Source organism: Carassius carassius, chromosome 44 (assembly GCF_963082965.1).
Source record: "Carassius carassius chromosome 44, fCarCar2.1, whole genome shotgun sequence".
Classification (NCBI taxonomy): domain Eukaryota; kingdom Metazoa; phylum Chordata; class Actinopteri; order Cypriniformes; family Cyprinidae; genus Carassius; species Carassius carassius.
The window spans coordinates 19,934,408-20,001,088 of record NC_081798.1 but is presented as its reverse complement, the minus strand read 5'-3'; the positions used below and the strand labels follow the sequence as shown (position 1 = coordinate 20,001,088).

At 36.7% G+C, this 66,681-nt stretch overlaps 1 protein-coding gene across 3 annotated transcripts; it reads right to left on the bottom strand.

The window, feature by feature from the left end:
* Positions 1–8,806: 8,806 nt before the first annotated feature.
* On the bottom strand, positions 8,807–37,759 carry si:ch211-236d3.4 (protein FAM107B). 3 transcript variants are annotated; one of them, XM_059537713.1, is made up of 5 exons: positions 37,480–37,759; positions 22,388–22,448; positions 15,507–15,738; positions 9,614–9,770; positions 8,807–9,439 (listed from the first exon to the last, which is right to left on the bottom strand). In XM_059537713.1, exons 1-5 carry the CDS (start codon positions 37,501–37,503, stop codon positions 9,323–9,325), a joined length of 591 nt encoding a protein of 196 aa, XP_059393696.1. In that variant the 5' UTR covers positions 37,504–37,759; the 3' UTR covers positions 8,807–9,322. The 3 variants fall into 3 exon arrangements, with proteins under 3 accessions (XP_059393696.1, XP_059393697.1, XP_059393698.1); XM_059537714.1 differs by having other exon boundaries at positions 22,388–22,445; positions 37,480–37,518; XM_059537715.1 differs by lacking the exons at positions 22,388–22,448; positions 37,480–37,759 and adding an exon at positions 21,016–21,204.
* Between the last annotated feature and the right edge of the window lie 28,922 nt (positions 37,760–66,681).

Here is a 66,681-nt window from a genome sequence, read left to right as displayed (position 1 = left end):
TTTAAGTCATTTGTTTACTTGCAGAATTAAGGATAATAAACCATTTTCTCATTACATGAGGTTTAAGGTTAAGAATAAATGTCTGACAGGTGAGCGTACCTTCGAGCAAATCATTAATGCATGATGTGTAATGACATGCCGAACATTTATCACTCTAGGACAGCCCAAACCCAGAGGAATCACATTTCTAAATGACCCCATTAGGGCTTACTTAGGTCTGTGCTTGCAGGAACACTGTGAGGTGTTGTAGATGTTTTTAACTTTCACAAAGATTTCAAATATGTAATTTCTTCTTCTATTAGAGTGTACCAATCTGTACCAACATTATTCCTTTATTAAAAAAATAATAATAATAGTTATGGAGATTTTCTGAATGAAGAATGCATGTGATATTTCCATAAGTTCTGGTTTGAAAGTTTTTTTTATTTTTTATTTTTTTCAACTGTGATGTGTTTCTAGGTTGATTGCTAGCAACACAGTAACTGTAGATGACTTTTTGATTGACTTGTCTATTTGGATGAAAATACATTTGACTTGAAATAAAACTTTGTGCTAAAAATGAAAAATTTAGCATAAAGCCAAGAGCAAATAACAGGTTTTTTGATAATCCACTGTTAACTCTTTTGTCACGATGGTAAAGTCCATCATTTGTTCATGTCTAATCCAGTCTGCACAGGCTTCAAAGGGATTTAGATTCCTGAAGCTCAGATCTAATGCACAGAATAGACATTCACACTGGACCAAGATAGCCAGACTTTGATCAGCCACGCGGCTCGTTCATTGGATCTAGCTGCAGATATACTGCAGATATGCTTTTATTTCTGTTTGAAAGTACAGTCTAACTCCAGGCTGAAGGACCCAACATCATCTCAAATTATCTGCACAAAATGTCTGCACATTTTTTATTTTTTTTCAATTGCAAAAAGATCTAATTTAGAAAATGACTCATTGTATATGTAGACTTAGAATGTGGAAATATGTGTTAGTGTTTATCCTGAGCTTTACTGCCCCCTGTAGGTGTTTAACCATTAAGCCAACCTAACAAAAATATCTATCTATCTATCTATCTATCTATCTATCTATCTATCTATCTATCTATCTATCTATCTATCTATCTATCTATCTATCTATCTATCTATCTATCTATCTATCTATCTATCTATCTATCTATCTATCTATCTATCTATCTATCTATCTATCTATCTATCTATCTATCTGACTCTGTGCTATTATTTAACCCTTCCCAGACAGCAAGCATTTTCGGGCCAGATCCGGCCCAAATCTGGCTCACGTGAAATCCATGCGAAACTGCTTGGTGTCTGGACTGTACCATGGTGGAAATCCTTTACCTGTTTTGGTGATTTGGGTTGAAAATTACCTGGCTTTTAAAATTGTTTGTAAATCTCTCATTACACTATACAATCACCAAAAATAAGACTGAATTTGTTTTATCCATTTTATTTTCAATTAAACATAAAAAAAAATCAATGTATGATTTTATATCAATATATGATTTTGATCAATAATAATGTTTAATGTTTACTTATTATAAAAAAAAATGAAGACAAGTACAAAATTCTGTTTTTATTATTAAAAATGTGTTGTATGTGTTGTAGTCCAATGTGATATATATATATATATATATATATATATATATATATATATATATATATATATATTACATTACACAACATGCAAGCACAAAATTTGTCTGTGTGCATTGAATTTATTTAATACATGAGTTTCACAATTTGAGTTAAATTAACTCAATATAAATTAACTTTCTAATCTATTGACATGCACCTGTAGTTTTCTGTGCAATAGTCTTACCCCTCAAAAAATCGAGTCTTTCATTCATTGTATCAGTCATTAAATGCTAAATGGTTCATCTAGCTGTCATAAACTCTCAAGCACATTTATGTTTTTTACACATTATTAGTAGACTTTTTGTAATAATTTGCAAATGTGAATCTTGACCAAAGAAGAGAATGTAGACCAACAAATGATAAACCATTTCTCTGAAATAGCAAAGGTTCATCACATGAATCTTTATTTGGAAAGCTTACACTGTATAGACAGAGGACAACACAAGAGTTACAAATTCTGAAAATTGACTTATTTTTTAATTTTCATTTTTTTGCCCATAATTCTTTTCCTTTTCTGTATCACAATGACATTTTTTTTTTTTTTTTTTTTGGTCAGACCAAGAGTCTAACTGGGAATTCTATCCAGTCTCTTTCGATTAATATCCCACATCCAGTACTGTGTAAATTTGTACTTTTGAAATGGATACATGGCATACAGAAGAATAGGGCATACTGGTCAATACAGTAACTGTCATCCAAAATGTTGCCATAGTTTACATCAGAACATCCCTCCAGAGTACGCTGTTATATTGACAACATGACTAAGTATTTTGACTATCTTGTTTGTGAACAATAACACAAGGACTTTTCATTCTGATGGCACTGATGTGTTCATTGACAGAAATACTTGCATTTGAGAGATGAACTAAAGATTTTGAGGAAGTTACAGGCTTTTGCAGGTAATCCATTGTGTGGTGCTGTTTGTAACAACTGTTATAAGAAATGCAAATACTTTTTTGCCAATATTAAGGATGATTTGAGAAATGCCCCAAAGCGACTGAGACTTTTTTTTGCATTTATATTTTTTAATAGTTTGTGTAAAAATGCAAACATTTTGAAAATGTTTTTGCAAATATGTTTCAATATATGTATAAGAGCAATAACCTAGAATAAGGAAAAACCCAATTAGGGATTTTGTAATTTAAATATGTGTAAAAAACTTTCTTGATGTCAGAAAATGTTACTGCATGTCAAATATGTTTTATATATACAATTTTATTTGATTTTTTTTACGAGAGATATAAACTAGACTAGGGTAAATGGTCCAGTGTGGTTGGTTTAAAAAAGACTAGCATAAAACTAACATGGTGGGTTTACAAACATCTGTCAAACATTGTAGTGTGCTAATGTTTTGGAAAGGCAACAACTATGTCCTGGAAAGCTGTACCTTCATGGGCCATTTATTTAAACAAATAGCATCCAGGTGGATCAATATTTGTATTTTGTATTTCTTAATTTTTTAATTTATTTCATAATTCACTTTAAAATGTCAGAACATTGTTTTTGTATCATAAAACTATTCTTACAAAGTTTTTTACTTTTTCTTTTTTTCTACACATAGACCTATAACAACCCACATCTGTTATAGCACACACTAAGTTTTCCCTTTTAGCATGTCATATTTCAGCATTTGTGTAATTTGGCAGAAGGTTAGCATACAGAAATTTCTGTGCAGAGTTTGTAATGCTCTTTTATTGTGGCGCTCCAGGGTGTTCCATTTCCTCCTGAAATTCATTCATTTGGCCTCGGCTTGCCCTCTTGGCTTTTGGTTCTGTCTCCCACGGTATAGCTGACACCTCACCATGTTTACATGCCTGGCATCGCCTTGCAACCCGCCGCCAGGGACGCCACACACACAGTCACAGGACGTGGTGTCAGGTGTGCCGAGGCTCTCTAAGGTGTTCCTGTGAACGAAAAGCTTTACCTGTCGACTTCCTTAAAAACTCCTGCTCAGGTAGGAAAAGACAGTATCCATGTTTTTCACATATCATGAGCAGATAAAGATACCAAAAATGGCAATTAGCATGGTATTGCGGCAGTGCCATATGAATTACAGCCAGGAAGTGACAGCAGAAACAAAGTTCATATTAAAGTTATATCAAAGTTTACATTACTGCTGCATAATACATCTGATACAGTTATTTGAATGAAATATTCAGGCAAAAACATAAGCTGTTTACTCACGTTAGCATTATAGTTAACTTTTGATATTGAGTTTTTGTAGATATTAAAACGAGGATAAAAAGCAGGAGCATATTTCTAAGCAGTTAATCTTTATTTTTTTTTTATTACAATAGGACATCATATATCATCTGCATGAAAAATAAATCAGCAGAAAGCAGATTTAAGAAAAGAAATCTGGTAAAAAATAGTCAAAACTCATTGATTTTATTCTCTGCACCATATAGGAAAACCATTATCACTAATGCTACAGGTTGTGTTGTATGTGTTTTGACATTATCAACAACACTGACCTAAACATGAGTGTATTAGATTGCAATACCTTGGTACTTATATATATCCTGGTACTGAATGATTATCATATTCATGTACCATGGCATTAAAATGGTATTTCAAGAATATCATTGCATTGTCTTCATGCTAGTGAAAAAAAAAAGTTTTTTTTTCAGGTCATGCTTGTATTTTTATTGCAACCTTTTTTGTAAAGCAAATAAAAATAGTTTGTGTTTATGTAGCAGAGACTTTTTTTTCTTTTTCATTTGAACATATTGAGGTACCTTTAAACTTTTAATAGTGAACGGCATATTGTGTACACTGAGGTTCATCCTTTATATTTGTGTAGTATCTAAACACTGTTCTCTAAAATGAATCATGTCAATTCAGCACCATGACTATAGTGTCAAAACAGGTTATACAACAGGTAGAGGCTTTCAGCAGCATTCTTTAAAAAGCACCAAAGTTGGCATCACCATCTATGTTAGAATTACACGAGAAACTTATCCATCTCAAACCGAATCATTTTCAGTGTGATTTTATATATATGCAAAATTAAGCATCCGAAACAGGACTCTATTCTCTATACACATTCTATGATATTATTATAGTATCTAACATTATTCCATGCTCTGAGCACCTGTGCTTGGATCCAGTGATGCAGTAGAGTGGAGTTTCCCCCAGGCTTTCTTTGTCTTTCCCACTGAGTGGACTCTCACGAAGCCACGAGCCACAGGGCTACATGCCTGAGCCCTCTTCCTGTGGCTCGCCGTCAGGCCTCTGAGAGGTGCGCAAAGAGAAAAGAAAGTTCAGAGAAGCCCCACCAAAGATGGATCGTGTTAAATTCCACTTCACATGTTAGCAATTGAGACATGTGAGCAAGCACTGGAAATACCGTACTGTCCTTCTTCCAGGAAACTATTGTAGTGATTACATATATCAAATAATATCAATCAAGTGCATATTATTAGAATATTACAGTAAAATATCACATATTGTGCACACAGCAATAATATTCTTACTAAGCATTTAGTCTTGTTTCCCAAAATTTCTAAACGTCCTTATAGTTTGATACATTTTAAGATTTATTTTTCTACCAAATGGGTCTGACAAATAAACATAGTTCACTGTGTCTTGCATGACGGATTGGGGGTCTCACCGTGTGCACCCCTGCTTGTGATCCACCATTAAAGAACATCTTTGAGTTGTCCTGCTCCTGATAAAATTAAAGAAATAAATACATAGATCAGCAGTTTCACAAGGTGGTTTTCAGTTCCATATGCAACACAAATGAATGCATTATATGTCAGATGCAACTGTCAGTAAAACAGGGTCCAGGTCCTTAAGATTGTTTCACTAAACCACCTTTATTAAAAGGCTTCTATACAAAGTGATGTTAAATACTGACAAGATAGCTGCGGTGGGCTTTTGGACATCTGTAATCAACTCACGTAATCGGAGTTTGCCTCAAGTAGTTCTTCTGCCTCACTGTCTTCAGCGCTGCAGCCTCCTTGTTGACATCTCACTGCCCGCCTCTCTCGCCCAGACCTCAGAAAGTCCTCTGCAGAAGACTTCCGGAGAAGTGCTAAAGAGAGTAATTAAGTAAATAATCAGTTTCTCATAGGGAACCTTCTACAATCTAAATTGGGGCGGGACAAGACATATGGAGTTTAATTGCATGTTATGGTCTATTAAAAAAATCCTTTTCACTGATTATTCTACTAATAATAAAAAAGCTAACTGTGTATGTCTTTTTTTCCTTAGGACTGTTAACCATACTTAATTTAAAAACATTGTTAATAACAATTATTGAAATCAACAGATTAAATGGTATAGATTAAAATTTAATCCAAAATAAAAAATGCATATAAACTAATATACATTAATATTAATAAGCACAAGCTTCTCATACCTGCTTCACAGATGTAGGTCACAAACGCCAGGGCGAGCAGCGTTAGTATCATCTGTCTGTGTGGCCCCATGTCTGATCTCAGCTCTGAGCTCAGAGTCCTGCTGCTTTGTACCTGACCTGAGAATCAAGCCCCTCCCACAGCAGCATCAACTGCTGGAGCATTCTCTCAGAGGGGTGTGGCCTTCAGCATCTGCCCCAACAGATTGAACTGGACCAAAACAGGAATGTACATTTACATAAACCGAAGCACAGTTGAGCCAACACTGGGCACACTGTGCATCTTAAGATGCTATCAGAAACTATGAAATGTAAACACTGGTTTCAGGCCAAGCCAGCGAGAGACAGACGGCAGGTTTTATCTAAAGGTGTGTCACTGAATGTTATGCTGCTTACAATCTTTAAGTGCACTGTTAGTTGCAACATAAATATTATACATTTTATTATAATTTATTTATTATAATTTTCCATCATATTTACTTAAATATTACATACAGGCTTACATTAGTTACACTTGTTTATACTGGTTTTATGATTGATTCAACACTTTAAATGGTAGCCTATACAGCTAGTTGTCAAAAGAGGAAGTTGTCGTGAGGGCTATATTTCAGCAAAGCTCAAATAATCTTTTAATTAAAAAAAAATATAATAATAATTATAGCTGCTGGCAAACATGAGAATACAATAAAACCACAGAGTGATACATTAGGCCAGTCTTTTGAGCTATGAGGTATGTCATTTTACGTGTTTTAGATGTTATATTTTTATACATTTATTCATTTATTACTTCCATTGGCTAGTGTGATAATTTTGTCTGCTATCTTTCATATTTTGGTTTATGGTTTTGTTGTGTTTCATACCAGTTTGATTGCCTGTATTTTGATTAAATCCTGTAATGAGCAGTTTAATGGTCCATTTTGTTTGCTTACTCTACTGCATATAGTGTATATAGTGTATATATATATATATATATAGCATGCATTGCTATATATATATATATATATATAAAACACTTTATCATTTTTCTTGGGCAAAATGTTTTCTTTTTTTCTTTCTTTTTTTTTCTTAAGTAGCCTTACGCCATTGTTCAAAATACAAAAATAATACTATGCCAGTAAGACCTAGTAAGTTTTTTTATTTTTTATTAATATTTTTGATAATATTTTAAATGAATAATGTTTAAGTCCTCCTTGATGATTCTAAGAGATGTCTTTCAAAAACATTTAATAACATGCATAAAACGACATCATTTTTAGTTCACACGTCATATTCAATAATTTAATTATTAATCACATTTTAATAAAAAAAAGGAATCATGTCAATGATTCATAGCAAATGTATTGTGTGTTGGCGTGGTTTGTATTTACACCTGTAGCGTCTCCCTGAAACACTGTGTTCATGTTCAGGCTGTTGTGTTGCCAGGAGTTCAGGTGTGCCATTGTTCAGTTCAGGTTTGCAACTGCCTCACGTCAAACAATTTAGCCCTTGTTTACTAGAGCACAACAAATCGGATCCTGAAGATTCTTAGGGATTAAACAGATTAGAAGTGGATAGCGTGTTTTTGTGGACAAAGGGTCTTGTGATTCAGGGTATAGTGTTACCTGTCCCTCTAATTAAGAAGCTATCGAGAAGCTGGATGAAGGGTGAGATGGAGACTTTCCATCAGTGAAAAAAAGAAAAAAAAAAAACAGAAAAACTCACAGGACCCATTAAAGTGAAACCGAGCATGATAACCCCAAACCAGGCCCTGTGACCTCCTGTATCATCACGCCACTTCACTTTTAGACCATCTACTTAAAATTCACAACACACACACACACATTATCCTCTACTGTATCACTTTAGAAGTTTTTGAAATTCCACAACCTGGAAGTCTGGATGCCTGGCCCTGCGGACACAGAGCTGGCAGTATCTAAATAGTACAGGGCTAAACTTGATAGCTTATTGTTAACTTGTTAGTGCATTTAGATGGATCAAATGGTTTTCTTTGCATGTGTGTATTTTGCCAAAGCAGAATCACTTGTATTGGTTTGAATTAATTAATGAATTGCAACTCATTTTTTAACGACAGGAAAATGCGGCACAAAATGAGAGAACCATTCATATCTTTATTCACATGGAGCATGTGTACTTTTTCTTTATTGTGTAAGTTCTCTGTTTAAAACAATCAAAAGGTCACAGCTAAAGCTAAAAAAATCTAAGTAGCCAGCTGTTCTATTCGTTTCATGATTTTGACTGCAACAACATGAGAATTAAATTAACATTCAACTAAAGTAACACATTGACTGTTGTATTATCCAATGGCTTCAGGAGCCAAAAAGGCAGAAATGACATATTTCAGTTTTACTTTGTGCTTTGAAAACCCAAACAATGTAAAACTGTTTTATTAGGGAACATTTAATAAAGATACGACTATGAACAAAATTCTATGCAACATACAGACCGCAGTAAAAGTCAGACAAGCCTATCCTGTTGCATTATTTTAACAAAGGCACTGGAGTAAGCACAAACCAAAAACGTCCCTGTTTTCATACTGGTTTAACTCTATGACGTGTCAGATTAAATGGCTAGATTTGTAAAAGTGCATCATCATTTGCTTAATGGTTGTTGTTTGTTTGTTTTTTCCTTTTTTGTGTGCACACGTGCAAGGTGTTATACTGCAAATCAAGGGTGATGAAAGCTGAAAATAAAAATAGTTCTTATATTTTCATTTAAAAGTGACAAGTGCTGATTAAGTATGAGAGACAATGTTTAAAATTAGGCAATTAACAAATATTTTGTGGTTTGATAAAAAAAAAAAACAATTTGCCTATAATACTGATATTGTTTGTGTAATCGCCGCCTTTTGTTATATATGTTCTGCCTGTCATTTAGAGAGAAATAGCCTGTTTTTCACTCTGAAACTAACCCCTCTGTACCTTGTTTTCACCTTTTCATCTAATGTGGCAGAACCAGAACATAGCTGTCCATCCATGCATACGAACAAACTCATAAGCATCCTGGACAGTTAATCTTTAACCCATCAAGTCTGACCCAGAGCAGAAAAAACACAATTTTTCTCTTGGCAGTCTCCTGAATCCTCTTAAGCATCAACCTTTTTATAATGGGAAGGTGTAGCAGAGGCCCTTTGGGTCGTGTCCTTATCTCTGACCTCTCTGAAACTCCTACAGAGAGAGGTGAGTGTTTTGTTGGTGTGGACAGGAGACAGGAAGTAGAGAAGCAGAGTCGTGTGGGTGGTGTTTAGGAGCTGCAGCAGCTCTCTATGTTAAAGGCTGTGCACAGATACACATGGATCCAGTCTTTGTTTCCGCCCCTACACCTCATTCTCTCCAGAACTTGTAAACGATGTTCGTCTCAGGTTTTCCTTCACTTTTATGAATTCCGGAGCATTGCAGTTGCTGTCCTCTAATCTTGCTTGCTCCTTCTCCAGCTATAGTACATAGGAAAACGGTTATATATGTTATTTGGTTGCTGGTTTGCCAATAAAAACAGTATGTAAACATAATAAAATGTGTTTGCTTTGTTAGGCCCTCTGAGATACATGAAACAATAAAAGAGGATATTGTCCGTATCATACACTAAGTGATTGTATGTTTTTTTCTACCTCCTCTAGTTTCTGTTGTCTCTTGAGAAGCTCCTGTTCCAATGGAGAGATTTTCCTCCTGGCCTCCTCCTCCTGCTTTTTTTGTTTTATCATCTGCTCTCTCTTCCTTTGCTCCAACACACGTTGCAATTCTGGCTTGTTCTCCACAACAGTACCTCTGAGTATAATAGAATAAAATATAACGGAGCATTTGATTAACACAAGGTACTTAGATTGGACGAAATGAAACAGAAATAAAATAATAAAAAATTGGAGAACTGAAACAAACATTAGAATAGAACAGAATCAAACAGAATAGAACTCAGAATGCATCACATTATTAGCCGAAGCAGTCCATCAGTCATCCAGCAGGTGGCAGTATTGTCATGTTTAATCAGTAAATGTGTGCTGTGTAAAGCTAGCCTTATATATATATATATATATATATATATATATATATATATATATATATATATATATATATATATATATATATATATATATATATATACACACACACACACACACACCGCGCGTGTGTGTCTGGAAATCTGTTATAGCCTGTAAAACTAGTGCTCATTTTTTTTTCTTTTTTTTATGTAATGCATAATATCCATATGTTTACTGTTGTTCTTATCCTTCAATGTTATGACTTCCCATCTTAGTCATGGCTGAGGCACATCCCATTTATAATGCGCTCATTTTGACAGCCCGTGACATATGAATTGTGTGTTTGTTTGTCTAAGCGCAGTTTAACTGAATATATAAGAGCCTTCCATCTATCACCGAAAGTGGATAAGCTCTCATGACTGTTCTCAAGGTGCCAAGCTCCTGCTAACACGAGTGATAATTATTAACTATAGTGCCAGGATAGACATATGCATACACACAGACACACACACACACAGACACACACACACACACACACACACACACACACACACACACACACACACACACACACACACACACACACACACACACACACACACACACACACACACAGACAGACAGACTGATAATTAAATGATGTGTGAGCTTGTTCTCTCCACAGTTAAGTGGCGCCACCGGTGCTGAGAGAAGGGAAAGGAAGTGTGTATGTGTGGAGTTCAGCACGTGTGGGAGTTCTAATTAGTATCCTTGCTAATTTAGATGGTGTCCTTCAAACTGAAGAGACAGTCAGACAACAACAAACAAACACAAGGGGCAGTTAATGAAGATAACAAGAGAGAGATCATCCCCCAAACAGCTCCTGAGAGCCCTCATAATAATAGCATGCTGCTCTTTAGTCCTATCTCAGCTCTCGGCTATGAATAGTCACTTGCTAAACCTTGTTCAAATCGTTGGCATCGATCCGTTCCTGAAGTGATCCATAGATGGTGTCTTTTTTCCTATCATGGCTAACAGTGACATCTGAGACAAATTTGACTCTCCCCTTTAGCGTCTTCTTTTAGCATCAATTTCCGTGAGTGATGCCGTCGGTGTTTGGTGTAGCTCTTTTAGTAAGGAGTTTTGCAACATCACTGGCACATAAAAAGCTTATCTTGAAAAGGCTTGATAAAACAGGCACTGTTCTGAGAGTGACCTATTTCCTCCGCCACCCTTGTGCCACCTTTGATGCCCACTGTTATATGTGTGCATGTGAGATCCACATCTCTTTTTCTCTGTAGTAATGTCCTTTACAGATTGACTGTCTTCTACAGGGTCTCTGAGCACCAAAGAGGCACAAGTGCCAACAGTGACTAAAAGATACATTACATTTACATTACATTTAATCATTTAGCAGACGCTTTTATCCAAAGCGACTTACAAATGAGAACAACAGAAGCAGTCAGGTCAACAAGAGAACAACAACAGTATACAAGTGCCATGACACGTCTCAGTTAGTCTAGTATAGAACGCATAGGTAGGGTTTTTTTTTTTTTTTTTTTTTTTTTTTTTTTTTAATTAAAAAGACAAGAAAAGGAAAAGTGCTAGTGTTAGTTGGTTAAGTGCAGGCGAAAAAGATGAGTCTTTAGCTGTTTCTTGAAAATGAGTAAAGACTCAGCTGTACGAATTGAGATTGGGAGGTCATTCCACCAGCTGGGGACAGTCCAGGAAAAGGTCCTTGAGAGTGATTTTGAACTTCTTTGGGATGGTACCACAAGGCGTCGATCACTTGCAGAGCGCAAACTTCTGGAGGGCACATAAGATTTAACCAATGAGTTTAGGTAAGTTGGTGCCGTGCCAGTGGTCGTCTTGTAGGCTAGCATCAGTACCTTGAATTTGATGCGAGCAGCTACTGGTAGCCAGTGTAACCTGATGAGGAGCGGAGTAACGTGAGCTTTCTTTGGCTCATTGAAGACAACCCTCGCTGCTGCATTCTGAATCAATTGCAGAGGCTTGACAGTACATGCAGGAAGGCCCGCCAGGAGAGCATTACAATAGTCCAGTCTGGAGAGAACAAGAGCTTGGACAAGAAGTTGGGTTGCTTGCTCTGACAGGAAGGGTCTAATCTTCCTAATGTTGTATAAGGCAAACCTGCAGGACCGGGTAGTTGTAGCAATGTGGTCTGTGAAGCTTAACTGATGATCCATCACAACTCCTAGGTTTCTAGCTGTCCTCGAAGGAGTAATGGTTGATGAGCCCAGCTGTATAGAGAAGTTGTGATGAAGCAATGGGTTAGCTGGAATCACCAGGAGTTCTGTCTTCGTAAGGTTAAGCTGAAGGTGATGGTCATTCATCCAGCTAGAGATGTCACTCAGACAGGCTGAAATGCGAGCAGCTACCGTCGGGTCATCTGGTTGGAATGAGAGGTAGAGTTGGGTGTCATCAGCGTAGCAGTGATAAGAAAAGCCATGCTTCTGAATGACAGATCCTAATGATGTCATGTAGATGGAGAAGAGAAGTGGTCCAAGTACTGAGCCTTGAGGAACCCCAGTAGCAAGGTGGTGTGACTTTGAAACATCACCCCTCCAAGACACACTGAAGGATCTGTCAGAGAGGTAGGACTTAACCCACAGGAGTGCTGTTCCAGAGATGCCCATCTTTCTGAGGGTGGACAGGAGAATCTGGTGATTAACAGTGTCAAAAGCAGCAGAAAGGTCCAGTAAGATGAGTACCGAGGATTTTGAAGCTGCTCTTGCTAGTCGCAGGGCTTCAGTAACCGAGAGCAGAGCAGTCTCAGTTGAGTGGCCACTTTTGAAGCCAGATTGGTTGCTGTCCAGGAGGTTGTTCTGTACAAGGAATATAGAAAACTGGTTGAACACAGCTCGCTCAAGTGTCTTTGCAATAAATGGAAGAAGGGATACCGGTCTGTAGTTTTCAAGAAGCGCTGGATTTAGTGATGGTTTCTTGAGCAGTGGGCTTACCCGAGCCTGCTTGAATGCTGAGGGAAATGTTCCAGAGTGAAGAGAGGAGTTGATAACGTGAGTAAGCAAAGGTATGACTGAAGAAGAGATCGCTTGAAGGAGGTGAGTGGGGATCGGATCAAGTGGACAAGTAGTAGGATGATTGGACAGGAGAAGTTCGGAGACGTCCATCTCTGAGAGTGGGGAGAAGGAGGAGAAAGAGTGTGCATCGGTCATTGTGAAGTTGTCCTCAGTCTGCGGTGTGGAGAATTGGCCGCTGATGGATCTCGTCTTATTTGTGAAGAAAACTGCAAAGTCGTCCGCTGTAAGAGTCGATGGAGGAGGTGGTGGCGGTGGATCAAGAAGAGAAGAGAAAGTCTTGAAGAGTGTCCGAGCGTCACAACAGCTGTTAATTTTGTTGTGGTAGTAGGATGTTTTAGCCGTGAAGACATTTGCAGAGAAGGAAGAGAGGAGAGACTGATACACACTGAGGTCTGTAGAGTTTCTTGATTTCTGCCATTTCCTCTCTGCAGCCCTGAGTTAGATACCCGCTTAATGGCTGACACGGCACTGTGCCAGTAAGCTCTCTGTGGCTTGATGTGTTTTGTAGTGGCACAGAGGGCACACACTAACAAACGTACCCACACAAACAGTGTCTTCTTCTTTGTAATGAAAGCCTTTAATAAATAGGCTCTCCACTCATGCTGTCTGCAACTTCATTGGTTTGTATTAGTCTCAGCACATGAGATAGCTGGAATAATACGGGTAACTACATATTGGTCAAAGTCAAGGATGTCTGGCAATCTTGCTCCTAGAGGGCAGTTTCATTCCTGGAAAGCCACAAATGCAGTTTCAGCCCTAATTGATCACATAAGAACCAGCTGTACAGTATAAGTACAGTATGACTAAACGCTGGTCCTGCAAGAACAGTATAGTCCTGCCATAAGTTTGTCATTTTAGGTTTTAGACAGGTGCTCATGAGAATCCCGTTATCTGCCTTCATATGTGCCCTTCTGAGTGGCATTACATCATGAAAGTGTGGACTAAGGAAGATGGCAACACAGGGCACTGTGATGTATCTATGTCCATGGAAATCATTAGGAAGAGACCAGCAGGCAAATTTAGCAAGAAGGCAGAACAAAAGGCAACCTAGAAATAGACAGGATCCTGGTTTAGGCAAAAATTCAGTGCCTTTTTACAAAATTATGTCCTCATCACTACATGGGCCATTAGGACCCATACAAAGCACAGGCTGAGCACCCCCTGCTGACCCTTAGCTGAGAACAACAATTTGATATTCCACGATTAACTCTAGGTTGCAGTCTTTGTAATACATGTGCTGAAAGTCCCTTTGAATAAAAGCGTTTACTTGCAGGTAAATGCGTTGTTCACAATGCTCACAATTTAACCACTGTAAATTTAGCTAAATAGGACATGTTGATTCTGTAACAACATTCCTATCAACCAATCAAGGCTTCGGAGTAAAGATTAAGTTTAGAGATGGCACTAAAATTTGAAGAACGATCGTGCATCTTAATTTTACCTCTAGTTCTAGATCTATTTAATAGCTAGGTTTGCGGTTGAAGATATGTTTAGGACTGTATTTGTTTGACAAGACAAACATATTGATCTTATCTAAAGTGGCCAACAATAGAGTTTTACTGTTTATGCTGCAGATCCTGTGGCACAGAACTCAAGTATGCTCTTGAGTGCACCGTCATGTCCAGCAGTGAGATTTTAGACAGAAACAGGTCTGTAGTGTACAGTTATTGGAGAGTAACTACAATCATGTACACAATGTGGCTAAATATGGCCTTCTTAATCTTGATCTGTACACACAGATTTTGGTTATTCATTCAGGTGGCAACTGAACTCTACAACTCACAAACTATGAAATATGTTGCCTAAAAGTAGTGCCAATTAGTAATTTATATATATATATATATATATATATATATATATATATATATATATATATACATCTTTGTGAACTCTAAATTCTTAGTGGGAGCATCTTGTAGTCCCCAAATATCTCAGTTGGAGAAAAAAAACAAGTTTTGATGTATTGTATTGTTGTATTGATTTAGTGTATTCTAATTGTGAATGCTTGTCTGACCATTTATATTGTATACATTTTGGAAAAAAGCTAGCCAGAAATATGTTGAATGTTGGAATCCATTTGATTCACTTACCAAAATCAGATGAATGCCTTCCGTATCATAGTTGCAATCTCAGAACTCTTAAGTAGGAACTTTCCAGTTGAACTTAAATGTCTTGCTCAGGAGCACATAGATGATATGGCTCTATTTTGGTTGGGATCAATTTTGTATTTACCAACCTACTCACAGAAACATTTAAAGAAATGTTCCTCACTCCGAAAGTATTATTTGCCATTTGGCAGATGATTCACAGGGACTTGCATGTACTAAATGTACAGGAACGTAACAGGAAAATGCCAATCAGTCTATTTTGGACTCATTACCAGATTGCAGAGAATGATCACAGAAGCCATCATGGATAGTCTGCAATGGATTTTTTCTCATTGCAAGATTGCTTATGTACTGTAAACTTGTGTGTCCTCATACCGTTTATGGTTCATAAGCAGCTCCCGATGAAGCTCCTGGTGGCTTTTAGAGGCTTTCACTGGATTAATCAGCTTTTTAGGCTTGATGAGATCATCATCCTCTGTCATGTAATCAGGCTGAGGAGCATAACTGGCCAGTGGGGGGATCTCACGATGAGGGTAACCGAATAGATCCCTGTCCGGGTTTCTCGGCTGATGAGGCTGTTCCCATTGGATATCTGCATAAGCTGAGGCTGAGGACAGAGAGAAAACAATGTGTGAGGAAGGAAGTAGCCTTTTTCCCTTTTGACTTCTTTTTAATGAGAGGAGAAAGGCAAAGAATGACGAAAAATGAGAACATGATAAACAGCCGGAAGTAGGATGGTGCAGCATAAAAAACCCACATCAGAAAGCCTGGATTAACTACATACAGCTTGTCTCTGCCAAATTTAAAATGATTTCAAGTGAGCTGAAACAGGTTTCCTGAAGGTAGTAGGTGGACATGCAGAGTGTTTGTGTTCCTCTGGGTGTGGGTGGATTTCCTTCTGCTATTGAGTCCAGCTATTTGAGGATTATATATATATATATATATATATATATATATATATATATATATATATATATATATATATATATCCACATCACCACTAAATGACAAACTTGTATCCAGATCCATAATGCAAACCAGCCCAACTGCATCATGGGTAGAGCCACTCCTCTAGGACAGATTAAAAGTGCAGTGATCTGTGCTAAAGTGACAGTAGATCAGGTGTCATATGCATTGAAGCTTGCTTGGAACAATGCTATGCTTGGAGGAGGAACCAGAGACAGTCTCCACCATTCAATATTAAAAAAGCTGAGCTCAATTCTTAGCACTTCTCAATCTGAGTGCATGAGAAGAGGACAGGGATGAAATGATGATGATGTTGATGACAGGCAAGATGGTGAAGTGAATTCATGCATGTGAAAGTATTTGTGACCTAGGGTTTAGTATCAGAGGTTAGCAAGTTCACAACACATTTCTGAGTTTCAATTAGTGTATGTGTGTGTACTGGTATTCCCAAATGTAATGAGGACCAAATGTCCCCACAATAATAGTAATACCATTAAATTTTGACCTTGTTGGGGATATATATATATATATATATATATATATATATATATATATATATATATATATATATAAACCTTATACATAAAAACAATTACATCTATGGAACAAACCCATAAAACATGAAAACCAGTCATGGCCGTAGGCAGGCTTTGAAAATTAGTGAGGTCCAGGGGGTTTCTAACACCCCTTTTTATAGAATTGTGCTATAATAACCCCTATAAATACAACTTCATTATATACCCTATTTATTGCATCAAAGTTTGTTAATACTATATTTATGTGGTGGATAATTTTATCAGTTGTTTATTATTCATATTGCCCACCAAATGTGTTATGTTCTGATGGTCAAGATCATAAAAGACAATACTTGAAGGTAAAGCGTAAGCCATACATATTTTAGTGTCTTTGATGCGGGTTTGAATCCACTTTTTGGCGAATATTTTTCTCCCTTTTCAAATTTCAAATCACATCAGATTTTTCAGATTCACATCAGCATTTATTTTCAATGAAAATTAAGTGAATAATCAAAAAGTTAAGGGTAGGTGTAGGGAGGGCTTTATTGTCCAAATAAGGTGGCATCTATTAAAATAGACTCAATAAGTTATTATTTCATAATGTTCTACTACAATACTGAGGTGCAGATAATTGCCACTATTTGCAGTAAGTAGTATAAATAGCAGAAAATCCTGCTATTTTAACATAGTATAAATAGAATCTATAGATATTTGCACTTAGTGTAAATAGCCGCTGCCTTTTTTGATTACTGGCAGACTAATATCGGCGATGCTGTGTTGCCAGATGTTGCTATTAAAATAAACAGAAACCTATAAATAAATGCAATATACCAAAATTATTTCAAATATTTTGGAAATTAGATAAGATAAAGTTATCGCTGACCATAAACCGCAACTTCCTACTTTATTAACTTTCTAAAGTGTCAAATTAAGTGGAAAAACGAGTCAAAAACGCTTATAATAGATTATAATAAGGCTGCGTCTCGCACTCTCGCTCACTGTAGACTCGTTTACTTCGGAAGCGTCTCGCAGCGATTATTTTCATACCATGGACGCTAAGCATTCTGAATTATACGTGCAGGCATTCATATGAGGAGTTTAGTAGCAAATGAGTCAATCAGAGAACAAATTTAATTTTCGAACATGAAAAATTTACAGAGGTCCGGACCTCGGTGACCTCATAGCTGGCTACGGCCATGACACCATGTTTATGTTTGTTTATGTTTATGCTTAACAACCCAAGAAACCACCTAGCAATGTGTTGCTTATCACAGTAGCCCACAGTGAAAAATCACCCGCAGTGAATTTTGCAGGGCAAAACACCACATTCAGAAAATCTAGGTAGAAATACAACTGTACTCCCTTGATGTTGCTCTTTGAAAGATAAACAAAATGTAACATATGGAAATGCAGTATTTATCAGAAAAATAAATATAAAGGAAATCTGTTTATATGACATGTTTATAAGGATAATGAATCCATGATCACTGGTTGGATAAAGATTGTGTCATAACAAGTGGGTCTGACAGTTTATATATTGTCTTTTGAAGATGTAAAATAAAATGTATTATATAATAGAAATATCTATATAATTTTTGCAACAAAAAAAAATCATTTCAACACAGGTCTACATATAAGTGTGTCTGTGAAAATAAGAGTTAAGTATATGTGGACATGGGTTAAAGTGTTTATTTCATGTTTGTGTGTGCAAAGTCTCTTTTAGTAATGACAAAAGAATGTGTTGCAATGTCTACTTGCTTTTAACTGAATAAACTGTGTGAGCATGTAGCCAACATGAATATTATGTCAAGAGAGAGTGTTGCGTCATGGTTATGAAATGCAAAAGATTTTGTGTGCTAGTTCAGAGCTTACAGATAGAATTCAATATGAGATAGAAGTACTAATACATACACACACACACACAAGTGCCACAGTACGTTTTGTATTGCTACACAATCTGGCGTTCTGTAAGACTGTCCTTGATCCCATCGATTAGAGATCAGTAACATGGTGAAGAGCAGCAGAGGGTGGTCTGTTGTCTGCTCTGAAAGTGAATATCCTTCTATTATGGGCATAATGTATTTATCAGCATCCCCCACAAACCCAGGAGCTACACAGACAGGGAAGTCATGGGTTTCTGCCGATCAGATCTGAGCGCATTTCCAAGAACTGCAGATGATAAAGAGTTAGGTTAATTAGATTGGTTTGGTGTCTGTTTGTGTGGGACTACAGCAGGTGTTTCCTTATATACTCAGCATAACTGAAAGTGATTCAGTAGGCCTATACATAGAACGTATGCTAATATGCTTTGAGGGACAAGGTATGTTAACCCTTACAGAACTATGCTTCAATGATGGTATCAGATGGTAATACAACACTATAGTGTGACATTTTGATATATAATGGACGTAAAAATGTAATAAATTAATATGCCCTAAAAGGAAGTGATACTTAAGGCACATTCAAAATATCTTGATTGCACTGCTATATATTTAAAAACATAAAATAAGTGACAAATACACTTTAAGATTCTTTATTTATTATTATTTTTGTATTTATTATGAAGCCCCTGTGCTTCTTATTGACAAATAATAATAATTAATTAAATAAAAAAATGTACAAAAAATATTATTATTAATTTAATATAATTATAATTATTAATTTTTAATACTTTAATTATATATATATATATATATATATATATATATATATATATATATATATATATATATATATATATATATATATATTATCTATGCACATTTTCCACTAATGGTGAAAAAAAAACCACCTTTTGTCTCTACTTTGAAAAGAAACAAAGTACCAGATAAATGACATTCATATATTTTAAATGTGCTTTAAGGATCCAAATTAAAATTAAAATGTATTTCCTATTTAAAACAAATAAATCAATGGATAAATAAGTAAATAAATAAATAAGTAAAGGCACTTTTTGAAAGGAAAACTAAAGCATGCTAACTTCATATCAGGTAGGACAGTTTAGATTCCTCTGCATCGCTGAATTATGCCACTGACTACCAGGTATTCAGCATTACAAAGACCATTTTTGTTTATACAAAAAAATCCTCTGTTATATAAAAAGTTTGTTCCCAGAATGGATTGTATACAAACAGAATGCTGACAGTTGTCATGGCGATGTTAGCATTCTCAGAGGATGCCCTGGGATCCCATTCTCCCATGACTGTGTGTGTATGTGTCTGTGTGGAGTGAAGCACTATTTCCCATAATCCCCGCTGAATGCTGGTCCTTGGCAAGCCATAAAATTTAGGCACAGCTCTCAGACAGGGGATTTGCATTATAAAGGTGCCCAGCAAGAAGCAAAGCAGCAGTCTCTATGGGCAATAACACAATATAACCCATTTCAAGCATCTAAATGTAGTCTGGATGAATGAATAAAAAGAGTTTTTAACATGCAGTCTTGTAACTTTGTGTATTTTTTTTTTCTGTGATAGCTAGCTATTTATTTATTGATTTATTTAGTGTCATTTTACTCATGTTAGATTAATAGAATAGAATACAATAGTTTGACATAAAAAAGATAACATAATATGTATACATAATTTTTTTTTTTTTTTTAGGTATACCTTTAAGATTTAGTTCACAAAGAAACTGCTTAATAGACTTCCAAGACATGTTGGTGAAAGGTGTGTTTGTTTAAAGCTGGGCATACAGAGATGGATGATTTAAGATAACTGTTCAAATACACAAAGCATGGTTTATTGGTGTCGATCATGATCAGGCAGAAATTCATTTTGGACCTTGTGCTTTTCGGCTAAAACAAACACACAGCTTGATACTGCTGGTAAAACATTACAAAAAAAGAAATTGTGAAAGATGATCCTGCTTTGTCACTAAGATATAAGGACTGATTTATCCTGTGAAATATTAAAATACTACATCTTTATCACCAGCTGACAAAAGTGCATAAAGTAAATGACAGAGGGTGACTTTCTAATCACTACCAAAGAGTTTTTGGAGTCTGTTGTCTTACTTTAAAACAAAACGCCACGAGAAACAAGTTGGGCACTATGCCCAGAGCAAGCATGGTTCCCTGTTTCTCACTGATTTGTTCAAGTGTCTTTTGTGTCATTCCTTTGCCTTCTTAGCTAGTCTTCTATTTGCTACAGCAAATTCTTCTCAAAAAAACATTATACATATGTAACTTCTACACTGTCATTGAGTTATTGCATTGCAATACTACAATGCACACTGTTGGAACTTATTTAAATAAAATGTAAATTATTTTATTCTACTCTAAGAGTGAAAATGTTCTTATCATTGGTATTCTAATAATACCATTGAATCTGGTAAAGTTCCACTGCATAACATTATATCAGCATCCTGTAATCTCAGCCGCAGTTGAGCAGTTGTTTCTGTCTTACCTGACTTAACAAGCACATCTCTGGGTCTGCTGGGCTGGCCCTCAGGAGGATAAAAACTGTGTTCAACTCTCTGGTCCATTCTGCTGTTTCCTGTGTGTGCGTGTATGTGTGTGTAAGATATCCTACATGTTTATGTGAGGGCTGTTTCCCCTGAGTTTCTGCTGTTCTTCACCCACATGCCTCTGTTCTCACAGTGTAAACAGTCATGTGACCACTGGGTATCAAAGCCACACCCCTCCTGCTCCTCCCAACTTTATTTTTTTCACATACACACACTCTCTCTTTCTCAGGAGTCTGATAGGATTAGTGGAGGGCTTAAGCCCTCTATTTGCTCTTCTGCTAAATCTCACATTAACCATTGGACTACCAAGAAGCTTGCATCCTTCACAAATTCATACACTGAGCAATTTAAAATAATTGTCTACATCTACAATAAAACAACATCTCTAGACATTATCATTAGGTCAGGCTCATCTGAACTTCTTTATCCGCAGAATTATTATATATATTTTTTCCTCTCTTGAAATAGGGCATCTGTTGGTATTTGTTGGTTATATATGACAAGAATGACACTATGACATGAACAAAACTGTATATAATGATATGTGGAACTTCATCTTAGCAGTGTAACATTATTTAAAAATGTATTTATTTATTTGCCATAAAGTGTTACAACATATTAAACCAGTATTTATTTTACTTTTTCTTTGCAAAATGTAATTATATAATCGCCAAGCTCTTATACAATTTTGCATATATAACTATCTCCAACTATATCTGCATAGACTCAGTATACTTGTGTAGGTCGGGTGATATATACTATATAGCATATCTCAACTGCTTGATTGCTTGAATCACTAAATGTAAACTATTTTATCACTCACCTCTAATCTGCTAAATTCAACTATAAGGCATATTTGTATTAAGATATTCTATACAATGATATCATGATTTTCTGCAATGCTGCTTTGAAACAATGAGTATTGTGAAAAGCGCTAAACAGGTAAATTTGACTTGACTTGATCGCTGCTCTACTGTATATTAATACAGCAAGTTTGAAGTGTCCTGCCAAACAACTAAACTTTGCATTCCTTTCAAAAACAGAATGTTTTTCAAATGATGAACATTTCATATTTTAATTCTTCTTAGGTTCAGTGGCACATGACAAGTTTAGGTTCAGTGGCACATGACAAGTTTAAAGGCCTTTATATGTAACTTCGGGATTCTTTTTTGACCCAGTCATGATGTGTCAAAAAACAAGGTTAAAGACATTCGGATGGAACAGAAGGAACCTTGGCAACATTGCATTGTTCCTCTGCAGGGTTGTTGGGTGGCTTTCATTGTTCTCAAGGATGCATAAGTGTAGACTTACCCACTCCATTCAGGTGCTTTCCGTTTTTCACACTCTGCTGCTTAATGTTGTATGTCTTCTGCTGTGTGAGAGAAAGACAGAGAGAAGAGAGAGAAAAAGAGGCTTATCAGCTTACAAATATTCACATCAATCTCATTAATCACAGCATTACTGACTCTCTGTCTGCTCGCACTTTCCTCCAATTGATTTAGGATGTATTATGAGAGTCTTCAGTGGTCACGAATGCTGCATAGGTAGAGGCACATTAAATATGCTTCTGTCACTGTAACATGAAGCCAGCTGTTCTATTTCTTGCTGTGCAATGCTTGCAAGGAGAAGCATTCTATGCTCTACAAAATGAAGGCTCTTAGGATGAGCAAACAAACTTCTTATTGTGACGTGACATTCAGCCAAGTATGGTGACCCATACTCAGAATTTGTGCTCTGCATTTAACCCATCCGAAATGCACACACACACAGAGCAGTGAACACACACACACACTCTGTGAGCATACACCCGGAGCAGTGGGCAGCCATTTATGCTGCAGCGCCCGGGGAGCAGTTGGGGGTTCGATGCCTTGCTCAAGGGCACCTAAGTCATGGTATTGAAGGTGGAGAGAGAACTGTACATGCACTCCCCCCACCCACAATTCCTGCCAGCCCGGGACTCGAACTCACAACCTTTCGATTGGGAGTCCGACTCTCTAACCATTAGGCCACGACTTCCCCTTGAACTTGTTAACTACTAGTTACATTTAAATTAATCACTTGGTGCAATGTACTTAAAAATGCATGCATGTAACTACAACTGTAATGAAGTTCTGTAATACATTTATAATTACACTGTTGACCTGTCCCTTACAACTTAACCCACCCTTAAACCTATCCACACCACCAAACCTGGTCCTGACCTTACCCATAACTCATCCTTGTGCTGTTCCAAACCTATATGAATTGCTTCCTTTTGTAGAACACAAAATAGGATTTTTAGAATGTGCAATCTAAAGCTGTTCCACAACATTTCCACTGAATAATCACTGCTTTCAAGTCAAACAGTTTTCACATCTAACCCCAGTATTTACACTCAATGTGCATGAAACCACTTGGTCTCAAATGTAAAAGTTAGGAGATTCAGCCCTGGGAGCACAAAACCTCTCTTCTTTTAAGTGGACCTCACATCACCCAGCTTTTCTACAGCATGCAGTTACAAATTAATGCATGAGGACTCTGGCTCTTTTCTGAGCTTTATTCAAAGCAGAACACTCAGGCTGAATGAATGAATATTGTTGAGGCAGTTGCTAGGAGAGGCCTGCTCAGGCTTGGTGTCTTCACAAGAGCCTCACTGTCTCATCGTTCTCAGTAAAGACATGGGGAGGAAGGAAGAAATCTCTTTAATTTCAGCCTTACACACACACACACCATTTACAACCTAGAATGAAAATCCTGTGTGTGCAATAATTTATATTAACTGTTCCTTTCACACCCTTTGCAAACAAAACCAACAGTGGATTTTTGTTCACCTGCACAAATATGAATGTCATTTTCCTCTGAATGAGCCCTCAGGCCTGACATAAAAAGGAAGCTTTAATGCGGTGTAATTAATTTGCTTGTATTTAAAGGGGATTTGTATCCTCTCATTGGGAGAGAGGTTTTAAATAGTATTATAATCAACAAAGACTTACTTAGAGAGATGCAAAGCCTCCTCAAGTAACATTGGAATCAGGTTGAAATAAGCTTATGCTCACTAAGAGTCAATCCATATTTGGTGCAGCGTTCCATGAATGGTAGAGTGGTGTTTAATAGTATGAAGGAGGTCTGAATTGGATTTATTCAGCACTGAATGCTCTCCCTTAATTATGGAATGGCCCTCAGTCCATTAAGCTGTGGAACTGGGCTTCATATATCTTCATTCTGTGGTGAAATGTTTCTTAAGTCAGTCAATATGTGTCAGTGTGGCAGTGATTATTCAGACAATACAGGCAGAAATAAACCAATTAAATGCCAAACAATACACACCATCTCTAGAACCGTGAATAAACAAAACAGCATATACAGTAGTATATAAAATAAGACATTATAGGAGTGAGTATATGGTAATGATTAGAATTATTTGAAAGCTATAGGAATAGAAGTCCCACCTTTTATCTAATGCGCCAACCACCTTTAAGATAGAAACACCGCCCAATAGTTTACAGTCTACCCAGTGGGCAACTGATGTTGAACAGACATTAAAATAACATCAAATTGCTGTCAAAAACTCAACATGACGTTGACTTGATGTAAACTGAATGTCAAACACACTAACCTGTGCATACATGCAGAACCTGATTTTGCCAAGTGAGACATGTTCCTGGGACAACATCTTTGTTGTCCCTGGAACAACATTGTGATTAACCAATCAGATTTGAAGAACCAGTTTATAGTTTTTGTGAAGTTTATGCTTAAAATCACTGTTTGTTGCTTGTACATCAGTGTCATTCATCTATCATTTCCTCTGATTTTAGGGATTATTCGTGGTTAGGGTTAGGTTTAGGTGTAGGGAAATGGTCAAGAATATATTTTTGGAGTTAAATGTTGTTCCAGGGTCAACAAAATATGTTGACCTAGGAACACATCTAACTCAGCAATTTCAGTGTGGGAGCAACTTCCTATTTTCATCCAATTAGCACTGGAAGAAGCTGCCGTCCAAACTGAATTGAAAATGATGTTACAGCATCATAATCAAGAATATATAATCTAATATATGACATCAAATGGATGTCAACGTTCCCGCTGGGTGTTAGCTGGACCTGTGAACTAGTCTGACGTAAATGTACACTGTACAGATTAGTGCAATATACTGTAGAATGAATATTAAACGTATGTGCACGTTTATGATTCACACAATAGCAGTTTTATTTACAATTTATTGATTCTCCCCAATCGTCTTTTACATTTTTTAAATATTCTTTCAAAATAGCCTTTACAATATCACATACAGTTCATACAATCATAAAGTCTCGCAGTTTTGTGGACATTGACTCAAAGACCAGTCACTAGTCAGGTGGCTATACGGCATTTGACAACTGTTTTTTTTACAAAAAAAAAATAAAAAATACAAAATAAAATATTCAGGTTTAACAAGTATTTTAACATTGCATCAACTACTGATGAACACATACATTTTATTTGAATTATCTCTCAGTAGGTTATTTAAGCATGTATTGCTTTGTCTTAGGAAATCTTTTATCTTTCATATGCTTTAAAATGCACAAATTCACATTTAACATTTCTTATTTACATTAAAAAAAATAAAAAAGGTTTTCATTAAACTCACCAACCCCCCTGCAGTTCTTCACGAACACCAGTTTAAGAAACTGTGACATAATGTAAGGTTTAATACTGTAAGGGAAACAGGTCAATTTAGCTCAAAGGGAATCATTTAAGATTTTAAAGGGAATTTGAACAGAATCACTGTTTCACGGTTGATCACTGAGACGCCCTGCGATTCACTGAACGAGCCGTTTAACATCAAATCTGCGCTGGATATTAATATCCAAAGTATAGTGAAAACACAAGATCAGTAGTTTAAGACATTAACATGTAAGCACAAAACACAAGATACTTCTCTTTTCAATATGAATAAGGCTTTATTAGATAAATCTAACACATAAACACACGCACTCACATATTCACACAAGTTGCAGGAAGATCGAAAGTTAGGGAAGGATGAGTTTAAGAGAATGAAAATGTGAAGTCCCAAGTTTACAGCAATACGTGAAATTTCATAGACATGAACAACCATCAATCACATAATTAGCCCTCGCACTGAGTTCCTCAATGAGGTTAAAATTATATTAGATACAGCAGTACAAATGTCTGGAGAAGTTACTTGCCACTCCTGTGTAAAGGGGGCTCCCTTTGATGTCATTGAACGGGGGTTTCCCGATGTCGCTGATTGGCTGGAAGTTCAGTAGTCGTTGAAGTGACGTCTTGGGAAGCCCGTGGTTGGGCGTTGGCTGAAGACGCGGAGTTGTGTGGGCTGGTTGAAGTTGAACAGGCACTCGAGGTCAGACTCTGAGACACGACGTTACAAAACTTAACTCAGAACACGAAACTCTCAAACGGAAAAAAAAAGAAGTAAAGTTTGACGAGACTATGTGGTGTTCCTTCTCATCGTGGCTAAGTAGCAGCAGGCTTGCAGGCCGAAGCACGCTGGAACCGCGCTCAAAGAACAGTGATGACTAAAAGCTAAAGCTAAGAAGCAAAGCTAAAAACTAAAAGCAGAATTTTATGGTGTCCTGAGTATTTAAACTGGCCTGTTGGCCACACCTCAAATGTTGTCTTGACCAGTTAGATATTGTCTTGGCTCGGGGTATCATAAATCATATGTTATCTTATCTATTTTCCCGCTCTTGCAGGGTATAATTTTGGACATGATTCCTATGACAAGATTATGATACATTTGACGAATAACTGATAGTCGGAAACATTTCAAGCAAGCAGATTCAAGCACAAACATACTAAATATGAATATGAATCCTTAAGCGATCCAGTAGTTATTAAAATACATACACAATAATTGATTATAACATGATAGTCAAATGTGTGGGTTACATATAAATGAATATGGAGTTAAGCGATGGACTTATATTCATTTACAGTGTTGGGGAGTAACTAGTTACATGTAACGGCGTTACGTAATTTAATTACAAAATAAATGTAACAGTAATCAGTTACAGTTACTAAGAAAAAATGAGTAATTAAATTACAGTTACTTATGAAAATTGTAACGATTACAAAGAGGATTACATTTGAATATTTACACACATCCACATACAGCTTATTTCTTTCCCAAATTGCACTAAAACATATGGGCCATAATCTCCGAGACGCGGAAAACACATTCGTAGAATCCAGTCATAAAAATGGAATTCAGCCTATAACGCGGACGCAATATGCCACATTTTGGACGAATAAATCAAAATTAGGTCAGTACACTTGAATCAAAACCCGATATGGACTGATGTCTGTGAACATTAATCCGCAAAAAGACTGAATATGAATCCTGCACATTCTGCGTGTCTGTGGAAATCAGGCGCTGACTGGACATCGGGAGAACCGGGACTATTCCCGGTGGCCTGGCAGACGATTTGGCCTTCTACTTTAATATTGATATTGTATAATTGCAGGCCGAATATACTAAAGCGATTATTTCCGAATCCGCCATTCGATAATTAAATCTCTAATAAATCATGAATCGGTTAGTCGTGACTGGCAATGGTTGGGCTCGCGCGCTCTCCGCGCCTCCGCCGAACGGTTTGGATCAGACTCCGAGTAATCAATGCGAGAGAGAGAGAGACCGGAGTGAACTGTGTAAGCGCACAGCTGGAGCAGAGAAGCGACTCTTCTGTTCAGGGTTTCAGGTGCAGGTCAGTTTCATCTGTAAATATGCTAATGTAGTTTTGTCTTTGTTTACTTAGTCAAGCAGAAGCAGCACATTGCTCGCAATCACTCAAAATACTGTATAAACGACGTCATTATTATCTTTTGTAATGTTACAGTAGTAAGTTAGCAGACAAATCATCATATTTTATCATAGGTTTAGGGGGAGCTAGTGCATACAAAAACACAACCCTTAGGAAAATTAATGTAGCCTATGGTATGGCACTAACCGTGGTTTAACTATGGAATTTGTAGTAAAAATAAATACAAGTGGTAATTCATTTGCCAAAAAAACAAAATTGCACTTACAAAACATGGTAAAAGTCAAATAAAAATCTTCAGTATTAAAGTCATGAGAGAGATGGATGGATAATGGAAGTGAAGGTGCAGTTCAGTAGAGAACTCTTAATTACTTTGCAAGTCCCCCAACCTAAGGATTCAAATCTTTTTCATGTCAGGTCCAAAAAAAAAAATAGGGTTGTCCATGTTTCAGAATGGGTTGTGGGTGTATGAGTGTGAGATTTCCCAGCCTATTTTTTTCCCAGTCCGCCCCTCATGGAAATTAATCTCTAGAATAGTCACTTCTTGAGCATTTTTTACTTATTTTGATATTGATATCATATCATATCATATACAAAGAGACAGCGGTGTTTCAGAAAGACACCAATGTTTCAGGAGTTTAGTACACAAAATAGGACACATGCTTATTAGATAACCGTATTTGAGTTGATGTATATGCTTTTATTTTTTTTATTAACTATTTTTCCCCAAACCATTGTTAGATGCAGTTAGATGCCTGTAGTTATGCAAAGATTTGGTTTCAAAAACAGTATCTATAAACTATTTCTTTTGATTTTAAATCTGCTTTGAACTTCAGATCAATCTCAAAGTTAAAGGCAGTACTAAAGTCTGATTGTGTGGTGGATGTGTTCAAATGTGATCATCTTAATTCAGGTGATGAAGGATGGTGAAAGTCTGACAGTATTGAGCACTACTGTAAGGTTAAACCTGCATGGTGTAAAATGGTTGAAGATGATTAACAGTTGAAAATTAACATTCATTAGAAATTTATAAAAGTAATCAAAATGTACTCAAAAGTAATTAGTTACATTACTTTATTAAAGTAATTAAAAAAGTTACACTACTATTACATTTTAAATAGGGTAACTTGTAATCTGTAACCTATTACATTTCCAAAGTAACCTTCCCAACACTGTTCATTTATAAGTCATTTTGAGTTCATTTTGCTCCATTTATATCTAGAAAAGACAGTTTCTGTGCCATTCTCTGACATAAAGATTTCTGTGGAGACCAGAGGTTAAGAGGTCCCCTTAGGAATTTTAGTCTGGTTCTGCTCTCATGGGTTTACATGTGATGTCCGGTGTTGCATCTCAATTATTTGCCCCAAATTTGACAATCTCTTCTCTGAATTGAAATTGTCAATAATTGTTCTAGTGGTGTTAATGTTGAAAGCTGTTCTGTGAAAGAGTTGGTTGGTTGGTTATCTTACTTCGGACTTGTGGCACGTAATGATTTATGACTTCCTGTTGTCTTTCTGACGAATTCGGCTTGTGTTTCAACCACAGTCTTGATCGACTCTTTAATTTGTCGGGTTCGGGTTCAGAAACACTACAATACACTTCATGTTGATAATAACAATTGAATATATTCTATTACTCTTTGTATTTATTTATATCAATATGGTACAAGATTATCCATATTTAAATCAATGTGATGTACAAGTTAAGTCAAAAGTCATCTAAAAGTAATCAAAAAGTATATTTGGATTATGTAAAATGTGCAGTGTAATACTACATTAAAACATTACTAACTAGAGTTTTACTTTAATTTTACCATAAATTTGGTTGGATTTTTTTTAATGAATAACATAATGAAGCATATTATGCGTAAGTTTATATATGGTACAGTACTATAGTTTCACCCAGTGTAATATAATGTAGTACTGCATAGAAGAACAACAAGCTCTCAGAAATCAAAGTTGTCCTCTCGTCTATCACAAGGGACAGAATATAGGCCAAAGCCAAAGCAATCTGGCATCACTAAACCTTGAGGAGAGCCGAGCGTGACCTCCTCTAGAATGCACCATTGTCCTCCAAGATGGGCTGGATGCCACGGCGCCTCACCTGTAGTTTCCAGTTACTGGCCGAAGTGATCGTTTGACCTTTCTGCTTGTGGCCCGTTCTGATCTCTCATGTTTTATTTACGCTGTTCTAAACGCGCCGCTGTACCAACGTACTGGAAAGTGATATTGCATCCTCACGCATAAGTCACAAACAAAAAGGGTGTTTTTAATAGATTTTGGCCCTGCTTTGCCGCTCCGGTTTCAAGCTGAGGGGTTCTCAGGTTTCCTAGACAACACAAACAATTAGCAGAGACCACAGAGGGAAGAGGCAGACTGCTAATTATCCATGGAACCTACTAGAGAACATGGGCACGGATCAACGCTCCAGTCTTCTGCAGGAAACTGTTGCGGCACCCGGACAAAAACTGAAATGCAATGTTTTTATCTACCATAAAATATATTTGATCATTCTGATTACCACGTGCGGCACAGTTCTGCAGATTTCAGTGGTCTTGCTCCAATGCCTGTGCATGAATCTGAATCTAAATGTTGCAATTAAACAGACATTTCAGGATCCATAAAGGATTAGTTAAAAAGGTTCCCCTTCCCCTTATGGCCATTATGTGTTTTACTGGCAGCTAATACCTTGTAAACTATACAAGATCAGAGTCCATCTTCTGGTATCCTGTTGAGATGAAAGTAGGTGGAAATTGTAATAAATCTTGGGCTGCTTGGGGCCATTCTATTAAAGAAGTGAATGTGTGTGTAGTAAAGTGTGTGCACATCTTTGTGAAAAACCAACATCAAATGCCACTCGCTCACCAAATCAGACATGCAGGGTATCAGGTAAGACTGTTGTTGGACTTTTAAAACATTTGCAGAGAATTTGCATCTCTAAATTCATCTGTGAGTAAACAACTCTTTCATCCAAATATGCTGAAAAGAAACCATTTTTAAAAAGGAGTACATCTTTGTAGCTTTGCAAAACTCTAATCCAGGCTACAGCCTCACTTGAAATGCACTGTTCGACTGGAAATCAGTGAATATTAGCAGTAGATTAACAGCTGTTAATACAGCCTGCTCATCTGTGGATTTAGAATGGATTTTTTCTCTCACTTGATCATCAGGCGTGGTGATTTCTTGGCCACATATATGTGAAATATGTTTCACTGAAATACAGCATGTAACGGGAATAAAAGTTTTGCCCTTCAGCCATTTATAAAATTAGCACCTTATGTATTCAAACCTTATATATTGGCCTTATGTTGTTACACAAAATTGTTTTATAGTAGACCACAGTTTTTAAACAAAAAGTCTTTTTCCAGTATATCATATGCAGATAGTAGTCAAAGGCATTTTCAGGGTTGGGCTGATTGTGCCACCTGGTGGGGAACACAGTCCTACAAATAAATCAGTACATATCCTCACATGCTCAGTTTATGTCATGCCAAAAATTAATATATATATATATATATAACCTGCACCGTGTGTCATCAGATATTTTTGGAGAAATATATCTTATTTCATATGCCAAAAGCAAATCAGCTGCATGCTGTGCATCAGCTCTGCTATTTAATTTCTCAATGAGTCACAACTGTTTCAGTTTACAAATTACAAATCTCTAGGGATTTTATTAACTTTATTAACTTCATTTGAATCCTGCATGCAGTCATGTGCAGATTTTGATCAACGGTTGATCAGCTGCAGTGGGACAGATGTAAGTCTCCTATAGAAGATTAGGGCTAATATTAAAGGCCAAACCAAAAATATTGAAAGTGAAAACTGATTTGAGGTAAAATAGTTAGAGATGCATCTGAATATAATAGGGCACACATGCTTATTATCAGTACGAAGTATGAAATATTTAATAACAATAACTTACAACAGTTTTTATTTTAAATTAATTAATAATACAGTTTTATCATATATATATATATATATATATATATATATATATATATATATATATATATATATATATATTTTTTTTTTTTTTTTTTTTTTTTTTTTTTTGGAATCGCTGAAAAAAAAACACATTCATAAACCAGATGTTGTATAGATCGTGCAATTTCTCATATTGCATGTTAACGGTGTTACACAAAATTGAATTGTTCTAGCTTGTTCTAGATCTCGTTCTAACTTTAATTTTAATTAAATTTTGGTGCTCATGTGTCATATTCTTCCTTCTTCTTATTTCCTGTCAATTTAAACAACTTCCAGTTCCTGGGACCTTATGCATTCCTCTTGTTTAATAGGATGACAAAACTCATTCTCAGGTTTTATGAAGAGTGGTGAACCTTGTCCCTCACTTTTTTTCTTATTTGTAAAAATTACTTCATTTGACCTAGTTTAACAGATACACTGAAAGTAGAGAAGAACAGAATCTGTGATCAATGGACTCTATTGTATGAATCATGATTTTTATATGATTTTTTTTTTTTTTTACAAAAAATAATTCTTGGTTATTCATATCCTCAGTGATTTTTACATTTTATAAACAGTGGAAGATTAAGTCTAATTTAGTGAAACAAAATGTCTAGTGTAAAAGGAAACATCCAAGCAGTCATTCTGTAACTTCAACATTCCAGAGTCTCAGATTAACCTCTATCTCTACCTACAGCCCACAATTTAGCCTTCAAATTGAAGTGTTGTTTCTTATTTCCGAGAGTTTTTTTTTCTTTTAATGGAGTGAAATGAGACCCGTACTAAGGCTGAAAGAGAGAGACAGAGAGAGAGAGAGAGAGAGAGAGAGAGAGAGAGAGAAGGAGAAAAGGATTTCTGCTTTAAGAGTCATGTTTAAAGTCCATTGATCAGAGACTCATTTGTTGCCCAGGCTGAAGGTTTAGTTACTCGTCTCCAGGGTTCTTATACATTCTGGTCTGGACACCATCTTACTCTGAATCTGACCCACTTTTTCTCGTACACATTCAATGTCTGACATCATCCAATCAAAAGCTAAGCCAAACTCTGTATTATTTCAGCATAGTTCAAATGAAAACACAAATTTAATACAGTTAACATTAAATGAAGCAAAAAGCTAATATTAATGCTTTCTATTATTAATGAAAACTCATATTGGGAGTATAATAGCCTAATACGATAAATAACCACAGTGTCACTCAACAAAAACAAATAATAAAAAAATAAAAAGTTATATCAGTGGCATTTCATTTATAACAAAACATTTCAATCTGTCCTATAGCAAAGCATACTGCACAATAATTTTTGAGAAACATGTCATAAATTAATATATAATATAGCATAATATAATATAAAAATAATAATTATAGATGCACTATGTAAGATTCCAAGACTACGCTCATATCATTAGCCTAAAAAGCAATTTGTAAAGTGGGTCACCTCAGGGTCGCATTATATTCTCTATTATATGTGGAATAAATGAATCAGGGTGACGAATATACAATATTTGTAGGGCATTTCTACAATGGTAGTGGTAACTGAAAACCTTCGTACTTTTGTGCTTCATCCACACCACTAGATGTCAGTCCAACATCACCACACGCAAACAAAAATGACATAAAAATATAATACTACATCAGTCTGTTGATTATAATAACAGTAAATAACATTTTAACTGCATCAGAGATCGGTGCTGTCTCCGATAACCTTTCTAGGAATCAGGAACTGCCCATGTAGAGCATAAACACCTGCTCTTTCAGAGTTAAATTCCTTCCCAGAGCGTGCACTTATTTTTAGCTCGACTCTTGGATCATTTAGAAAGGATTTTGCCTGATTGGTCTAATCTTCCTCGGTAGGTCTCTGGCACAGGAGGCATTAGCACAACTTGACATCCCATTTAGCAGCAAGGCAATCACATGCAAGTGCTCTGCTCAGGAGTTGGCTGACATAGCTGCATTAGTCCTGATCCTAGATCAGCTTTGTTGTTATGTATTATAATTTAGGAGCAAATATGATAATCTAGTATGCATTATATTTGTTGTACACCATATGTATGTTTTGGCAACTTATATAGGTAAACCAAGTTTTCCATACATAAATACAAATACGTTTGCACAGACAGAAATGCCTGGGCTAGTAGTGTGGTAGTATGCTATTACAAACACTGCCAAGGTTAGCAGAGATTTCACTGGCTTGGATAGAATCCAATCTTTCCATATTCACTCCTGATTGAGTGAGCTTTGTGCAGGTGCGTCTCATCTCACCCATGCATGAAATGCCATAGCGGAAACACACGCTCCAGTGGAATAAAGCTTGTAACAGGATGAACATGGAGAAAAAATGATTTTTGAAAAAGTTTTTGATGAAAACAACTGAGTTAACCAGACACAACAAAGCAGAGCATGGCACTGCATTAGGTTGTATTAATAATCACAAATGTTTGCATGATTTCCCTTTACAGTTAGGCCTCAGTTCATCAGCCAATCTGAAAAAGTGAAAGAGGGGTCTTGTGATCAGAGGGTCTATAATCGTGGGGTCCAGTCGAGGTATTCAGCTCATACCAAGTGGCCCGGAAGCTGGCAGAGAGGATGAAATTACAGCTCTGACAAGCTGACATTTTGACCTCTCTCGCCGAACACTGCTTTCTGTGCTGCATCTTAGACAACACTGAAGAACTCACATTCCAATAACTGTTCAAGGGGTGTCCTTGTTCATATTTTACTCCAAATATAAGTTTTAATGTAGGATATGATCCACCATGTTGAACAGAATGAGGTGGATGTGAACCTGAAAATAAGTCTACAGTCATGGCCAAAACTTTTTGGCCGTGACATAAATGTTGTGTTTTGCAAAGTTTGCAGCTAAAGCTGTTGTTGTGTTGATTCACATTGTTTCTAGATTGTATAGAGTGATCAGATGCATTTTAAATAATCACCAAAAAAATCTTGCAAGAAAAAGCGCTTCCAATCATTGTGTTCTTGTTAGCAGTGGTTACCGCCAAAGAAATGTTCTCACATGTAAGGAAATTGCTACAAAGAATATTGCGCCTGAAAGAACCATTTACCAGATCATCAAGAACTCCAAGGAGAGAAGGTTTGACTGGAGTGAAGGAGTCTTCAGGATGTCCAGCAAGCGCCAGGACTGTCTCCTCCTGAGGAGTGAGCTACAGAATCGTGTCTCCAGCAGTGCAGAGCTTGCTCAGGAATGGCAGCAGATTGGTGTGAGCGCATCTGAATGCACAGTGAGGAGAAAACTTTTGGACAATGCCCTGGTGTCAAGAAGGGCAGCAAAGAAGCCACTTCTCTCCAAGAAAAATGTCAAGGACAGACTGAAATTCTGCAGGAAGTACAAGGATTGGACAGAAGACTGGTACAAAGTAATTTTCTCTGATGAAGCTCCTTTCCAACTTTTTGCGACATCTGGAAAATTGATTGTTTGGAGAAGAAAAGGTGAACGTTACCATGAGTCCTGTGTTGTTCCAACAGTGATGCATCCTGAGACCATCCATGTGTGGGATTGCTTTTCAACCAAGGGAGTGGGCTCTCTCATAATTCCGCCCAAAAGCAATGCCAGGAATAAAGAAAGGTATCAAAACACCTTGCAAGAGCGACTTCTTCCAACAGTCCATGAGCAATTTGGTGATAATCCGTGCATTTTTCCGCAAAGCAATAGTGATTAAAAAAAAAGTGGCTCGAAGATTTAATTTTCATTACATTGAAATTTTTGATCCATGGCCAGGCAAGCCCCAGATCTCAATCCCATAAAGAACCTGTGGTCAGTCCTCAAAAGGTGAGTGGACAAGCACAAGCCCACAAATTCTGATCAACTCCGAGAACTAAAAAGGCAAGAATGGATTGCCTTCAGTCAGGATTTGGCCCAGAAGCTAATAACCAGCATGCCAGAGCGGATTGCAGAGGTTATGAAGAACAAGGGTCAACACTGCAAATATTGACTATATATTGACTATATATATATATATATATATATATATATATATATATATAGTATTATTTTTATTTATTTTTTTATTATTATTATTTATTTATTTTTTTACAATAAAAGCCTTTAAAACTTAGGATGCATATCATTGTTTTTCAGTGTACCATAGACACATGTGGAAAAATAATCTACAAATACTGAAGCAGCAAACTTTGCGAAACACAAAATATATGTCACTGTCAAAATCTTTGGCCACAAATGTATATTTTGAGCAATTACAGGATGCTGATGTGGTCTGGCACCAATTTACATGTGGGACTTTAATTTGTCCCGGAGAGCAATTTGCATGGACATTGACACACTTTTACGTGGGAAGCTTTTTGACATTTAGACAATAAACTTCTTAATCTGAATCTGTCAGTTTAGTATTATTATTATTATTATTATGATACATTTCTGAAAGTTATGAACATTTTCACCAATGTCATGTCCACCACATCTCACACTATCACAGTATTTTCATTTCATTTAAATGAGATCAAATTACTTTAAATTTGACTTTAATTACTGTAAATGATACACGATAAAATACTGTCTGCAAAGGGATATTTACCTTTTTTTATTCCTCTACACATAACGCTTCATGTTTCATCTCAAGCTCAGTGACACTGCTGTATACATACTATAGTAAACAAGTGCTGTATATTAAAATAATCTATGAATTTTCACATAAAATATTGAAACAGTTTATTATTAATTAACTCTCAATTGATTATTTCAAATATGGAAAATGGAAAGTAGCTCGGATACTTAATTATACAGTTAATTGTATTGATAAAGTCCCTTTTAAATAAATAAATGAATGAATACAGTAAATCTTGTTAACATAAAATTGGCCTAAGATTAAGAAACAGCCACAGACACAATACACCTGTAACTGTTTTCACATGTTTGATCCATGAAGTGTATGAAAGCTTTATTTAATTCTGACTCCTCACTCTGATAAATCTGACATTTGATTGTACAAGCAAATAGCTCAGACATAGGTAATCAGAAGAGGTTCCTGTATCCTATAATCCTCTTTTAACCCTCTCTACAGCAGCTGTCAGCTGTCACTAGCAGAACTGAGCAATGAGTCAACTTCAGTCACCACCACACCCTCCATCCACACCTTCCCAGCATGCAGTCCTCCCCATAGCTCAAATATTTGTCAGTGTTACTACTCCAATACCTCACTGGATAATGCCCAAGCATTCAAAACACCAACAATCGGCTTTGGGTTAATCCGAAACTTGTGGAAACTAGTGCAGTTTGCTTTTTTGAATTGTATATAAGGTATAAAATTGTATAAAGTATATGATGTAAAGAGTCAACCGAATGTGTCCTGGATTCAAGTCCATATAATGAAATCAACAGTTATTTAAGACATTTTTAAACAAGTGCTCATTTAAAAGCATGAATTTGGACTTATATAACAAAATAACTTTAAATCTTTCTTAAATGTGCATTCGCAAGTAAGTATACCTTCTGGAAAACACATAAATAATTGTATTTTAAAAGGTACTACTGTACATATTGAAATGGTTTAAAGACCCATCAGCAGTGCTTTGAATGATTGGTGATGATTCTGATATAACAGTCTCTTAAGACGCATGTCATGTTCAAAACAAGCCATGGCCTGTGTCATCCACTCAACACTCACCCAGTTACCTAAACTGCTTAACAAAAATTACAAAAGCGTACTTACTTTCTTGCCATAGGACGCCCCCATGCTGACACTTTGGGGCTGCTGTGTGTGTGTGTGCTAGGCCCAGACCCCAGAGATTTCCTTCTGATTCCGAATTCTTCTCCTCTCCTCGACTGGAGCTGTGTCCACTTCGGCTCTAGCAAGGAGGGAAGGAGGGAGGAGGTGCAGACGGAAAAGCCCTCTCGCTCTCCCTGGCACCTTGACAGCAGCGGGGTAGTCCAGCAAAAGTGACTAGTTGGATTAGATTATAATAACTAAGTCTCTCTGAGATTCTTTGGCTTGACAAAAAGGAGCAGCTTGTAAGCATGAGGTAGCTATTTTGCCATCATGGGTCTCTTAGCTTTAAACAAACTGAAGACAAACTGAGCGTGTGAGTCATAGTAAACCAGACCATTCGTGGCACCTGTTCCTCCGCTTTCCATACAGGACTTATCCACTGCAATGAGATTATGCTAATTGGCAGTGACAGAGTAGGAAGTCTTGGGGAAATCTCCTGGTGGGATGGCCTCAGAGTAGCTGTCAGGATTCTGATTTTTACTGCCAATATCAAGGTATGGGTGGTCTTCATTAATACTGTATGTTTACTCGTATGTTTACGTTGCAGAAGATACGTAGTGCTGAACAGTACTATGGTCAGGACGTACCATGTACTATGTCCCTTACTTTGGGAGTCTGGCCACAAAAAGGACAGCTGAAAATGACTTTGTGATGTCATCAGACTGGGCCACAAGCCAAAGTCATTTTCAGCTGATCTCAATCACAGATGGTAAAATTATTATTATTTATTTATTTATGTATTCTTTAAGCTATTGAGCTTTTTTTTATGTATCTGTAGACATTCTGGAATATATTTCAAATGCTGATTTATTTATTTATTTACCCAATGCAGTAAATGATAAAAAACACACAAAAAATATTATAATATCGAGATGGTTTAGGGGTGAGCTGGACCGCAGACAGAAGGCAAAAGGGCCAACAAGTGCTAAGCATCTCTCGGGGAACTCCTTCAAGACTGTTGGAAGACCATTTCAGGTGACTACCTCTTGAAGCTCATCAAGAGAATGCCAAGAGTGTGCAAAGCAGTAATCAAAGCAAAAGGTGGCTACTTTGAAGAACCTAGAATATGACATATTTTCAGTTGTTTCACACTTTTTTGTTATGTATTTAATTCCATATATAATTCCACATGTGTTAATTCATAGTTTTGATGCCTTCAGTGCAGTGTGAATCTACAATTTTCAGTCATGAGAAGGTGTGTCCAAACTTTTGGTCTGTACTGTATATATATATATATATATATATATATATATATATATATATATATATATATATATATATATATATATATATATATATATATATATATATATATAATTTTTTTTTTTTTTTAGAAACCCTGATACACTGCCATTGAAAAGTTTGAGTGTGCAGAGTGCGCAGGAGCAGGGGTTGAAGACCAATCATCTAAGCCCAATAATGCAAAAGGTCAATGGTGATTTTGCCCAGTGCTAAAACAAACAGAGCAGTACTGCCATCTGCTGGTGAAGACTTTCTATAGACATTACTCCTAATCTAATGTACTGTACAAATTGGTGTCTTCTGTGAAGCTTTTTTGCAACGATTTGTATCATGAAAAACGCTATACAAATAAATGTGTATTGATTGAAATAAATGTGAAATGAACATTAAACATTCTATAAGCAATGAAAACCATTCATTCATATGGAGATGATCAGTTTTTTTATAGGGATATCAACCTACTGTACCTGCAGAATTTAGATCACACACTAATCAAATCTAAGTGATTTGAAAATTGAAGGCAGGTGTGTAGAGAGAGCAGGACTGAGCATTTCACTTCTGTTGCATTCCATTCAGAAGGGCTCATCCTTGTGCCACAAAGGGTTTATTCTTCAAAGGAAAGAAGGGTGTAGAGAACCAACATCTTCAACCCTTCAATACCGTATAATGTCCTAATGTTCAACACACACTTACGTGGCATGACCTTTAACATTGATAAAGTTATTTGAACTCCACTCAGTTAATGAAATGAGTCAAATCCATTTTATTGGGATCTTTGAAAAATAAAAGCTAAACTATATTTTGCATTGAGACTAAATTCCTACCTTTACTAACATAATTTCTTAAGTCTGTCATTAAACGTACATTAAAAAAAGAGAGGAAATTTTGTCTTCATTGCAAATAAATGCTAGTTACAATATGTGCAATATTCTCTCAGCAGTTCATTCAAGTGATAAAGATGGCCTACTATAAGAGAGTTCATGGTTACCTGTCACACATTTAATTCCAGTGAATATTTCTCAAGGTTATTTTTATGAATAGACACATACCCTACAGTATGGGTTTTTTCTTTCTGAATGCATTCACCCCTGCAGCACAGCTTTACTCAAATAGAATTACATTATATATATATATATATATATATATATATATATATATATATATATATATATATAAAGGAGACAGGCTAGTACAAAACAAAGTACTAAGCTAAAAACAACAAAATAGTCTCATATAGCTTTTATGAATATAAAAATCTATAATAATGAGCCTGTCCTCCAGCAAAAAACGACCATATAGGTTGTTTGTGCAAGCACCTTATTACGACCTTTATTTACGTTTTAAAGTTAAGCGCTTGATTTTTGTCTATATAGCTAATTTTGCCTTTCATGACAACTGTGAGGGGGGTGATTTTTTTTATAACTCTGTTTAATAAATCTGTTTAAATTATATTAAGACTTAAATTTCTGCATAATTAAGGGCGTGGCCACTTGAGTGACAGGGGAATTGCCACTGCTGTCACAGCCGTCGCGCTAGGTGGGCGTGGCTTCAGCAACCAGCTCTCGCCCTTTTGCCCATTCTCGATTGTCCGGGAGAGTCGCACGGTGACGCGCTGCCAAGATGGCGACGGCTTGCTCTGCACACTCAGGCGGGAAGGAAGTCGACTGGAAGTTGAAGCCGGCCGCGTGCCTCCATCTTGTAGCAGAACTTCACTTGCGTTAGCATCCCATTGACTCCCATTCATTTTTGCGAAAAACTTTACATCTGAGGTGTTTAAAGACTCCATGTGTCCATTATTTATTTCTAAAGATACACGACAATGTATAAAGGGCGCCATTACCTTCTATGTTACATTATGGCCCCGTAGAAACAGTTTTTGTAAAAATAGGCTAACGATTGCATCATAACCACTCGACTCTCTGTTGCACAGTAGAGAAATTACCGTACAGACAGGAGGAGAAGCTCGCAGGCAATCGGGGAGACGTTAAGAGAGAAGCCCATAGATACAAGCCCTGGCGTTACATTTTAAAATACTATACAAAATAATTAATCAGAATACTTACTCCTGCTCACTCACGCCAAAGAACTCCCCGCTCAAGCTCGCCGTCTCTGGAAGATTAACGATGGCAGTTTGCATGCACAGCTACTAGAAGATTTACATCTGTCAGACAGGTTGCTGACGTCACTAGTTTGAGTCTGCACGTCAGAAACGGAAGTGCTAAAAATGGGCTTCACTTGTCTCAATTGAGTTCCCATGGGGTCGATGTGTCCATTTCTTTTAATGTCTATGTGCACACTTTAGGCTTCAAAAACTCTCTTCAGGAGTCTACGGGTGACGTCACGGACACTACGTCCATGTTTTTATACAATCTATGGATCGAACCCATGATAGCATGATTGCATATCAAGGTATAACACAATAATCTACCAACTGAGCTACACGAAACACAAATCACAGTGCAAATAAAAGAGTACAAAACATTAATATGAAAACGACCTTTTGTCGTTAGGGGCGCAATTGTAGTATATGCTCTGATGGGTCGTATTTCAGGGATTTGGACAAACGACCTATACGAGCGTATTGGTTGGAGGACAGGTTGTGTTGTGCATAGGTTTCATTTAGATTTGGTGTGACCGCCTTCCATATTCTCACAAACAAACAAATAAATACATGTTTTAAAATTTATAATAATTGTTTTATAATTTATAAAAAAAAAAAAATATATATATATATATATAAAACTAGTGGTATGCACAGTACAGCAAAACAATGGGATATGTTTTGTAAAGATCAGTTGCAGTTTAGTCCTATTAATGCGCATTGCTTTTAGCAGATGATGCTAAGTCACCTATTTTCTCCTCTGTTCTTGCATCCCTTCTTGTTCTCGGATGCATCTGCAAAAGAAACAGTCCATAATTGGCTCTAACACGTCTTTGCTCCACTGATGAGGACAGAAATCCTTTCCTTGCCTTTACTTTGCCACTTATTCTTGCTGTATTAGGAGATGTCTTTTGCTTTGTCCTTTTGGAAGGAAAGATTTAAGAACAAATTCAAGTGTTATTTTTAACCACCACAGTCCTTAAGTCCTTAAATAAAAAAAAGAGTTTCATGAACAAAAGTATAGCAAATGCACATGCATTCAGCCTCTGTGTCTTTGCCAGGAGAAAAAAAAAATGGTTTATCACTCAGGGAAAAGCACAAGAATATGAAATGCACTAAGAACATGAATGTAAAGGCCACTAGAACATCATTCATTAATGTGTAATAACTGTGAATCCTTCAGATGCATTACGCACCATCTCTCAGTTTAAACGAATCTGGGTGGCATCTCTCACCTTAATAAAGAGTTTAGATTTTGTTTTGCAATGAAATTCGTTTTTTGAGAGTTAATACAGAATTTCATCTCATCAGACATCAGAAAGTCCATGACATCTGTCTGATTTAATCTGAAGGCTGTTGCTTTTTTCCTCTCTGTAAAAGTGACTGCTCTTTACAAGTAAACTCGATCTGATTCACCTGATCCGAGATGTATCTGATGCTTCCCTTTCTTGAACTAGCAGAAAGACAAGAAACTATATCTGTTCATCCTTTTCAGCAGTCATTAACATACTATACTTATGTACACTGAAAAATGAAACACTGAGATCTCTCAAAAGACCCAAAAATGCATTAGCAATTCAATCTAAGTCTCTTCTTGGATTTTCCTGAGAATATTTGTAGTGGAACTCTTTTCTATGTTGACTTGCTAAAATAATCAGTTCCCGTGGTACCAGAGGTGTCAGACTCACCTGGGCCTTTGAGACCATCTTAAACCTTGTACAGCTAGCAAGGCTATTTTTAACCCAGTAGATAAATTCTCCTTCAGGGCTACAAGAAATACCTAGTACACTTGGTAGCGGAACAATACAAGAAAACTCGTACTTTTGTATTGTTGCTTTTAGTATGTTTCTGTCAGTCAGACAAATAACCACATGCACTCCAGCTATTGCTGGATGTTGAAAAAAAGTGAGTTTCATTCATTCATTCATTTTGATTTTCGAATAAAAGTGCAGTCATACACATACTGTACACCACTTTGATTAATTGTATATTTGGAAGAGCACTAGAGATCTGAGTCCACTTTCTAACTAGTTAAACACGGTATATTGCAGATCATGCCATTGACTCTGGTTCATCACGGCACACAGAGTGAGTCAGATCTCATTTAAAATCCATCTTTTTTTGCAAATCGATATGTTCTTAGAAGCATCTTTATATCCTAGTCTTGCTGTAAAGAACAATCGCCATTGTTTTTCCCCGAGTCTCAGTGGTGTCTTGAATTAAACAAAGACAAAGGTCTTAAATTACATTCTTCTGTTTGGTCTTTTTTCATGCTGTTTGGGCTATGTGCTACTTTTCTGTGTGTGCAAAAATGGTGCAACAAGATGCATTATCAGATTTGACATCAAAGATCAGCCAAAGATGTTAAATGTCACACCAGACAGAACTGTAACTCTCCCTTTAACTCACTCTCCACTGGCAGCCCTATTAGCTTTCCTCTTTGCTCACTACAAGCCCCAACCCCCGAACCCTCAACACACCCCATCAAATCCAAATAATCCTTTTTGCAAAGAATAGGGATCAGTTAAAGTGAAAAGCTGGGATTACTGACAGGAGAATAGGATAGGGGAAGTTTTAGAATACTACATGCCATAAATAGCCAGGCAAACATGGAGGTTTTGATGGGTGCTTTCCAGATGCAATGGAAAAAATCCAATCTAGAGAGGAAATTAAGCTATGAGAACCACTGTGATATGTAATTCAGCTAGCAAAGCCCCTTTTCCACAGCTAGTTTAAGAGACAGATGTGACGCACACAAGAACAAAGTCATCTCCGCACATGTCCCTCAACTATCCCTTTTGTAGCATTACTGAGAATCAAAAGGAAGTGAAATCAGGTGGGGGTTAGTGGGGTTCAGTGTGAAATCCAGTGAAAATGTAAACGGATAATTTAAGGGCACTTACCTGCTCCGCCAACCATTGTGTGCTGAATGACTTATCAGCTGGCTTGAAATGTTTGACTGAAAATGGTCCTCAGTATTTTTGCTCAGAGCTGGACACGGGCCCAATTTAATCTAGCGTATCCACAGTAATTACGTGAAGATCCTCTTAGGACTCATGTGTGCTTGTGTGTGTGCTGATATAATGAATGGCACCTCATCACAGAGGCAGTGTGGGTAAACTGGACCATTCCCTTCGCGCTCTCTTTCACTGCTCTGAGAGAACAAAACTAAACAAAAAAACATTTTGTCAGTGTTTGCTAAATGTGCATTATGGTTCCTAGAACAGAAATGTTTTGACAAGTCTGCCGCTTTGCTGTGCAAATCTCACTGAATCAATACTCTCCATTAAGAGGCAAGGTTCAGAAGCGACTTGATATTAACCTAAAGTGACAGGAAACTGATATGAGGACAGCAGGCTCCCAAGGTCATTACTTTACCACTTCCTTCTTCAGGGAGCCGACATGTTTTGAGGTCCGCCTCTCAGAAAGAAAAATTGCACTGATGCACTCGATTCACTTGATTTGACATGAATGCGGAACATCACATTTTTAGGACCGTCATGTACTGTTTCATTCTAATATGCTGATGATTTGGCGCTCAAGAGACCTTATCAGTATTAACAGCTGTGCTGCTTAATATTTGTGTGGAAACATACAGTTTTCAGGACTCTTTAATTAATAGGAAGTTCAAAAGAAAGGCATACTGTAGCATACATTAAATTATTATTATTATTATTATTATTTTTGAAACAGTACATGTGTTTACTTTTGATCAATTTTATTAATTCTTGCTGAATCATTTTTCTTTTGTTAGTATTATCGTCTTGTGTTTAACAGTGCAAATCTCTTAACATTATTGTTTTTTTTTCTTCCTGAATAAATGAACGACATAGTAATAACTATATCAATTGAAATTAATTTGAAAAATCTGCCTGCTTAACATTAGATGATATTTTTCTTTATTGAAGCTGTTTATTTTCCAGATGTGTTTTTTTTTTCTCCCAAAAAACATCACACCATCAAATACATAACTAGAGATTAATATATGACATAGTGAAATATGTTCCTTGCACATTAATTTGATAAGAATAAATGCATTTTGAATAGACAAAATAGAGAAGGATGATTTTTAATGCCAGATTTTATAGTACCACTGCCCATTCACCAGAAAAATACTATGACCCTTTCTTGAAACCAAATAAATCACACACACACACACACGCATATATATATATATATATATATATATATATATATATATATATATATATATATATATATGGGCACTTTGGGCACCAAGGGGCAGGTGCTCAAGCACCCAACACCCCCATATATATATATATATATATATATATATATATATATCAGGCACGTGCCCCTCTGCCCCTTGGTGCCCAAAGTGCCCTTTTGTCAAAGCAAATTTTCCTCAATTTTTTTGTAATAACATACCCTTTTGTGAATGCCTGCCCATGCCCAATCTAAATATTAGTAATCTTTATTTTATATATATTTTTTATATTTGTACTTGGGCAAAAAAAGAAGAAAAAACACTTAAGAAAAATAAGTAAGAAGAGCATTTTTCCAGCGTGCATTAATGAAGTGTTTAAAAAGGGGGAGGAGACCGAAATAAACTCTGGGTTTATCGAAGAAAACCTGCTCCCAACCAGGTTAGGTTCATAGTGTAAGTTACTATGGTAACTGACTTTCAGAAACGGGCTTGACTTACCCTGCTTTCTCAGGTTTGACAAACCTCCCATTCTGAAACAGAAAACCTACAGATTCCCTCATATCAGGGTAAACATACTCAGAGTTTTCACGTAACCTCCTTTGTGAAACGGGCCCCAGATGAGGAGATGGAGACAGAGGAAGAAAAAGAGGCAAATGTAGAGGCACAAGTGACAGAAAGGGAGCAGGGAACAGCAAGTCAGGAGACAGAAGCTGGTGAGAAAGAGGAAAATGTAGAGGCATGAGCGTTTTCTATAGTTTTACTATAACCGCTGTTTTTAATTATTCTGTAGAACAGAGAAGAAAAAGCCATCAGGTTGGGACAACTTAAGACATTTCAGTTTCTGATCCCAGAGCTATTATTAGGTGGAAATATATTTTTTTTAACTTTTAAACTTAAAATTGTCTTTTCTATTTTTTCTTTTTCAAAACTGCATCAGAGCATTTGCTGCCGTATCAACACATAATCATCCATATCGATACGCGAATCAGCAAGGAATGCATCACAATATATTGCTGTATTGATATTTTGAACAGTGCCATTTAAAGCCTTGTTCCATGTGCCCCTTTTATACTTTGAGCACCTGCCCCTCCAAAGGTCTCTACACGGCCCTGATATATATATATATATATATATATATATATATATATATATATATATATATATTATTTAGCCATGACCATTGAACATATCAAGAAACATCTCATAAAAGGTGTTCTTTCAGAAAAGAAAAGCTAAGCTGGAATTTGTAAAGGTGTTCTAGGTGTTGCATTGGATGACTAACTCCAGTATAGAGTGATATAATAAAAAAATAAAAAAATAAATACATAAATAAATAAATGAAACAATGGAATGGAAACATATGCTGTATAAACAGACTCTCTCATTTTTCTTGTCTTGTTGAATCATGGCCCTTTGTTGTCGCTGAAAGACTGTTCTTGCGGGCTGACGCTCGAAAAAATGAAATGACATAGCCTCTCACTCTCCTAAACTGAATCTTTAGATAGAACTTTGGATAAATACAGAAAGAGCTAACCTTTTGTTTTCAAAAGCACATTGTGTGGGAAGCTTGGCTCATGGGATGTGTAACTGCACCGATTTCTGCTTTCTGAAGTTGGCTGAAGTTCACTTGCTCTCAGAGATAGTGATTATCAGATATTTATCATGTGCTTGGTGCTCAGCGCATCGGCTCCCAGCAATATCCTCTTTGCTTTGATGTGAAGGTTGTTCTTTCTCCGTCTCCTCAGTATGCATTTCAGTCCCTCGGAAAACATGTTGAATACGTGCATGCCTATGGGCTTTACAACTGGCTTCGAAATGGTCCAACGATTCGAATGATCCAAATGGAAATCTCATAGATTAGTCTCACAATTGTGATCAAATGTCTAATTAAAAGATAAAACCAATAAGATAAATATAGAATCTCATTTCTCACCTCCTTCTGTAATGTAATGGGTTGAGGAGGTATTTTTGGAGATGTAATTACAAAAACCGCAAGTTCGAATCAGCAAGTGTGGTTGCGTGCGTTAAACTGAGAGAGTGCTGGCACTTTTGATATGCCTCAGCATTTCTAAAATATGCCTTGCTTGAATGGCAAACACATTTCTCCTGGCACACGTTGCTCTGATGATGTGTTATCTCTCACTGTCTCCTTCCCATCATGCACTCTGTCAAAGAGGATCATTCACACAGTCAGACACTGAAAATCCTGATGAAAATGAAGGTTTGGCTTGTCGTTCAAAATTAATATTAGATAATGAATGTTGTTAGAAAATATATATATATGTGTGTGTGTGTGTGTGTGTGCGTGCGTGTGTGTATCACAAACTGACACTTTGAGATATGCAGAGAAATATTTAAATATAGCAAGTAAAAATGCAATAAAATACAAAAGTGTACAACTGAGGCTATAAGAACATGTACAACCCATTTTGATTATTCTTTTTTTTTTGGCACCTTAATTTTATTAAAAATTCTTATTATTATTAATATTAAAATGACAGTCCATCAATCATTAAACATACATTAAAATATAATGTAAAATACATATACAAAAATATGTGGACACCCGCTTTTATTTATTGCTTTATTAATTCATGTTTAAATAATATTTTAATTATCGATGTAATTGATTATCTTAATTTAAATCTAATTAATATTTGAATATAATATAAATTAGTTTTATGCATGATAAATCAATATCATTAATAATTCAATTAGACATTTATTATATAGTAATGATAATAATATATATAATAATAATAATTCCTTATTTCTATTTTAATAATTATTTTGTTAAGCCCATTAAATCAATTAATTAATGAACAAATTAATCTTTTAATTTGTTTGGTTGGACTTTAAATGTACTTATACATATTAATTAACTACATGACTTACTTTATGGTTAGGGTTAGGATTAGGGTTTGGCTTAGCGATACTTGCATGTAATTGTGCATTATTTATTGCTCTTATAATAGTAAGTACATGTAACGTGTAACAAGGACATGTTAGAATAAAGTGTTACCATTTATTTTATTTATTTATTTATTTTTGTAATAATGACTAACTAACTGTACACAATCGCAGATTTTGGATTCAAGATATGGATACAAATAAAAGCTAAATGAAATCAATGCAAAGACCTGAGAACTGTATTTAGCTTTGAAGAGTTGTAACTAAGAGCAACTGCTGTTTTTGTGCATCTCTATCCATTCAGCAGGGGGAGCCAATGAGTCATAATTCTCAATGCACAGCTGGAACGAGGACAAACTTACATACAATGCAAAATGATGCTTTTTGTTTCAGTCGCACCGCTGTGCTGCTCTCTCGGTCATTTAGTGAAAGCAAGGACATTAAGATGCAAAGAGAGCCCTCACAACTCGACGAGGGCCTTGTGGAGACACCCACACTGCTGTTCCTACGCACAAACACCATGCTAAACAACAATAGGCTGAAGAGAGAAAGAAAGAATAGGAATAACAGAAACACATTCAGAGCATTTGTGTGTGTGTTTTTTTTTTCAGACCTGTCCTCTGCGACAAGTTTATTAAGCAGTAAGTGGAAGTGTTAGTGTGAGTTTACACAATGATACATGTCTCAGACGAACATGCTCCAGAGGGGGCTCCTCTCAGCATCAGGCTCCGAGAGGGAGATAACAGAGCTTCCACCACAGATAACAGTTCCTGCTACAGCTTTTAAGGACAATTGAACCCTTGTGTAGCTACCTGAGCCAGATTCTAATTCAGCTGAAAGCAGCTGACGCTGAAAGAGAATAGTTTCTGCCTTTGTAGACACAGGTAGAGACAAGCTCCTCACAAAGCTGCAAATGGAGTATTTATATCACACTGAAGCTCTAAAGCCTCCCAGAAAGAGGCAAGCATCAGATAGAAGAACAATAAGAAGATACACTCAGCCACTCAGTTTTGTGAAACTTTCAGTTATGCCATTTTGAGATCTTCTGGCAAAAAAATAATGAATAAATAAACACATTCAATATTTAGTGATTACTCGAAGCGATAAATTAGACTGAAAATAATTTTTCACTTTTTGTCATTCTGGTTCCTTCCACACAGCTGTGGAGTTTATATGTATTGAATTAATTTTCCCGGGACAAAAACTTGGCATGTTCTTATTAAGTAGGTGAAGTAATGGTTGCAAAATAATCCTTACTGATTCAATATTTTTATTTGTATTTTCTTAATGGTCCTACCAAATAAAAACCTTTATTATTATTATTATTATTATTATTATTATTATTATTATTATTATTATTAAATAGTAAATATAATTTATGACTTTGCAAAGCAAAAAAAAAAAAGCCCATGGAAACTATTTTATTTTGTGATGATTGATTGATTGATTGATTGATTGCATTGATAAACTAATATGCAAATTCGCTGAGAGTAAGTTGCATTTATAGAGAATATCCCAGTAACTACACAATCAATTGCTGACTGATGAGACTGACTATTTCACTGCTTGGTCCTCTGCTTGGACAGCTTTCACACTATTTCTGTTTGCTATATCAGTCTGCTCTCTCTTTGGATGTTTCTTGCAGATTTTATTCTGTTATTCTGTTCCTCTGCCAGTGCTGCTGCCAGTCTGTTTGCCTACTTTAAAATGAATAGAAACAACTTAATGGACCTTGTTGCAAGACTGCGCAAAACAGTGATGCAGTATGCCATTAAACCAGCCACAACTCCAAACAAATGAAGATTCACAATGACTGAGGAGTCACTGGATTGTTCCAGAAATCACAATGTTTTCTTTAATGATCCGTTTGCTTCTTTGTTTACGTGACTTTGAGATAACTTATAAAGCAATGTTTATATCACGAAAAAAGAAGTTAGAATATACAGTATATAGAAGAAAGACTACTCTCTATATATAATCTTTCTTCTAACCAGCTATATATTAGTAATAACTTGTGATTTATGACATAGATAAAGAAAGCAGTAGGACAGCATCTATACATACTAGCACAAAGATGATGGTTAAGTGGTTATTCTCATCAGATCAGCGATGTATGCGGTTGGGAGTAATAGGTGCCGGGAGAATGGACAGGGCAAGGTTATTAAGATAGCAACACAGATACAGGAGTGAGGATCCTCTGTGTCCCATCAGTGTGACAAACAACACCAGCAAACAAGCTCAAGAAATGAACCTACTGTTGCAACATCCACAGAAAATATTAACTGCTGTAGATAAATCTATACAACTCTTTAATTGATGACGTGTTGGACATGTTTGTTTCATAAAAAAATGATCAAGACCTGCCCAAGTCATGTCTTTGTTTATTAATTATATTTAAAATTAATTATTTTTTAACAATTTTAACAATTTTCTATTTAATAAAAATATATTAAGAGTTTTTGGCTGGACCCTTTAAGAAGAAAGAAAAATCCACAAATCACAAATTAATCTTTAATTAATATTCATGTAACATTCCAGGGCCATCCTTAGGGGGTGCAACTGTTGCGGTCATGCATTTTATACTGTAATATTATACATTTTTTTTAGCATAAATTAAAGCTAATATAATGCCATGATATATAAATATATATAATGTATTACAGAAATTTACAGTAAAAGTATTAGATGTATTAGATTCACTTACCTTAAAAATAATTTGTATCATTATTTTTCAGTGCATTTGAATTTGGGATGTACAAATTGTCACTCACTGCAAACAATAAAAAATAAAATAAAAACTATCTCTCTCTCTCTCTGCCTGTACATACTTGCATTCTACTTATGTACTACTCATAATAGTAACATACTACATATTACTTATTATAGTGACTATAGCAACTGGGTAATAAATAGGTACTAACCCTTAATCCGCACATAAACCTACTTAACCCTTATATTACCAGTACTTTTTATGCAAATACATTGTAAGTACATACATGCGCACTGTAAAAAAATAAAAAATAAAATAATAATAATTATGTGGAGCACTAGATACAATATTTTGAAGACCAAATAGTTCATTTACCTCCAAAAAAAGAAAAAAGGGAAAAAAAAGCACATTCAGATTTGATGATAAAATTTTTACATTTTTAATGAACTTTCTATGACTGTGCTACAACAGGTATAACTACACAAGGTAAACCAAATCAAAAATTGTAACAACTTTTCCAAATTATTCTTGAGCTCAATGGGTGAACAATCCTTGAATCTGTGAATAACAGCTACCCCACTCTATTCTCTCTCTCTCTCTCTCTCTCTCTCTCTCTCTCTCTCTCTCTCTCTTTGCAAAGGGCGCTGGACTCAAGTAAAGGTCACTCACATCTGATCAGCCATGATGTGGGGAAGAAACCGTTGGCTACGGTTTATTCATCAAACGCCACAATTGGTGGCTAATTAGCGAGGCTAAAGGCTCCAGTGGAGGAGCTTTGACAGAATGGATACTTAGGATAGAGAAGGTGAAGCAATCAGGTGTGTAGAGCCTCAAGCGAATGCAGGGTTAACCAAGCATCGCATGCTCGGAACGCAGTAGATCCACTCCCGCCGAGTTAATGTATGCTCGGCTGGAGTTGAATCCAAACAAGTGATTTTACCACCATACTTCTTGATATCATTGCAAAGTCACTTGGGATGTGAGAGGCGAATGCCTAGTATTACAACACCAAAGGCAAGCACCTGTTCTTCATATCTGAGACAGACAAAGGCATACAGGGTGAAGAGGTCTGCTGTCCGATATCTGAGTAGTCTCCTCCAGATATGAGTGAGTGTCTTTCAGCTTCAAATCTCCGTGACCTCATGGTGTTGTTGTGAAAGCAAGGCAATGCCTCTAGCCCTGGGCCTCTCAGAGCTGGATGAGGCTCTGAGCGTTTGAGCCAGTGCCTGGCATTTGGTGTGGTTTTCCTTCCTGCGGTTCAGCGAACTCTTGTTTGCCTGTCTTTTTGTTTTCAAAGCAGTCGCTCTCGTCTGATTTTGGCCTGCTCTCTAAATTATGGATCAGTGCGCGTTCCTCTCGCCTCGTCGGAAGCGCCGGAAAACAGTGGGCTACCGCAGCTAGCTCATCAGAGAAAGGTCAGATGTGTTTGGATGGCATGGACTTCCTCAAAACCACATTAATTTGAGCAGGGAAAAAGATGTGAAAGAAACGCTCCTGGAAAATGGCAGACGAATAGCCATTAAGCCTGGGACAATCACTCGCTTGTTTCTTTTTTTTCTTTCATTTCTTTCATTCATTGCTTGATAAGATAATAGATTTTTTTTTTATTTAGATTTTGATATATTTAATTTAAAAACTCCTGAATCAGAGTTTTTATAATGTTATATATATATATATAAAATATAAAACATTATAAAAACTCTGACTCAGGAGTTTTTAAATTAAATATATCAAAATGACACATTCCGAAAATATAAACACAATATCTATTTATACTGTCCATATAAAAATATGTATACATTTTTAAACTTATGGAAGCTTTGATACATTCGTTCACTTGATTGTTTCTATTTGATGTCATTCAACTATTCCTTCATCCATCCATTCATTCACTTGTTTGATCGACTGATTTTTCAGTCTACTGAACCAAACCACACTTATACAGACAGGACTCAATTTTTCAGTTTGTAGCAGTGTGACATTCAAATTTCCGTAATTCCAACCCGGCGAAAAAGAAAGAGACATACAGAACTAGACAGGCATTTGCTGTCTGTCAAAGAGTCTCTTCGTGACTGGCTGATTGAACATGTCCTTTAATGTGAATCTCTTCCCAGGCCTAAAACCTTCAAACTAATTCCTCACTCCAGTTTGTGAAATTATGTTGTTACTGGAAAAATGTTTCACACAAAAGAATGTTTAAAACACTCGTTATGCTGGCCTGACAAAGCTACTACACCACTGTTATTAATCAGTTTATTGTTTTGGGCTTGATATGCATGCAGTGTTTTTGTGTGAATATCTGTGAAGAATCTGTATATTGGTTCACAAGAGAATTCAATACTAGAACTGCAATGTTTGCTGCTTATTATCAGTAAAATGGTTTGGATGATTTATGTTGCAATAACCCCCCCACCCCCCCACTTCACCCCCTACACACAAACATATGTCCATTTATACTATACTATACAGGACCCCCCTTTGCCTTCAGAACTGACTTCATTTTTCGTGGCATAGATTCCACAAGGTGTTGGAAACATTCCTCTGAGATGTTGGTCCATATTGACTTCATAGCACCACACAGTTGCTGCAGATTTGTCGGTTGCACATCCATGATGCAAATCTTCTGTTCCACCACATCCCAATACTACTGTTTTGGATGGAGATCTGGTGACTGTGGAGGCCATTTGAGTAAAATGAACTCATTGTCATCTTCAAGAAACCAGTCTGAGATGATTTGAGATGATTTGAGCTTTTTGACATGGTGACAATATCCAGCTGGAATTAGCCATCAGAAAATGTGTACACTGTTGACATAAAGTAATGGACATGGTGAGCAACAATACTTAGGTAGGCTGTGGCATTTAAATGATGCTCAGTTGGTACTAAGGGGCCCAAAGTGTGCCAAGAAAAAATCCGCCACAACATTACACCACCAGCAGCCTGATCCATTGAGACAAGGCAGGATGGATCCATGCTTTCATGTTCTTTATGCCAAATTCTGACCCTACCATCTGAATGTTACAGCAGAAATCGAGACTCATCAGACAAGGCAGCGTCTTTCCAATCTTCTGTTGTCCAATTTTTGGTAGCCTATGCAACTCGGATCCTCTGTTTCCTGTTCTTAGCTGACAGGAGCGGCACCTGGTGTGGTCTTCTTCTGCTGTAGCCCATCTGCTTCAGGGTTCAACGTGTTGTGCATTCAGAAATGGTATTCTGCATACCTTGGTAGTAACGAATGGTTATTTGAGTAACTGTTGCCTTTCTATCATCTCTTACCAGTCTGCCCATTCTCCTCTGACCTCTGACATCAACAAGGCATTTTCGTCCACACAACTGCCACTCACTGGATATTTTCTCTTTTTTTGGACCATTCTCTGCAAACCCTGGAGATGCTGTGCATGAAAATCCCAGTAGATCAGCAGTTTTTGTAATACTCAGACCAGCCGTCTGGCACCAACGACCATTCCTCGTTCAAAGTCACTTAAATCCCATTTCGTCCCCATTCTGATGCTCGATTTGAACTTCAGCAAGTCGTCTTCACCACATCTAGATGCCTAAATGCATTGAGTTGCTGCCATGTGATTGGCTGATTAGCAATTTGTGTTACCAAGCAATATATCGTGTGTACTGTACCTAATAAAGTGTCAGGTGAGTGTATATATTTATATATATTTATAGTCAAAAGTCTGGCTAGGTCAATATACTGACTTGCATTGAATAATTGTACTTATTCTGTTGCTGCAAATGCTTTACAGTGGGATAAGGATTTAAATTATTTTTTAAAGCATGCATTATTGATTCTTATACTATTCTGTTTATTACTGTGAAATGATTTTAAACAAACTCTATTGCATAAAGCGCTAAAAAAAATAAAGGTGACTTGACTTTTTCCTCCTCTCCCTTTCTCCTTGTAAGTATTTATCAAATATTATTGAGTGTGGTATCTAATGCTTAAAGTAGTACATTATCTAAGTCACCAAAGCTCCAAACTCTCACTGGAGGAAGGAGAATGAGCAGTAGACAGCTTGGTTTACTCCGTTTGCACACATGGTACGAGAGATCAATAATTGTAATTATTTTCATTATTTTCTCTTGGCCTTGGCTAATCCCCAGTTGTGACAGGAGTTCGATTTTCACATTGCATCAGGGGAGAGAGATTGCACCATACAGTCCCTGGATTTGATGTAGTGCATTTGTTCCCATTTCAGTGACACTCCCATAGTTGCAGACAACTAACAAATGAACACCGATAACATGCTTGATTATTACTGTATCATAACATGGAAAGAATGAAAGAATGGATAGATAGATAAATGAATGAATAAATGAATGAATCAATGAATGAAACACCCCCCCCCCCCCATATTAAAAAAATTATAATAATTAAAAAATTACAAATAAACAAAAATGAGCACATTTGGACTCAGCCGTATATCGACAGGATACCAGGCAACTGAAATGCTGACTTACTGCTGAAACTGTGACGCTGCATCACACGATTTGGATAAAGAGATAGACCAGAATCTTTAACTGGTCTGACAATTAAAATGGAGTGCAGAAGCTAATTAGAAAGGTCTTTATTTCGCTGAGACTGGATGGTGAACTTTAATTCATGCTGGCTGGAGAGGGAGCAGATTCATTTATTTGGGTAATTGAAGGTGCTGATTAGCTGTCTGTGAGAGAAAGGGAAAGGAGAATGATTGCTTGCAGACTCTAGCTGAGTAACAAACCTAATCTACCTTTCGCAGTTTCCTTCAGATAGTGCTTTAAGGCCAGACACCACATTTAAAAGGAGAAAGACAGAGATAGCAAAAGGCCACCTGTTGGAAACGGGTCTTATGTTATTATCTTACTTCTATTTGCATTTGGATATGTATTCGGAAAACTGTCAGGAAATAAGTTTGAGATGAAAGCTGAACGTCAAGCTATCTGCAGATGAGGGTCACGCAGATATGTTCACCATAGAGGAAAATGAGAACATCCTGTTAAAGTGTGTTAATATGCTCACAACTAAAATTAACAACTGATTATATAAATCACGGCTGGTTTTAAATGCACCTTCCATTTAAATCCAAGTAGAAGAGAACAGTTGTAACTGGAGGCAGTGTACCCTTTTATCATAAATGCGTTTGCACATTTCTAATGCAAGTCTATTTCACCAAACAAATGGAAAGATGCTGTTGCCAGGTCATAGTGACACAAGTTAGCCAGAGAACATGGATGTGTATATTCGGGGCATTCAGTCCATCTGAAAAACGCTTTGCATACCCAATCTATTTGACAGAATAAGTTTATGGACTGGCTAATTAATATTAACATTATTATAATTCCCCTTGTTATTTGAGTTGAGAGAGAATGGGCTGTTGATGCCAGCTCCGAATAAAGAGTTCCCAAAAATCGCTTTGTATTCGATGCAAAATGAATTTGACTAACTTGACACAGGATTTCTGTTGTTCCATTTGTTTTCCTATACTTCACAAATCATTTGAAATGTGTATTTAAATAAGTAAGCATATATGAATTCCCTGCCACCTCATGGCTATTCCTGGAAAAAGCCATACTTTTAAATAGACACCTGTCATCGTAATCATCATGCTAACCCAGTACCTACATTTGATTTTATCATGCAACAGCCACTATAAAATTTAAATTTGTTAGACCTTTTGATAGTCCACTTTAGACATTCTACTAACTATAAGTAACTACATGTTAGTTACTATCTCTCATTAGAGTATTAGCAGGGTTAGGGTTAGTAGAATAAGTCAACTTGCTATGTTTCTTATAGTAACTAGAACATTTGTTGGGGGACCATCAAAAATAAATGTTGCCAATATCAACCAGACAGTCTACAAATTCTTTAATAATGTCGATAGATGACAGTACAGTACTTATAGTTAGTAGAATGTCTTAAGTAGGAAGTCAAAAATAAAGTTAAAATTATATGAAATCAATTAAATCCTGTTTTATGTTTATTATGCTTTTTTAAAGATTGATTATATTTATTTTAGTTAAGTCATCAATTTTTTATGTACTTTAGCTCAAACTTATACTGTTTGTTCTGTCATTATTTCTGACAGATAAATAATAATAATTATTTTTTTATTAAATAATAATAATTATTAATAATATTTAAATAGCATTAAAACATTTACATCATTTGAGATACAAGTTTTATTAAATGTATTAAATTGTATACATTTTTTGCATGCATCTTGTGTACAGGCACTTTAGGCAGCTATAATATAAAAAGATGGCTGGTAGATTTGTAGCAAAATATGTCCCCAGTCTCCCCTGCATAAGCTTATTAGAAATCAACACAACCAATGGTGAATGTGTATGTCAATATCCAGGGCAAAGTGTCCATACTTCTTTTCAAGGGCCTTAATATATCCACACGTTTATGGATTTAAAGATCATATTTAATACTCATGTGTCACTTGAGGAGATATTAATACACTATATTGGTGTACATAATGTATTTAATGTACAAACATGGCCCTGTGGATTATATTTCAAAGTGATATGTTATACAGTAAATTCATAGCCATCTCTCATCCAGTGGTGTCACTGTTGCCATGTATTAGACAGCAGGGTTGGATTTCCAGATTTTTTTTTTTACATACAGACCAACCAATTACAAAAATAATAATAATAATAATAATTATTATTATTATCTTAAACACACATTCAATGACATACAGGAATTGTCTATTCAGACAAAAATATAAAATAAAATATAATAATAATAATAATAATAATAATAATAATAATAAAATAATAATCAGTGAGAATAATATGTGGGTGTCCTTGTGTTTTATTATAAGGCTACTGAGACAGACTAATCCACAGCAACAAAGTGGACAGCAACAAATATAATATGCTTAATATAGTAAAAACGTATAGCTATCTCATATGGTAGACTTCAAATATGTGAGGTTAAATGACACTAAATAGTTCCATAAACATGAGCTGAATAGAAAACGCTGAATGCAAACTGGCAAAACCAGGACCCGCTTTAGCCGCTCAATTATGCACACAGCCCATTTTGTCCTTGTTTTTAATTCAGATGCACCAAATGCCAGATAATCAGTGCCAAATAAAGCATACTCCATTCACCATTTCCCAAAGCAAATTCTAAGGGGACAGAATATGACAATTTGAGCCCAAATTTTGAGCACAATGGGTCCATTCTTTCAATCTGCATGTAGAATTTATCTCATTGAATATGTTAACTGCCCCACAATTGGGCGAAGTCTAGTTGCACCACAGAAAAAACTTTAGGATGAGGTCTATTTTAAGTAATTTTCTGGGGAAAAATACTTGCCCTCGTATCCTCTCTCCTCTTCTCAGATTTCTGGGGCCATATCCTCAGGGAAAAGATATAAAACTTATCAGCGGATTCCATCTTGGGTACTCTGTCTGGACTGATGAGATTCTGACTGTTCTTACTGAGACACTCATAAAAGCTCTGGTGAAGTTTAAAAGCCACAGAGGTCTGGGACCCAGAACACGGTAGTGATAACCGAGACACACCTAGCCTCTAATAACTTTACTGAGGTGGATGGCAGTTAAATCTTCAGATTACAAGTGATATCCTCCTGGAAATTGTCATATGGTTCTGAGAGAGTTTGGTTCACTATGTGTTTTTCATGTATTTTAATTCATTCTTTTAATTACAAACTGGAAATTATTCGTTTAGAGAAAGGTTTTGACCTGATTTTGTAGAACTTTCACATGTACTTACTGTGAAAATGTAATAATTCTATGAATTCAAGAGGTACTCTAAATATATTTAGAAACCAGAATGTTCACATTAACACAGGCAATAAACCTACCTACTAATCGGTGTGAATCTGATGCCATGAAAGATGGGGTCAGTGGAGCTTTTCTCTATATGTCTTAATTTGCTATCATTATTTTGTTTACACAGTGTTTTTTTTTTTTTTTTTTTAACCTGTATCTTTACATAACTTTGTTTGGTAAAGGACTATATAATGACAAAGCCTAAAGCCGAAAGGGGAACAAAGTTGGATAAACCTTTGAATGATCCTCCTGCTCAGTCACCGAAGGGGATGGAAGCAGAAGTCTGAAGCGGAATCTAGCAGTATTCTTCTGGCAAAACAGAATATGAGCAAAATGATGACTTATCGGTTTGATCTCCTGGAAGCATCTTTGCCGTCCACTCAAGCATCTTTAGTGAGCCTCGGGGATTGAATCAAGGAGGTTGAAAATGCTAGGGCGGATAATGACTGCCACCTCTCTCTCGTCGAGCAGAAGTGTGAGCAAATACAGTCAGAGAATGAAGCCTACCATTATAAAGTGATCGACCTGGAGGCTCGCTCCAGGTGGCAAAATATCAAAATTGTTGGCTTACATGAGAAGATCGAGAATGGACACCTTATGGAATTTCTGACAAAGTTTATTCCTAACCTGTTGGGCGCAAGCAACTTTTCTAAGCCGTTGGAAGTGGATTGCACTCATCAGCTGTGGAGGCAGCTTGTCAGAGAGGATGTGCGACCACATGTGATGATAGCCAGGATTCATCACTTTCAAATAAAGGAAAAAATACTTCAACCTCTGCGGTACAGCAGGCCGATACACATCTTTTTTCTTTCCACGATTGTTTTCAAAGGGTGTACATTGTTTATTTTCAACTTTCGTAAAAATCCCAATTTACCTTCAAGGGGAAGTGGCATTACCTTTACCAGCTGGAACGTTTGCGGCCTGGGTCATGTGCTCAAGGGAGCTAAATTATTTTCACACTTGAAATCGGTGTCTCCCAATGTTATGTATTTACAAGAGACACAAGGCCCAAGAAAGAGAAGATGATCTAATGCAGCTGGGTTGACCATATTTTTTCAGTCAACATTCTTCAGCAAGGTTAGATGAGTTGCAAAATTACTTTCTTTTTTTTTTTCTTCTTCTGCCTCCATATTCCTCCAAGAACATGGAGACTGACATATCCCACAGGTATAGACTATTCTTTTTTTTCACAAAGGCACAAGTCTTTCTCTAGAACAGATATATATATATACTAGTCTCCAAACTTATATAATGTACTCATGTCCTTATTTCAACTATCTCAACATAATTTCTGATCACTCTCTGACTTCAGTGGTTCTTGACCTTGGCCATTAGAGTAAGTCACATTGCTGGCCCACATTGCTATCACCCCTCTCTACTTTCTGACGCAAAATTTTGCCAATTTATATCTGAAAAGATTTCTCAATTTTTAGAGATCAATTATAATTCTGAAGTCACAGATTCTACCTTATGGGAAACTTTTTAGGCTGTGACCAGGTGACACATTATTTCTTTTGAGTCATCAGCCAGAAAAGATAGACTTAAATGCCTTTCAGAAATAGAACAGGAATTATCTCAGTTAGAACCCTCTCATAAAATTTCCTTTCACCCTTTCATCTTGCATTATATCCTTAAGTTAAAGTATGAATATAATACTATTGTCACACCCCTTTGGACATTTTTGATGTGTTTTCATCACTCATGTGCTCCTTTTGACATAGTTTCTGTTTCCACTTGATTAGCCTCTGTTAGTTCCTGGTGCCCATGTTTGGTTATGTTCCTGTTTCTGTTCTCGTTATGTCATCATTATTTCATCCTCCTCACCTCATCAAGCTCACCATTATTAAGTCAACCCTGTGCATTCTGTTATGTCTAGTGTTAAATTTGAGTTGTGCGTGTGTTAACTGGCTATCTTCTGTGGATTCCTTCTGTGTGGATTATATTAAAGATTCTTCTTCTTCTTCTTCTTCACCTTCGTTGTATGTTTTTCACACAGCACCGTGACAGAACTCTGGACCTAAAAGAAAGTATAGTAGAAATCTAACTTGTGTTTGTTTCTCGTTTTTTGAAAATGTTTCAGTTGGTTTATTTTTGTTTGTTTCATGGATATTGCATCCATTAATGTTCGCCCAAGAAGAGTCAACACATGGCTAAATGGACGGACAGTCTTCGTTTCAAAATGGCTGTAACCCGGAGGTCTATGTTGAGGAGTTTCTGAACACCTGCCACCGTGTCTGCTGCAACAACGTCTGTTTGTTGGAGGAATTTTGGTTGTGGTCTGGATGACGATATCCACTTTATCATAGCCAGGGGAAATCCAAATTGGGCCCTAAAGAAGTACATCAATTCCAGGCTGTGGATAAGTGGATCTACACTCACAGCAGACGAAGCGGATGTAGTCTGTATCATCAGAGTCCCACAGTACCTTGCAGATGTCTCACAGACCCAGAGCCCAGCCCACCATCACCCCAGTGCATGAAGCTAAAGTCCAAGCCCACCGTTGATGGAGAGCCAGGGCCGGCTACGACCAACGAGCCATTGCCAGAGATAGCGACAGTGACAGTGCTGAGAATCGCTCTGGAGCCAGAGGACCGCATTGAGGACAGTGAGAGCGCAGAGGAAAGCTCTGCCCACTGCACCATGGCTAAGGGTGAGCTGAGCTCAATGGACTGTTATTGGGATATTTATGCAGACATGCTCCCTCTTCTTCTGCATTAATCAAAACTCTCTGCCTGCCCTGAAACAGCAGTCTGCCCTGAACCCTCAGTCCCTCAGTCCTGTTTCAGATATGGAGGCCGTTTGTGAACTCTCTTCCTGCACTGAATTATCTATCTGACCTGAACTGTCTACCAATAGGAGAGCGACCACGGAGGTCGTTCCCCTGTTCTCTCCCTTCCAAATCCCTGCCAGCACCATCTGCTCCGCCTTAGCCCTCAGAATCCTCCCAATTGCTCTGGCTCCTCCTCCACTTGCTCCGCTGCCATCTGTCGGCCAACCTGAAGTTGTCAGCCCTTCCTCCACCTGGCTCCCTTCTGCTCCAAGTCCTTCCTGTCTTCTCCTTGCCTCCTCCCTTCATCTGATATGCCCTGGCTCCTCCTGATTCCTCTATGGCTCCTCCCTCCATCTGATCCACCCTGGCTTCTCCTGTTTCCTCCATGGCTCATCCCTCTGTCATCTCCACCCTGAACTCTGTTCACCGTCCTCCTCCTGGGAGTCCATCCTCCACCCAAACTTCCACCTGGGTTGTCCACCTTTCCTTCCAGCCCAGCGCCATCCCCTATGACCATCCCACATCCATTGCTTTGTACTCCTCCTAATTCCCCCTCCATTCCACTCTTTCTTCCTTCGCACATTCTGGGAGGGGGGCAAACTGTCACACCCCTTTGGATATTTTGTTGTGTTTTCATCCCTCATGTGCTCCATTTGACCTAGTTTCTATTTCCCCTTTATTTGCCTCTGTTAGTTCCTTGTGTCCATACTTGGTTATGTTCCTGTTATGTACACTGTTCCTGTTCTCATTATGTCATTATTACTTCATCCACCTCACCTGCCTGTCCCTTGACAAGCTCCCCTTTATGAAGTCAAATCTATGCATTCTGTGTGGTCCAGTGTTAAAGTTGAATTGTGCGTGTTTTACCTGGCTACCTTCTGTGTGGATTATATTAAATCTTATTCTTTGTCTTCATTGTGCGTTTCTCACAATGCACATTGACAACTATATTATCTGAACAGTTATGGGATCAGTTGTTGAGGATAATAGAAAAATATTTTAAGTTAGGGGGTAAACCTTTTAAATTGCTGGCTTGACAGCTTAGGATTCTATACAAACTAATGAAGCTATACATAAAATTATATCAAAAGCTGGGGACATTATTGTGGATCCTAAACGTATAAATTATTGTTTTAGAAAATATTATTAACCATTATATACATCAACAGCAAGAGACAAGAGGGCATTTATAATTGGTTAGACCCATGAATCTTCCTAAACTGAGTGATGATGCTTGTGAGCTCTTAAACTCTAGCATTACTATTCAAGCGATTGTTGATGCGATAAAATATTTTCCTAACGGCAAGGCAGCAGGGCCAGAAAGTTTTGGTATTGAATTACACAAAAAGTTTTCTGGGAAGCTGTGTCACAGACACGCCAGGCTCCAACACCACCCAATCAAAGCAAACACCATCACCTGAGTACTAATCACACTCACCTGCTCCTCATCTGCCTGGAATCTGCCCAGCACCCATAAGTCACACACTCACACACACACACACACACACACACACACGCACGCACGCAGGCAGTCACTGTCCGGTCTTGTTCGCAACTAGGTCAATACCTACCTGCTAACTCTAAAGGACTAACCATATACCTTACTTACCTCTCTCCAGCGATCTCCAGTATCCTCCTGTTACCATCTTGTGTGTGTGTGTGTGTGTGTGTCTTCTTCCTCCATCGTCTCAAGCCACTACCTCTCGGACCATCTCACCACTCAAGACACCAGCACCGTATCCTTACCCATTGCTTCACCATTGTTCACTTTCACCTCTGCTAGTGTCAAATAAACCATCATTCCCTGTCATTCTCAGTCTCCGGTCCCTGACTACCGTAACAAGCTGGCTCCCTTTTTGCTCAGAATGTTCACTAATGTTCACTCATTCTCTAAAAATATCCTGACACATTATATGATGCTAATATCTCACTAATTTGGTACAGTCTCTCAATATACAATTAATTGGCAGAAGAGTGAATGTATGTCTTTAGGTGCTGATCTTGATACTAAATTATTGCATAATCTCCCTTTTAAAATCTTTTTAACAGATTTAAATATCTTGGAGTTGTTCTGCCCCAAAACCCCAAATTAATTTTTAAGCTGAATTTTCTTCAGAAATTGGAAGATTTGAAGATAGACGTAAGCAAATGGACGACACTTCCTCTCTTTATAATAGGCCATAGATTTGTATATATTTTCCAAAACATGCCTATTTTTTTTTTTACATTAGATTTGGCAATTCTCCCTGGGGCTTTAAACCTGACAGAATATCAAAGATACATTTACAGAAGATAAGAATTAAAGGTGGGCTATGGCTATCATGTTTCTTACATTATTATTAGGCAGCGAATGCCAGTGCCCTTGTCAATTGGCAGGAAGATTATAAAGTGTAAATCTCGACTGATACACCCCCCTGGGTTGCTATAAAAAAAAAAAAGGAATTAAAAATAGTTTGCTTCCAGCCCTTCTCTTTTCAGATCCTGGATCGCTTGCATCTGTTAAGATTGATAATTTTTATTGTTTCAAACTGTTTGAAAATATGGCGTCAAATTAAGAAGGGCTGCAAATTATCTGACACTGCTATTTTTGCCCCAGCATATCGTTACCATGCATTTCCTCCTCCTTTCTCTGATATGACATTCAGTATGTGGATGCTGAGTGGTATAGTCACCCTGGAGGATTTACAGATTAACAAACATTTTACTTAATTTTCTCCCCACAACACTTTCAACCCCAAAACACCATTTTGAATCTTTGCCAGAGGAAAAAAGGATATATAGGCTTTTGCTGGGCTCACCTGATTACAAACATTTGTTTTCCGATTTTGTAAATGTATTTTCTCAAGAAGTGAGTTATTCTACATATTTTTTGAAAAATGCTTGGACACACAGATTGAAGCTGATGTATGGGAGGAGAGCCTCAGCAGGATTCGATCTTACTCTATTATTTCTAGGTATCAGTTAATTCAGTTTAAGGTGAAGAATAGACTGCACTATTCAAAATCTATATTGCACAGAATTTTCCCTATTATCTCTCCTATTTGTGACCAGTGTACATCTGTAGAAGGCTCTCTGACCCACCACTTTTGGACATGTCCAAAACTTTACGATTTATGGTGTGACTTATTTAAGTGGTTCTGTACTTAAGTGGTTGTGTTTTTATACTTGATCCAGAAATTGCATTATTTGGGCTCTGTTTCTCTGTTAGATTATAATGTGTCTGTACAAAGTACCTTCTTTTAAATATTTGCTGAAATAAATAATGAAAAGATAGATAAATACCGAAAATATCGATTCAAGGCTTTTAAGAATCGAATCGATGTCACTTACACTATTCAATCAAAACGATTAATCAAAAAATATTTTTTTTTTGCCCAGTGCTAGTAAGAAGCACAGGTGAGAACAAATTAAGGAGCAATGAAGAAGGACTAAGGAAGAAGCTAACTAAGTCAAACAAGAAACACAAACAAAGAACATGATAGTTGACTTGGTATGTCATGTCCTTAAAGCAGAGCTGACATTTAATTTGTACTGCTGTGCAAACTTTAGAATGGCTACTTTTACTTGAGTTATTGAGAGTGCCCTTAAAATGTTTAACAATGACCGCTGCAGCCATCTAAAGCACCCTTGCAACATGAAACTATGTTTTTACTATGTACAGCAAAATGCTAAAGTGCTGTGTGGTTAAGCCCTGGCCATGCATGTTCTCATAAGCTGTTCATACCATAGTCATGCATTTCATATGAATTAATTTGTCTGGAATTACATTTTGTATCCATTTACATTCAAAAGTGTTCCTTGCTTGTGTGAATGAAAAAAAAAAAAAAAAACATCTTACATCTACAACTACGTGCTCAAGTGTCAATATATCTTACTTTTGGTTCATGCTTCTGCCAAGAACATATATGTAAATTAATAAATAATATCACAACTTGAAAAGTTACTGACTATTTAATAGTCAGCCTGCCAAGCCTAACCTCACCCCACTAGATTTGCTGTAAACAAATTACAAACCATCATCCGTGGAGAGAGTGGGAGAGGACTTTTACTCAAAAGGACAAAACACAGTGTTGCCACATAATATATAAACCCTTTTGTGCATATAAATAGATAACAAGAATAGCCAAAACACTATTGTCCACAGCTAAAAAAAAAATATAAAAATGTGGCACATTCAAAAGCAATGAGGCCGTAATCATGAACAAAAGAGCCAGAAGCGACCCAGCAGCCCATTACACGTGGTTGATCAAGCTCTAGACCCACAAGAGAGAAATCAGGTGAAGTTTATGTTTTTAGAGGAAAAGAATGAGTGATTGTAGAGGATAACCTTCTGAATGATTCCTAGTTTTAGTCACTCCACAGTCTGTGCGTCTTCCCATAGACGTCACCTGATGTTATGTGAAGCCATCTACTGTTTGCAAAGCTGAAGAATTATAAGCAGACAGTCTGCCACTTAAGAGCAAATAGCTTTTTAAACCATCACAAGTGTTCATACACATCTTTAACACTTCAGGACACTTCGCTGTTGTTTTTAGATGACATTTTTAGAGAGCGGTGGGCCTGTCTTCGCCAGCAATGCACACTTAATTACTGTCAGCTTTGCTCTTTGTCAAGTGGACCTTTTTGCTGCCTGCATGGCAAGACTCGTTAAAAGCCCCTTTTCAAGTGCTTCTCTCCCAATCTGACATTAATTACTGTATCAGTGCTGTTTGTTAGGTCAGTAAGAAGCTCTGCTACGCAGAGAGGAATCAGTCATTATGATGATCTCATTATTCAAAGATGTGCTTCATTCCACTATTCTATCTGCTTATTTTTCTACCTAATTTATTTATGAAGACTTGCACGCGCATGCAGCACCTCCTATGCCGAGGTTCGCATACGTAAGGTCTGTTGTTGGTAAACTGTAATTTTCCAGCAAAAGTTTGTCAAGTCAAGTAAAGTCACCTTTATTTATATAGCGCTTTAAACAAAATACATTGTGTCAAAGCAACTGAACAACATTCATTAGGAAAACAGTGTGTCAATAATGCAAAATTACAGTTGAAGGCAGTCACACATACTAATTTGCAATGCCTTTTGAATAATGTCCGCATTATCATTCCATACATGTTACTTGTAGTTAATTACTAAATTTACCAATTTTAGAATAATAGAAAAACCATGAAAATGATGAAATTACATAAATGGAAGCATACAAATTGTAGTACAGTTGAATTTAATAACAGCAGATTTAATAACAAGTTGGTTATATTTATTTATTTAGAATCCGGGTTTAGTGATGTGATGAAATTCATATGTAAGCACAATTTGTTTTATTTTCTTTTGAAATATAAATGAATAATATGAAAAAGTGCATTTTGGTATAAACAACAACAACAAACAAACGAAAAACAAAATAAATAAATAAATAAATAAGTTAATTGATTTAAACAAAGTCATTT

Excerpts from the sequence above, each read along its gene's own strand:
- si:ch211-236d3.4 (XM_059537713.1), bottom strand. The coding sequence starts at position 37,503 with ATGGGGGCGTCCTATGGCAAGAAA. Across the intron at positions 15,739-22,387 it reads AAAGCACCTGAATGGAGTGG|CCTCAGCTTATGCAGATATC; the intron begins GTAAGTCTACAC and ends CTCTGTCCTCAG. Across the intron at positions 9,771-15,506 it reads CTGCTTATGAACCATAAACG|AGGTACTGTTGTGGAGAACA; the intron begins GTATGAGGACAC and ends TATTATACTCAG.